Source organism: Sarcophilus harrisii, chromosome 4, assembly GCF_902635505.1.
Source record: "Sarcophilus harrisii chromosome 4, mSarHar1.11, whole genome shotgun sequence".
Lineage (NCBI taxonomy): Eukaryota > Metazoa > Chordata > Mammalia > Dasyuromorphia > Dasyuridae > Sarcophilus > Sarcophilus harrisii.
In genome coordinates, this window is record NC_045429.1 from 261,900,169 (window position 1) to 261,972,257 (window position 72,089).

Genomic DNA, 72,089 nt, shown 5'->3' on the forward strand with positions numbered 1-72,089 from the left:
TCTATTAAGTTCTACTTAATAATTGTCATTATTGTTTATAGGTATCTCTTATTTCTTATTCCTTCTGACTCCTCTACATCTATCCCCTAACTTGCCTTGCTTTTACTTAACATAGACCTCCTCTTCTTCCCCCTCCCACCCCAAGGATCCCTCCCTTGGTCTGTCTATTCTTTCCTCTCTCTATTTCATTCTCCTTAATCTACACAATTTATTTCATTCTCTTTAATCTGCACACCCTTTTATATGTTCCACCTTATTTTTTCCCTCCCCCTCTTATTTCTTTGTAAAATTAGAAGACTTTTATTTAGATTGGGTTCTAGATAACCCTTCCTGATGAGCAGGATTCCAGAAGCACTAGCCTTTCTCCCTCAATTGCTTTGTGTCATTTCTTGCTCTTGTTCCTCATTTGTATATTCACTCTTTTTTTTTATCTTTTCATACATTTTTGCTTTTTCAAAATCATATCATATTCAGCTCTACCCCAATCTTTCTTTCAAACTACCCAATTATTAGTGTTAATCTTAGACATATAGTTTATATTTCCACATATAAACATAAACAATTTGTCCCGAGTCCCTTGAAATTAGTCTTTGTTGTTAACCAGTTATTTCTATTGAATTTTACATGTCAAATTTTCTATAAATTTCAGGTCTTTTTGCAACAAAGTCCTGAAAGTCTGGCAAATAATTGAATGACATTTCTTTTCCATTCAGAATTTTGCTTAACTTTGCTGGTAATGGAATTTTTGGCCTCAATCCTAATTTTTTTTGCTCTTCATTATATAGTGGTCCAAAACTTGTGATCTTTTAATGTAGCCACTGCTATATCTGATGTGATTCCAATTGTGGTTCCACATATATAATGTTTTTCTTGTTCATAAAATTTTCTCCTTGACCTGGGGGTTTTGAAATTTGACAATAATTTTTTCTTTCTTTTTTTTTTTTTTTATTAGGAACTCTTTCAGGTGATGATAGAAGAATTTTTTCTGTTTCTGTTTTCCCCTCTTGCTCTAATATTTCAGCAGTTTTCTTTATTTCCTGTATTATTGTATCAAGATTCTTTTTTTATTGTAATTTTCATGTAGTCCAATTATATTTTCTCTTCTTGATCTGTTCCCCATGTTTTTCTTATGTCTTACATCTCTTCCATTTTTACATTTTTTATATTTTATTTCTTGGTCTCATAACTTCCCGGGCTTCCCCTTGCCCCATTGTAGTTTTCAAGGAGTAATTTTCTTAAGATTCTGGTTCTCCTTTTCCAGTTGGTTGACTTTTTTATGATCTTGTTTTTCTTCAATACCATTTGATTTTTAAAATCTTTTTTGTGTTCTGCTATGAATTCTTTTTCAGGAAGGTGACCATTTAAAGTTACTCTTTGGGGGTAGGAAAAGCTTTTAAAAATTTAAATATCCTCCTCCAGACATGAATCCCAATTTTCCTTATTCCCATAGTAATTTACTATGGTTGTATCTTTTTTCTTTTTTTTTTTTTTTTAAATAAGGGCTCGTTATTATAATTACCTGTAGGTGCTGAGGTGATGGGATGGTGCCTCTGGCCTCAAATAATCCTTCAGTTCTCCCCTCTGACTTCAAAACCAAGAGCTCAGGACTCACTTAAGTGCCCACAGCCAGCTGTATTTGTGCCCCATTGCTTTTGCACTCACAAGGCTTGTTCTGATTCATTCTGAACCAGGGCCACATCTTGGCAGCACAGCTGGGCTTGAAGGTCCTTATCAGCAGAGATTCTCTCAATGTTTTCCAAATGACCCAGATTCCCCAGCATATCTGGGAGGTGAAGGTTCCTGCAGCTTGCTGTTTAGGTGCAAGTAGCTTGGAAGTGTTAATATTTCACAGGGGCCTAACCTCCATTCTGAGTATCCTAAAAGGATTACAATTTTGTCCCAGTTCTTAGTTGTTTTTAACTGATTTACATTCACTCTGAGATGCAATTTTGCCTTGTTTGTGACCTGTTCCATCATCTTCCCAGAATCCCCTCCCTTAGGTTTTTTATTTTATTTTATTTTATTTTTTTTGGTTTGTTTTTGAGGAGAAAAGATGTGTGGAAGAAAAGTTAAAATATAAACTGTTTTATTAATAACCACAACAAACTAGTATATAAGATGCCTTATACAACAACAACAAAAGATTAAAGTTGGAGGAGTTCCCATAGCAAGGCTGAAGATTTATCTCTAACATTCAGAATACTAAGGATAAGAGTAACACAAAAGGCTATAATCCTTATTTGGATGGATTGATGTTGTATCCAGACTTTAAAGTAAGGTACCATACTAATTCAACTTCAATGACTCTCCATTACTTCCAAAATAAAATGCAATTTAGCTTTTAAAGACTTTCAAAACCTGACTTCTCCTTATCTTTCCTATCTTTTTATACTTGATTTCCCATGTAACACTCTTAAAATCCAATGATACTGGCCTCCCTGCTGTTAATCTACCATTATATATATATAATGGTAGATTATATCTATATACCAGTGGTGTATGTATATATATATATATATATATATATATATATATATATATATATATATATATACATACACACACACATACATACATACACATCTTCTAACCTTGCATTTTCATGCTGGCTACCCCTTATGCCAAGTATTCTCTCCTTCCTAATCTCTACCAGCTGGTTTAGTGGTCTCATAAAATTTCACCTTCTGGAAGCGGTTTTTCCCCATCTTTCTTAATGTTAGTACCTTCCCTATGATTAAATCTAATTTATCCTGTAAATCCACATCATTTTTTGTATGTTGTTTTTAACCTATCTCCTGAGCTTAGCAGTTCCTGGCAAATAATAGGTGCTTAAAAAATGCTTGCTGACTTGGTTTGAACGAATAGAAATTTCACCCAGTAGAAGTTAATGAAATGTTTAGTCTCATACAGCACACAACTACCAAAGTTATTCTCCATAAGTGCCAGGTGAGATGGTACTTTTTGTCAAGCTCATTCTTGAAGCGGGATTTTATATCCTTTTCTATGTACTACTTCTCTGAGGTATGAGCAGAACACCCCAAGAAATCATGCTCTGTCTCTGAGATGTCCACATTTAGATCACAGCTTTGTAATTAGAAATGATTGTATTGTTCTCAGACTGATTCAAAACTTTAGTTGGGCAGTGATCTGATACAAGTGATTTTCACAATAACTGTATGAAAGAGGCACTTTAGGTATTATTATTATTATCATCATTTTACAGAGAAGGAAACTGAGGCTCAGAGAATTTAACTATGGTTACCACCTACTGAGTTGGCAGAATTCAACCCAGACCTTGTCTTATTCCAAATTCAGTGTTCTTTTACTAACCATTTATTTCACAAAATATTTGTCTAATCTGCAATTTGGAGAATTAAATGGTTTTTAAAGTCCTTTGTTATTTTAAGCACTTGTGATTTTAAATAATGACATAGTTTTTTATTACTGTAGAAATATATAGTATGAAGAAAATTAATATGTAAATATTTTATTTCATAAGCAAATAAAAATTGGGCCAGAACTCTGAACTTGAAACAAAAGATTCTTACAAGGTACTAAGTTAGTGGAATTGATAGAGACAATAGTTATCTAATTTAGCATGGCTCAGTACGATTGATTTAATCCTACAATAAATAATGGTTTCCTAGTGATATAATGATTGGTGTATACTCAGTGTGGAGCACATAAGCAGGGACTGAGAGCCACAGGGGTAAGCTCTCAGGGCCAGAGAAGACAAGTGCACTAGAAGCTCTCAGAACCAAGAGGAGAAATTCAATTCCATCTTCAATCTTCAGTCTTACTGGTGGATGGCCTGGCCTCCTGCACTTCGCCCACTAAGACCAAGACCAGACTAAAAGGCTCTCCAGAAAGCTGCCCAGAATCAGGCAAAGAGATAATACAGGATTTGGACTTTAATACCTGGCTACACATGTGGTGATTATTGAACTGAAAAAAAGGCTGCTCCCAGAGACCCTAAGAAAACCGAAACAGAGAACACTACAAAAAACCAAGACAATGCCTTGATTTTCTCAAAGATTTTATTTCAACTTGACAGCTAATTACATGACTATCCTAGAAACAGTTTTTAAACTGTATCAATTTAGTGATATATCAACAAAAGTATATGTACACTCTCATGAATAAGTTAACATTTTTTACAGAAAAAAGTATCTTTAAAAATTTAGGCTTTGGATATTGAAATGTTAGGTTATTTTTGAGTTGATACTCTTAAGGGGACAAAATATTCATGCATTTCTTTAGTAATCAGTCTTCTGGGACACAATCATGCCTCCATGATAATCTGGAGGGAAAAAGGTTTCGATATCTATATGCTCACAGAAATAAGTGATGTCATTACTCATCCCAAATTACAGTAATTTATAAATCCCTTGGTTTCTCCTGTTTACCAAAAACACAGCTAACAGTGAAACTGAGACAGCTCATTGGAGGAAGGCCAAGGAGTTGTTAGGGGGAAGAAAATTGCACTGAAAGAAGGAATTTTAAAAAAGAGGATAGTTCTTCCAGTTTTAAATAACTGGTCTTTGAAAGTTTGGTCACTTTTGAAAGGTACATATTAACTGTCCTATGTCCTACCTATTTTATTTGATTGATTCCTCAATTTAAAAAAATTGCTATATTCTGCTGAAACTCTGGTCCTAGAAAATCCAAAATAGATGAAAAAAAGCTTAGTTTTTAGGTGTATGGTCTTGAGGCACACGTCAGAAAGATGTGGAATGGGGAGACTGGAGCACCTAAACTTGTCATTTCTGATCCAAAGCCTATTTAGATTTTCAGTTGGTAGGAGATGCCTATTAAAAAAAAAAAACTGATGAATGTGATGAATGGGGAACTTGTAATTCCCAATATGGTTTTATTATCCATAATATCTAAAGACTCTTAAAGGTAACAATCATTTTAACTGATTTATAAATGTTAAATTTGTCCACAATATAATACAAGAACTTAGGAGGCATCCAGATTCTTATAGGCTTCTTTTATAAAAGTTAGCATGTTCGTCATCTCTGCTGAATTATTCATGACATGCAGATCCTTTAGAATATCCTTTTGATTTGGAATCCTCTTCAAAATTTCCTCCTGTGGCATAAGAATTTTAGAAAAATACAGACAAAAATATAAGAAATAAATTTAAAATCAAGTTATCTCAAAACAGACTGTCTTTAAAGAAAAATGCAAGTAAAATGACTTTTTTCCCTCCACAGATGTTTCCACTCTAGTGCATTTTACATGTATATGAATAACAACAATCATTTCTGTGAAGTTCATAAAAATATAACAGCATTTAAATGCTACATTAGAATAAATTACAACAAAGAGAAGTTATTGTTCACAAACAATATAAAAGAACAAAAAGAAAACAATGCATGAATAAAATCAAATAGTAGTAAGTGGTTCAGAGAGAAACACACTCAAATCTGGGCCCTGAAATACCCAATTTATTATTCCTTAAAAAAAATTCAAGTTGTATCTAATGTAGATTGAGATTTTATATATAATCCTATTGTTCTGTTTCTCTTTGTAGATGAACATGCCTAAATTGTTTTTTGAGTTAAAAAAATTATATCACAATGATGTAATTCTCAGGACATACTTTGGACATACATAGATTAGTCACTGTTACATATGAAATCTATCTTCTTCATAGGATCCTTGCAAAAAAAGAAAAGTTGTTTTCATTATTAAATCATGGATCACTTATCCCTTTTATCTATTGGGAAAACAAATATTATACATATTTTTTTCAAGGATATTTCTTCAACACACATTCTTTCCTACAAGGAAATGTGTTAGAAAAATTTCTTCTTAATCAAATTATGTTTTAAAATTTATATTTTACAAATGAATTATCTAAGGATTGCCAGACAGGTGGTCATTCACCAGGAAAAGAAGAGACAGATCTTTTCCCAGGAAAAATTTTTTTAATAGAAAACATTTAAACCATAATGTAAAGAATAAATGATTGCAATCACAATAGAAGAAAGATACTTACATGAAGTATTGGGGCTTTAATACTTTTCTTAGGGAGTTCTGGAAGAGAAAGGGCCTTGGTACTACTTATTTGAAGCACCTAGAAAGGGAAAATATTCTTTTTTTTTTTTTTCTGAAACAGGTCCAGAGCCAATCAGTAAATTAATTAAGCAGTTATATATGAAGTACAAATATTATATATCAGATATTGTGCTAGGTGATAAGGATATAAATACAAAAAAATAAAAATAAAACCTTTTTCCAAGGAGCATATACTCTAGCAGGGGAGACAACAAGGACATAAAAATACATACAAAAGAAATATAAAGAGAATTAATATAAGTAAACACAAAATAGTTCAGTATAAGATAGTTAAAGTTAAGGATAGTGTTTATGTAGAAGGTGATACCTGAGTGGCACTTTGTAGACAGATTCTATGAGGCACAGATGAAGAAGAGGACAGCCAGTGCAAAGACACAGCACTGGGAGATAGGATGTGTAGTGTGAGTCAGAAAAAAAAGACCAGTTTGGTAGGATGATGTAATGTTGGAAAGATAGGCTAGTATTAAGGATTTAAAAGCTAAAGAGAAGTTAAGGGACTGATTCCAAAGGCAAGTTTACTGACTAGGGGAGTGACATTGATAGAGTACTTAATATACACTCAATTTCTATTCTTTTTCCACTACTACTATCAAGAATTACATCTTTAAATTAATTGTATTAACATAAGCAATTTCTTTCAGGATCCAGGAACCTATAATACATCTTGTTATGAGTACCTGCTTAGACTTTTCCTCTTTTTCCTGCAATTCACTCTCAAGAATCCGAATTCTGTCTTGAAGGTTCTGAATATTTTCTTTTATTAATTGTGTGGCCTTCATTGCTTTTTCAGTTTCTTCCTAGGTTAGAGGAAGAAAAAACAAAACAAAGTGAAACACCATGTTAAGAGTAGCTTTTTTCACAATGCACTTTAGAAGCTTCACATTACTAGAAGAAATTTGTGAATTACAAATTTTTAAAAAATGTGACACAATAGAGGACACAGAAGAATCCTCTATAATAAACAATCATACTGAAAAGCTTCAGGAGAATTATCCATGAAGCATGCTGACTGCTAGCATGAAAAGTCCTGCTTCAACTAGATAGAAACATAAATGATATGCAGGAATGCTGCTTCTTGCTGTGGTAGCTTTCCTCAAGAATATTTTTACTCCTTTAAACCAATAGACATAAATAATGAACTTCTCCATATGTTTTTATCTATCTTTCTCACCCTTAGTTCCTCTTTCATTGCATAGGGTTCTAAAGTTGCAGTGAAAAATTTAGATAATTCTGTTGGTCTACAGTACAATGAACAAAAACATGTTACAAATTACAAAGAAGACTACTCTTCAAATCCTAGCTCTCTTATTTGCTATTTGTAGGACAGTGGTCACCACATCACCTGTTTGAATTTATTTTCTTTACCTATAAAATGAATAAATGGATGAGAACCCCAAAGTCATTTCTAGCTAGAAATTTAATAATCCCTATTTTACAGATGAGAAAACTGAAGATCAGAAATAAATGACTTGTCACAGAAACACAGGTAGTGTGTGAGCTCAGGTAAGGCCTGAATTTGGACCCAGAGTATTCTTTAATTTTTAGTCTGAACACAGCAATAGATTTTTCATAGTACTCAACACAAAATTAATCAGTTGATTTTCAATATCTAGTTTGTAGATTACTATTTATAAAAGTGAATCCTAGGCTATCATAAATGAAATCAAAATCAAAAGGGAAGGAGAAGTTAGATCTCAGGCCTACGAGCATGGGAAAGAAGCCAAAGAATGTTGGAAGATATATGTCTTACTCCAAATAGCAATGTTTTTAATGATATCTAAAACTTTATATTATCTGTAACTTCTCTTTCCATTTGTGTGTATAATTAAGGACTATTTTGAATTGCCAATTAGATTATAAATTTCCAAGTAACATGAAATAGAAAATGTCTTATACTTCTAAATATACGTTTCATTGATTGACTGATATGCAGTTTAAGGCAGAAGCAAGCACATTTAAAGGTTAAATCGGATCAAGCACTAAAATTTAGAAGCCAGATTCCTAGGACATATAAAAGATTGTATTAGTTCTGAGAATTAGTTATTAAAGATATCCTGTAATTTCCTACTTCTGGTTTGTTATAGTAGTTTAAACAAACAAAAAAGATCTGGGGTCAATTTTGGAAGCTGCTAGCACTTCTTGACTTCAGTTAAAAGCATATTAAATATAAGTAGAAAAAGATTCTGAAATTCTATAGCATGAGTTACGTGAAAGTCCATAAATTGAATAGAAAACAATATCACATATTTAGGGAAATAAAAGGAGAAAAAGAACTACACCAGATCATTATTCATTTACTGCAGCTTAAATTCAGGTACACATGATACAGCACTGAAAACGATTTATAATAAAGAAGTTTATTCAAGATAGGGGGAGTACTATTTTCTAGGTTAAATTGGCAGATTATTACCCTGATTTATGATAAACTTTTAGTCCTTTTATTTCTCACCTTACTTTCTAGATATTACCAAACCCTCCCACTTATATTTTTATAATACCTTCAATAACTCCAGGTCTTTTTTATTGGCCTCAAGAATTTCCATTTCCTTCAGACAGAGATTTGACACTTCCTTTAGACTGTTCCACTCTCCCAGAGAGATTTTATGAGTTTCACACAATTGAAGAAACCTTCAGCAATGGAAAAGAGAATATTATTAGTTATCATCATAGCAATTATCAATTTTCTTTTTTGTCTTAGTGATGGGGGAACCAGTGTATAATTTCTCTTTCTTGTTTTAACTCTTTGCAATGACAAGATTACCTTTCCTTTAAGCAATTAAGATGAATTTGGGTGTTTTCCTTTTCTTTTATTTCATCTCTCAAAACAGATCTAGAAGAGAAATTAAATATAATTAAAGAAAAAGAGGACTTTTAAACAGTAATTAAACTAAGTGCATTTTTTCTTAATTTCTGAGATAATTCATCCTAATCTCTATATTTTTGGATAAAATCCTTGGTTTAATTTTTGATCATTTCATATGTGAATTAACTCATTTTTCTAACTGGCACCTCCACCTCCACTTTATCTCCTTTCTAACTGACTCAGTTCTGATAAGTAAAAATATTAAGGACTTTTTGAGGTTCCAATATTAAATTGGTGCTATATCTTTGGGATTTTGTTGTATGATTTCAAATTTAACCATTATCATTATATGGGGATTATAAAAATGTAACAGAAAAGTAAAACAGCACCATGCAAATGACCAGAGGATAGTTCTTTCTTTGCATCCAAGATTACAGAGAGCAGCCAGATTTCCTCTCCATAGGGTTTTTTAACATTTATGTTTATATTTAGATCTTAGGAAATCCTTCATAGTAGACACAAACACACATCTTTAAACAGAGAGGGATAGCTCTGTCATGGAAAGAAAGAATTTTAATAATCACTGATAAGCCTATCAATGATACTTTCCATTATGAGTTACTTACTAGGGCTGTGATAAAAAATATAGGAATCTTTAGGAACATCTAAATAAAACAAATCAGAACCTCAAAGACCCCAAAGAAATTATGGACAAAGCAACATAAACACAGAAGCATTAATGGAAATTAGTAAGAATTTAAGTGACAAATAAAAGATTTTATAGTCTTGTCTTCTTAAAAGTTACAAGTGAAATCTTCTTTTGAATGATAAAACTTTGGATGTACATTCTTTTGAGACAACAAAAAGAACTTATGACTCAGAAAAAAAATCTAATGATGATACATTCCCTATTAAAGTCCTATTCTAATACTTCATCATAAAGTAGAGAGATTTCTGAGTTCTTGGAGACTATTCCCTTAAAGCACAAGACCTGGTAGATCCTACCAAGCTAAAAAGTCTTTAAAAATGAACTTATTTTTATAGTCTGAAGACCAGCCCTACTGAATGATAAGAGGCTCATCATGGTAATGAGTATTTCTTCTTTTTTAAAATATTTATTTAAAACTAAATATGAAACATTGCCATGTGCCCAGCAAAACATCAGGGAGAATTCAAAATATGCAATAATAAATTTCCCTTTCAAGAAAGTATATAATAATGATAGAAATGATTATATTCACGAGTGTCTGTGTTTTCTTTGCTTCCTCGTAGATTATTCTTTTGTTCTCTGCTGTGCACTTCTACTTTACTCTTTTCTCCTTTCATTTCCCCACTTCAGTTAAGCACAAATATATATATTTATACCCACACATGTATGTATACACACACATGCACCTACATGTATAAATATAAGCATATATTTATGCCCTCATTTACACATATGTAAACATGCATCTAAAACAATATTAATATGGCTGACAGATTTCTTTCTTGATTGACTCTTTGGATTTTATCTGAGTTCAATGATTACTAGGCCTCTTTTAAAAAAATTTCTAATAAATTCTACTCCTGATCCTTGTAGCTTTTGTGTATATCTCTTATTTCCTATCTCTGCTAATTCTTCTACTTTAATTCTGGCTCCTTAAATTGCCTCGATTTTACTTAACCTTCCCCTACCATGGAGCCCTCCCTTATCTTCTCTCCCTCCTTTTCTTCCCTCTTTATCCCATTCCCATTAATCTACATACCTCTGTACTTCCTTATCCTATGCCACCCTTTCTCCCACTCTTTTATCTCTTTCCCAGGGGATAGAGCTCTGGGTCTGAAGTCAGGAAGAACCATCTTTCTAAGTTCGAATCTGGCCACAGATATTTAGCAACAGTGTGACTTTGAGCAAGTCATTTAACCTGTTTGCCTCAGTTTCCTCATCTGTAAAATTAGCTGGAGAAGGAAATGTCAAACCATTCCAGTATCTTTGCCAAGAAAATCTCTAAATGGGATCATTAAGAGTCAGACATTATTGAGAAGAAAAAAAAATTAAAAAACAACAAAGCTGTTAAAAAAAAGAAAAACAGAAGCAAAAATAGGGATACAGGCTACATACTCACCGTATCATAGAATCCATCATAGTCTCAAAATATCCTTTATTATCTTTTGAGAGAGGCTGACATGTTACTTTATTTTTGAAAGTTTTCTTTTTCATATTTGCATTTTCCCCAGTTTCTAGCAAGGGCAGAAAAATAGCATAACAATTGATTTATTTCTTGGTGAAAATGTGATTCATTTGAAAGAAACTCATAGAATTAAATGAATTTAACTATCAGTTTTATGAAACCAGATCAATTTCTTAATCACCTAATATTTACAGAAAATGTTCCACATACTCTGATGTAAGTGAAGATACCTAATAAAGCTGGCATTAACATTTTATAGGTCTCTTTGGAAGTATGGTGAAAACTATGCTCCTCTTCTCATCATAACATTTTAAAATGCATTAACTGCAACAGTATTACAAAGGAATCCAATTATACTGAAGTGTGTATATAGCTATTAAAATTAAAAAACAGCAACAATAAAAACATCTTTATGGACTGCAGCTTAAGAACCTATGCAGCAAGGTCATGTTGTCCAGCAGCACCTTATCACTGAGAATAGTTTGTTAATTGTTATTTCAGACATATGCCTAAAATATGAACCTTCAAATTGAAATAAGAAGGAATAATAGTTATTTAAAATTGATATGTAACTTTGGTTCTTTAGAAGACAGTTGAAAAGATCATTACCAGTCTGACCTGAGGGGGCAGAATGCTTTTCACTTAGAGTTGTTCAAAGAAAACTTAAAATATTGAATGACAAGAGAGTGACTAAACATTTTCTTAAATAAATGATGACAATGAAATAGTTTGCCAGCATCAAACCAATTAAAAAATGATTAGACACATGTACATTGGAGGTAACCACTGTTTGCTTGTTAAGACTCATTCTCAGTCATTCTAATTTTTTGAATATATGTTATAGCTGTGAACTAGCTGGACTTTTTTTTTTAACCAGGCAAGTATCATATTTTGAGCATTTGACTATAGGTAACTTTCTTATGGAAAGAATGAATTTTAAAGCATAAAAGTAAGGTTAAGTAATGGATCAAGCTATTTTTATTAACATCATGAGAATCATCATCATTATTACTACTACTTATTGTGTAATATTGTGTATTTAGTGTAACTCCCATTTTGGGAGATGCTTGTAAGTAGAAGGAACTTGAATATATAATCATAATTTATCAAAATTCCTTTGGCTTACACATTACTAGTAACAGGCTTTCCCCCCAAAAAATAATTGTTGTTGTAGTCTTGTAAATTTCCATGCTAATAATTAAATTTTTTTCTTTCCTTTCTGCAAAAAGCTTTGACCTCTTCCCTTTTCCTCCCACCATCATTCTAAGATAACTGTAGCTTCTGTCAAGGTCAGTCTCAGTATATTATTTATACTCAAGTAGAGCATACTGCCCAATCTGAGATAAGCTTCATTCCAGATGTTCTTGATTACATATTATCTTTAGGCTAATTATGAGAAAAACTCCTCATAAGTTTCTCTCTCATCAATCAGGTGCCTGCATCCAAAGCTACCGAAGGTCTGTAATGTATATTATAGTCAAGTTGTCTGAAAGATCAATACTAAGTGCAAAGAGTATTGACAAGTTAAGAGCTCTTAAATCTTCAAAAAACAAAATGAAACAAAACAACAACAACAAAAAAACCCCCATAAAACCCCAAACCCTCAAACCCCTTTTGATAAGTAGTGAGTAAATGTCAGAAGCAAAGTTCTTTCTATATATAAGCTAGGGCAATCTGACTTTAGATTGCAATGATACCAAGAATTTTTTCTGTGACTGACAGATACAGGCTATTTGTATTAATGTAGAGAAAGCTGATGCAGTGCAGAAATTTTACAAGCGTGTAAGAGCATATTCCTTAAATACAAGTACCTGAGGGGTCAGCTTTTGTGCCCTCTATGTTTGCTTTTAAATCTGAGATCTAGCCAGCTAAATTCTCAGAATATGAAAGAGTGATTTCACCTTTTAGTGATATAAGCATAATGTTTTCCACAAAACTATTCCTTTAAAGATCATCTGCTGCTAAGAACTGATGGATGGAAAACATGATTACCTCTAATAGCATTAATTCCATGAATCTAGCACAAGCAGCCCTCCTAGAATATTTCATTAAAAAACAGTTGACTTTTAGTTGGTTCAAATATTTAATGAACCAGTAAGCCTTTATTCCCTCAATATACCAATTATTACCTTTTATTGTACAATCTTTATTTCTCAGACGACAAATTAGTGAGATAAATTATAAAGAAATAGTACAAAAGCAGAACTTGAATTTTCAAAGATTCTTGTCCTATAAAACCAAATGAAATGGCCAAGATATCAACTACATAGGGAGTAAGTAGAAACCTGACAGTTTAATATGACTATAAGTAATTTGGAGTGACTAGGTAGTACAGTAGTTAGCCGGTTCTGGATTCAGGAAGACATGAATTCAAAGCCAGTCTCAATAACTAGTGACCCTGTGCAAGCCGCTACCCCTGTTTGCTTCAGTTTTCTCTTCTGAAAAACAAACTGGATAAGAAAATGTTAAACTACTCCAGTATCTTTGCCAAGGAAATCCTAAAAGGGGTCATGATTGAAAAATGATTAAATAACAAAACAACAAATTGATAAGACAGTCTGTGGAGTGGCTAGATAGCCAACACTGAAGTCAAGAACCTCTACTAGATTCAAGTGCTCCTTCTCATACTATTAGCTGGGTAAATAACTCTCAGTGCTTCCAGTAAGACTTCAAGAAAGAGATGAACAGCACACATTAATCTTTGGAGGGAGTGATCATCCTAGCAATACTGCCACATTTTTTGAGATTTTTGAATCTCTGGCTAAGATGACAGAAAAAGATAATGATAAATGTAGGAGGAGATGTGGGAAAAACTGAAACGCTGTTGGTGGAGTTGTAAAATGATTCAGCCATTTTGGAGAGCAATTTGGAACTAGGTCCAAAGGGTTATAAAGAGATAATAAAAAAGGGGAAAAGGATCTTCATATACAAAATTGTTTGTAGCAGATCTTTTTGGAATAGCAGAGAACTGGAAGTTGAGTGGATGCCCATTAGTAGGGGAATGGCTGAATAAGTTATGATATATGAAGGTAATGGAAAATTATTGTTCTTTAAGAATCAGCAGATTGATTTCAGATGTACTATAATTAATTACAATTTTTTCCCCCTTTGTTTCATGTTACATAAATTTTAGTAGCCAAATTGTAAGGGACACAAATATCCATCATATACTGGTGGAATATATCTTAGTCTCAATGAATAAACTACAGTAAGCCTGTCTCTAATAGCTAGTCAATAGACACAGGAAGATTTTGCACATCCAAAAAAAAAGTCAAAAAAAGACAGGAAATAGAGAAAAAATTGGTTTGATTTTACTGTTAGAGAAATTTTATGTTTACTATTTGGTAAACTCTTGTGTAGATTAAATGTATAGCAGCAACTCATTTATGATTTTTACCAGTGGTCCTCAAACTTTTGTTCTCATATCTTTATCCTATTAAAAATGACTGAAGATCTGTCCAAAGAGTTTTTGTTTATGTGGTTTATAGTTCTAGATATTGATCACATTAAAAATAAAAACTAATTATGAATTTGTAGACTCTCTGAAAGGATTAAGAAGGAGTCAAATTAAATCTGGCCTTAGACACTTAGCTGTGTGACTCTGATCAAGTCACTTAATCCCAATTGCTTCCCCACCTCCCTAAACCACTTTATAAAAAGAAAGAGAAAAAAAAGGGAAGAGAAAAAATGTGATATTTGACTTTGAAAGGAAAATTCTAATCATAATTTAAGTGCCATCTGGATTATGGTTCCGATGCAGACACTACTGTTCTGCTACTTTGTCACTTTCCATACTCTATTTCTATCCCTTATCTAAGTTTCTAGCCAAGGGGCCAGATCAGTGCAAGGAAATGAATTTGTTGCCATACACCTCATTGTCCCATTAATTCCCCTGCATTGATCATACCCCAAGACCAGCAGGATAATTCCTAACCACTAATGACAATTCTGGGCACCTTTTAGCCTACTCCTCAAAGAAGATTAAAGAAAAAAAAAATCTATACAATCTTTTACAATTTATATCATAATAAAATGAGCTACAATAAAATTTCTAACTAGCATTTGGTTAAAGCACGTTAAAATTCATGTGGGAAATGCTGGGAACTTTATAGCTGCCTCATTAAGAACAAAGTTGGGTTAAAGATTGCAACTAGTATCAGTACTATCATCACTGGCAATCAAAGAAAACGTTATCCTGTCTGACTTAACATAGAATCTTCAAAATGGTAATTTTTACTTTTTATATGTAGAGAGAGGAATCTCTTTATAAAATCTTCAATACTTAAAGTCAGTTGAACAAAAGACAGGAGATAAAAAAAAGTTAACCTTGCAAAGGCTTTCTTGGGCGCTCTGGTTGTTTCTTCATTAGTTTGATCGACTGTCTGACCTAGAAAAAAAAATTAGATAGAGAAACAATTTTCCAATAATATCCTAAATATATTAAGAGCCTGATACTTGTGTACTAGTTAGATAAGAGGAAAAGTTATTGCTTAACCTTTAAAAGCATTGTTTTTAATGGGCACTTAAAATCAAAGCAAAAGTTTATTTTTGTGTATTATGTGCAACACACAATGCTAGCCACAGCTGAAACAAAGATAAAAAAATTAGATATGGTTCCTGCTTTAAAGAAGTCTACAATGTCCTATATATACAAAACAGCTATTAGGATTAAAATGCAGTAAGTACATAGGAGAAAGGCGTCAACAGAAAAAGTGAAGATTGCAGAGAGTGAGATAATTTCCAAACATGCTGAAATTAAATATTCAAGATGGGATGGAGAGCTCTCTAAGATTTCTAAAACTGACCATTACTTATACCTGCTAGTTCAAGAATGGATGAAATGAGACCTCTGAAATAAAAGGAAGTTAGAAACCACTGCTAGTTATATGAAGCCTTGGACAAGAATTAAAAGATATTTGAGGAGGAAGTGTTAGCATAACTACTGTCACATGAAAATAGTGATTTTAGAAAGGAAAGGCAGAAGAAGAAAAAAAAAGGACAGAGATAAAGCATTATATTTTAAGTAAATGTATTCTTTTGAATAAGACTTGCTATTCTGGAACTGATTCTGACAAAAAGAAGGAAATGGTAGCTGAAGTACAAATGATGGAGTGTGAAATTACCATTTAATCTTAAAAATTCATAACAATGACAAAGAAGTAGGGAAGAGTCTGACATCCATCCTATATTATGAAAGAGTAGCTCTGCAAAAGTTAAGAAAAGGATAGGTATGATTCCATATTACAAAATTCTAGTTATATTTGATTTTAAAAAGATATTTTCAAGAATGAAATTCTGAAGATAAAAAAAGAAATTAATTGGATGAATAAGAAAAGATATAATCATCTAAACAGACTGATGTCTCTTTAGAAACTCATTTACCAACTAAGGTTTTTAGTAGTGTAATTGGTATGGCACTGTATAAATAAATTAGTTTAGGGAGATTTTTTTTTTTTTATGATATTGGCTTGACCTACCCATAAGCAACTTCTCCAACTGTTTAGATCTGGCTTTATGTGAAAAGTGTTTTGTAATTGTGTTCATATTGTTCCTGGCTCTGTGTTGGCAGGTCAACTTAAGTATTTTATATTGTTTAGTTATTTTAAATGGAATTTTTCTTTCTATCTCTTGCTGCTAGAATTTGTTGGTGATATGAAGAAATGCTGATGATTTATGTGGGTTTTCTTATGTCCTGCAACTAGCTGCTCCTTTCAATCTGTTCTTTTCTTATTTTGTTGCTGTTAGAATTTAGAGAAATAAATTTTCCTCCAAATACTGCTTTGGCTGTATCTCATAAATTTTAGTATGCTGTACTATAGTCATTCTCTTAAGAAATTATTGTTTCTATGATTTATATTTTGACTCACCTCTTTTTTTAGGATTAGATTGTTTACTTTTCAATTAATTTTTACTCTATCTTTCCACTGCCCTTTTCAACTAAGATTTTAAAAAAAGATATAGAAGGGAGAAAAGGCAGATCATGGAAAGCGTCATAGTTTTATGAAAATAGTGTTAGTAGTGCTAAAGTATAGAGTGGGTTATGGTTAGATATAAATACTAAGATCATGGGTTTGTTTATTGTTTTAAGCTAGTTGAATATAGCAGAATACTCAAGCAACAAGGTCATTTCTGGGGGAAGATGAGACAATGTAACAGACAAAAGAGTTAGTAAAATAATTAATTATATAAATAATAATAATAATAATAATAATAAATAAAATAAAAGAAGAATGATCTTTGTATTAGGAAAGATAGAATAAAATTAATTAATAGGGAGTTGATAAGTGAGTTGACAGGAGAAAATTTTATAGTTGACCTTAAATCAGTTTAAAATTTACTAGTTCCAGACATAAAAGTGATGTTTCTTGTGGGCAAAGTATCTATAAAGGACTGAAGAGAAAGTGAGAGTTAAGTATAACATTATCAATACCTCTTTTTCTAACTCCTTAGTATCTTCATTATCAACTTTTCTTTTTTCAGTTTTTTTACACTGTTGAGATTTGCTCTTGTTCTTTGACTTGGTTTCTCTTGTGTGATTTGCACCTGCTCTTCCAGGCATTATGCCTTATAACGAATAAATCAGTTCTTTAAGATTGCTAAAGAAAATAAACAAACAAAAAGATAAAGGGAAGATTTTTAAAATGTCATGTAACTTTAATCAGTTCAAACATACCAAACACCAATTAATATTATAAATAACCTATTTTAGTTTTGGGTTCTCTCATTATCCCCAAAAAATTATACAACAATTATGTCATTAGGGGCTCATCTAGATGACAATTTATTATTATCTATCTTTGTATTAGTATAGTATTTCACTTTTTAAAAAGTTTTCATATGTCTTTCATTTTAATCTAAGAACTATAAATATTACATGTGGAGCTGTCATTATTATGCCTATATTTTAACAAAGAAAAATGAATAATTTGAATATCTTGCTTATGGTCCCAAAGCTAGATATGCTAAGAGTGGGAAAAAAAAATAAACTGCAGGTTCTCTCAACTCACAAACTGAAAATTTCTGTCTATAGTTTGAAACATCTATGCTAAAGGAGAAGCAAAGAACCAACATAGAAGTAAAAAGCTTTTTCTTTCCCACTACCCTATTCATTCTTCTGAATCTTGTTTTTTTTTTTGCTGAGGCAATTGGGATTAAGTGACTTATCCAAGGTCACATAGCTAGGAAGTGTTAAGTGTCTAAGACTAAATTGAACTCAGGTCCTTTTAAATTGGTATTTTTAAATGGGAGTCAGGGAATTCAGGTTAGGGGAAAAATCTCAGTCTTTATTCTCAGTGAAGAAGGATAGGAGGTGGAAGAGAATAATGTGTGCATGAGTCAAGAAGCAGCTGACCAGCAGCCACACAACCAGTCGGGTCCCCGAACCCAGCCTAACTCCCCACTTCTCTTCCTCTCTCTCTCTCTTGCCTCCACCCACCAAAATCGTCATTTCCTATACAACAATCAGGGACTGCCGGAGAGGAGAGGGACCCCTTTATCCAATCATGTATATTTAAGGAAAGCCCAATTACTATCTACCTCACGAGGACCTCAGTCATCAGCTAAACCTCAGCCCATTACATCTCCGCTTTCTTTTATTTTAGAAACAGGGGTCATGCCATCCCTGACTCCTCAGGGAGGTAAACCCCCAAAGGAGGTGATCCGCCTCCCTAACTTTCAGGGAAGGAGGGAAAGCACGAAAGGAAGTGATCACACCTCCCATTTCGAAAAGGGTGAAAGCACTAAAAGGAGATGATCACCCCACCTGACATCTCAGGAAGGAGATGAAAAGCACCAAAGGGAAATGGGGGGTTGCTAGGGGGTTTCTGGGCTGAAGGGTCTTTTTGACAAACCCATCAGCATGGGAGGTATGACACAAGACATAGCAATAACCAGAGGCTTTAGGGATGACCTCCCTCAGTCAGTGCAGGCCAATGTGGTGTAACAAAACATAATTTTACAAGTAGCGGAAAGAAAAAAAAAACAACATGGTGTTGGAAAAGATCACAGAAGTCCTGAAGGTGGGTAAAAAACAGTCACACATACACCTTCTTCAGCAGCCAAGGTAGTCCAAAACCAATCTATTGTCCATTGTTTTCATGTCAGGGAATCCAATGATCCCCTGAGTTTTTAAGTCCTGCAAAAGTCTTTTCATGTGTTAGGGAATCCAATGTTCCACGATTTTTGAAGTGTTTAAAGTCTTATCATTTCTCAGAGAATCCAAATTCCTGAGAGTTTTCTCCTATGTCTCAAGAATCCAATGATTCCTGAGGATTTTCAACTTATGTCTCAGAGAATCCAATTTCCTGAGGGTTTTGATCCAACAATTTTGATGTCCATGAGTCAAAGCCATAACCCCGCTTTTTCAATGGTGAGCACAATCAAAAAGAACCAACGATATTTTTGGGTCTTTCCTTGTTTCAAGGGTCTGTCCGTCTTCGCGATGGACAAACCTTCAGCCCATTACACTCCTGACTTTGGGGCTGGTGCTCTATCCACTGTGCCACCTACCTGCCCCTTCTGAACCTCTTCTTGCTGGTTTGTTCTGCTTCTCTACTTTTGGACCAGTAATTCTTAACTTCCCCCCTGCTATCAATACTGTCTGCAGTGGATGTATTTAGGAAGTAGGAATGTATTAGGATTATATAAACTAAAGGTTACCTATCTACTAAACCTACCACTGTCCCCTTGAAAGGAAACAAGTACATGAAGATTGGTACAAATAGCTGCTGACCCTTACAATGGATTAAAGTTAGGGTTTAATTTGAAAAAGAATTGTATTTGATAAGGCTTTCTCAATTTCTACCTAAAAGCACACTTTTAAACTAATATCAATTTCATTATAAAATAATATAATTTAATACTCAGAGCTGCTTCAGAGGTTGTCAATAGAAATCTTTAATCATATCAAACTGTTTGTTTTTTGGTTTTTTTTAGTTGAAGGGAAAAGTCTTCAAGCACCATCTAGTGGTTATTTTCTCCTGAAAGTTTGGTGCATTAAATAACTCAATCCCAGTAGGGTTAAGAAAACAATGGAAAAGCAAAGTGCTGGACAAGGGAGAAGAAAACTAAAACTCTCTTTCTTTCCTTAGACACAACAGAACACCAAAGGGAAAACATACTTGTTGAGGTTCAAGAGTTCACAAGATTGAAGAGAAATTTGGTAAGAGGGTCTTACAATAACTCCCCCCCACCCCCCTTTTTTTTTAATTTATGAAACTCAGAAGTGCTCATTGTTTGAATCTAGGTGTAAGATAGTAGCCCAGACTTTTGGATGACAAACCAGACATTCTTGAAGGTTATCTTAGTGGAATAAAAATATCAGAAAATTCCCTTTCTTTCACACCCATTCTCCAAGGTTGTACCATATTATTCCCAATAGCTACATTCCTAAGAATGACTATATTATTCCAAAGCCAGATTGCCAGAGAGTTTCTAAATCATAGAAAAAAATATTGCAGGAAGGGACAGGTCTTGAACCAAGGAACCTCAATCAGAATTGTAGCGTATCAACCATGAGGAAGGAAAGCAAAGAAAAATGTATGAGTACTATAAAGCAAAAAAAAAAAAAAAAAAGTTTGCATCCAAAAATAATATTCTGCAAAATCAAATATAGTCCTATGTATATTGTTATAATAACATATATTATATAAATTAAATTATGAAGATATTATATATTACAAAGATAATGGTCTCATTTAAGAGTTCTGTCTGTTGTTCCTCTCTCCTCCCACCAAGTGATAGAGATAGTGAATTCTGATTAGAACTTGTCAAGTTTTTGATGTTTAGAAGCTTTGCAATTCTGGTGATACAGGCTTGGAACTCAGGAGAAATTACAGCAAGGTTCCCATTTTCTTTACTTATCATACAGATTCTTAACCTGAGAATGTATGAATAGTTTTTCAAAGTATTAAATATTTTCATAATTGTATTTCAATAAAATTAGTTTCCATAGTAATCCCATGCATTATGTGCCTTCAAAAAAATTCTTAAGAGCCCTATGGATTTCACCAGGGTCCACAAGGGCCCACTATATGATGTTAAAAAAGAATTCAGAACTCTTGCACTAAGGAAGAGCTGGCAAAGTACAAAAAGCTTTACACAATTTGTGGCACATCTATTATTAATATGCTCTTTGAGACCCATTGGACTAGGGCATGTTAGCTGAAGATAATCTCCATCGAAATTATAACAATCCATGAAAGTTCATGAAGTGACCAATAAAGGATATAGATCCAAAAAAGAATTAGGATCAAACAAATGGCTTCAGTATTTCTTTATGTCTTTTTTTTTTTTTAAATTTAATAGCCTTTTATTTACAGGTTATATGCATGGGTAACTTTACAGCATTGACAATTGCCAAACCTTTTGTTCCAATTTTTCACCTTTTACCCCCCCCACCCCCTCCCCCAGATGGCAGGATGACCAGTAGATGTTAAATATATTAAAATATAAATTAGATACACAATAAGTATACATGACCAAACCGTTATTTTGCTGTACAAAAAGAATCAGACTCTGAAATATTGTACAATTAGCTTGTGAAGGAAATCAAAAATGCAGGTGGGCAAAAATATAGGGATTGGGAATTCAATGTAATGGTTTTTAGTCATCTCCCAGAGTTCTTTGGCTTCAGTATTTCTGTGAAGAAAACCCCAAATAGGATCACAAAGAGTAATACATGACTAAAAACAAACTGAACAACGACATAGTTTTCCTATATATAAGCCCAGCACCTAGAACATACCTTTGTATAATATATCAGACTCAAAATAATTGTTTGATTTGAAGTATTATGAATAGTGTCAGGGTCTAAGCAAAATCCTAAAATTGTGTTTTTTTTTAAAAAACTATAATTCTTGTTATCTAGACAATCCATTTGTCTCAGTATCTCCTGACACCATCCAACATTCATGCAGTCAAAACCTAATTTTGATTTGAATTATTATGAATAATGTCAGGGTCTAAGCAAAATCCTAAAATTGTGCTTTTTTAAAAAAACGATAATTCTTGTTATCTAGACAATCCATTTGTCTCAGTCTCTCCCGACACCATCCAACATTCATGCAGTCAAAACCTAACTTTGATTTGAATTATTATGAATAATGTCAGGGTCCAAGCAAAATTCTAAAATTGTGTTTTTTTTAAAAAACTATAATTCTTGTTATCTAGACAATCCATTTGTCTCAGTCTCTCCCGACACCATCCAACATTATGCAGTCAAAACCTAACAGACCTTTTTAAACATTATATAATAGCACTGCCTTTCTCCATACAAGATCATCAATGGCAAGGATCCTGTCTTGTGTGAGTTCCTCCCTCATCACCAAAACTTTATTTATGCTTGAAAGAGCATAACTTTTTTCTTGGCCCACTATCAAGCTGTTCTTTTTAATGGAGACATCAGATTAAAAAACACTTTCAAAATCTTTGTGACTTAATAGTTAATTTACATTGGCTGGAACATAGTGGTTGACAAGAGAATCACTCAAAACCTGCAGGAAAACCTAGAATGGCAGGCTGTAAAGGATTTTAAAGGCCAACAACCAATCAACAAGAATTTATTTAAGCTTCTGTTACAGGTGACAAGTAATAGGGGTTATGGAGGGGGAGGTTAGGAGGTAGTTGTGGAGGGAAGTGAGAAAGGAAAATTTATACATCAGATTCCCTTAACCAATCATTTACAAGGCTTTTTTTTAAATACCTACAACGAGGAGCCACGTAGTGAGTTTACATAGGGGGGAAAAAAAAAAAAAAAAAAAAAAAAAAAAAAGGCATTTTCTGACCTCATAGTACATACATTCTATGAAAGGCAGGGGAGGAGAAAGGGCAAATGCATGTAATAACAAGATTATAGCGGCTTTGCTGCCCAGGCTTTATATTACCTTTATTGGTGGTGTTCTAAATCATGGTATCTACACACAAAATAGGTGCACGATAACAGGAAGGCAGCTCACGCATCTCTCCTAGGCGCGCGCCACCACCATGCCCACTTGCCTCCTTAAAAAAAAAGGGCTTCGCTTCTCTTTTATCGGCCTCTCAAACCATCTCTGTAGCGCGCGGCACCCCGAGAAAGGCCACAAACACAGCTCTCTCCGTTTCCCCCAACCTGGTTCTCTCCCTTTCCTCCTGGCTGCAGAGAAGCTCCGCGCATCATTCAGATGAATCCCTTACCTGACTGCAACGCGCCACCTTCCCTCAATCAGTCGGCAAGTGTTTTCCGGTGACGCACTCGCAAGTCAACACTCAGACGCCCTGGGATAGGTCACTAGTCCCGCGCAAACTGTCAAAAAACAATAACAGGAAGTGGGAGGAGACAAGGGAGTCTTCCGGGTTGCGCCGCTTCCGCCTTCCCCGCCTCTCCGCCTCGGGCCCGCAATTTGTCACGGGGAGGGAGTACACGTTCTTCGATTGGCTGGGTGGCCACGCCCCCCGCGGCTGTATGGATTCTCCCGGCCTCCTCCCCCTGCACGCCCCGTTTTAGCCAGCCCACTTTCTTCCCGCGCACGCGCGGAGAGTATTTTCTAAGCTTGCACCTGTGTTGTCCTTGGTCCTAGGGCCGAGGGGATTAAGAGGTGGTCTAGCCTGGTTCCTTCTGGGTTTAGGGAAAAGGTTAGGTGTTTCACCCCAACTCCACTCGGGGAAAGGCCAAAAAGGCCCATAAATAGGTACCGGTAAGTAAATACACGCCCATCTTGACTGTCTTTTCCCTTTTTCCCATGGCTCCCCTTTTTTACCCTTCCCCCATCCTCGCCGCCCACCTCTCCTTCTCTGCTCCCTCGCTCTCGATTTTCACCCCCTCCACTTTTATTTCCCCTTCCCTTTTCTCCTCTCTCGCCTTGAGTGTCTTCTCTTTTCATACACCAGGCCTCTTACAATGGGAAGTCCTGGCAAATTCGTTCTTCCTGGGATGCTGAGAAGACGAGGTTCATGCACCCTGAACTTGACTATAGCATACTATGTTTTATCTAACTCTTTAATCCCCCGCCATCTCATCAAGGGGACTTAATGCCATATCAGCTGTCCCCAGTATGCCACAGAGAAGTTTCTGTGAGTGCTGTTTGTTAAAGGTGATCCCCAAAGACAATATTACTTCCTGTGTGTAGGGCATCCTCGTAAAATTAACTCGTGATCTTCCCTAAGGCTGAACCAATTATTGCATTATAGACAAATTTGAATTATTTAGCAGATTTTATTTTTCATGTGCCCTTTTGGGAGATAGTGAAATTTCAAAATAATGTTTTTAATGCATAAATTAGAAAAACAGGATTACCAAAAAAAAAAAAAATTACATTAAAATACTCATCAAAAATTTAAAAAGCTATAGTAATAACTAAGTTTATAGGATTCCTGGTTTAGAACCACTTATATGTAGAGAGAACAATAGCACAATCCCAAACAATAAATAAAAAACATAATATTCATATTTAGTCTTTGAAATAAATTTTCTACAGCACAGTTTACATGCCTTAAAAATAGTTATTTGCCTCAAAAACTTGATGTGTGACAGAGCAAAGGTAGTATGGGATTAGTTTTTGCTGTGGATGATTAATGTGTGGATAATCATAAATTGATTTGTAGTTCATAGAACTAGCTGGTTATATTTTTTGCTTTTCTGTGCAGCTCTTTTGGCTTTATGTTAGAACTGCTTGTGATTTCTTAACCCTTAATAACTCGAATTATATTGGTTTGTATTTTCCTTAATTGTTCCTTGAAACCTTTCTTCCCATCCATGTCTGAAATAAAGCATTACAGATTTATCACATGAAAAATTGTTGAAATGCCCTAACATGAAAACTGACTCCTCAACTTCCTGACTAGTTTTTCCTCAAGAAAGATCTTAAGTATAGACTAATAAAATATGTATGCCTTTTTTTTTATTCTTTGTGACAATACAAACTGTTCTTAAACAGTTTTCAGAATAACTTCTAATATCACACTGAAGATTTTATTTTCAAACTTTTTAATCTTTATTTTCTTATTTATAAAACTACAAAATAGAGACTTAGAGTTTTGGAAAAGATACAAAGATGGAAAAGCTTTTTAGGTACAGCTCTGACACAGATAAAAGTACTAGGCTTACAGTTGGGTAGACAAGAATTCAAATTCTATTTCAGATACTTAGTGAGTGAGCATGGTCAAGTTGCTAACTTCTGTCTACCTCAGTTTCCTCATCTTTGGGGATAATAACATCTTCTTATATAGATTAGATGAATTACTCAAAAATATAACTATAGAAAAGGTATTTACTTAGAATGTAACATCAAATTAATCTGCTGCTTTGGAGTTTAGAATCTACAATAGATAAAATGGGAAGAAAAGATAAAGTAATAAGGATAATGAACAAATAAGTAAGGGGCAATAGTAGATTTACAATAAAAATATTGTATAATCATAAGATTTTAAATCTGGAAGGAACCTTGAAGGAAATTATTTCAAAGAAGAAGAAAAAGTATTCAGAGAGGATAAGTCACTTTGTTAGGGGCCCATTGATAAGGCTGACCAACCTAGAATTCAAAACCTTGGGCTAATGGCTCCAAATCCAGTATCTCTTTCTTTAAGTCATTAATGTTATGGAGAATTGCATAACCAGGATCTGAACCATTTTCTGACATCAGATCCATTGGTCTTTCTTCTGTATGGCATTAGCACTAATGTGTTTCTAATTATATAAAAGGTCATGTTTAGAAGTAGAAAGATACAATACCTCCAGTCATTTTATTAAGAAAAAATTTGCAAGGAATCGTAAGAATAGTTCCTTGAACATTGATGCTTAATTAGGATATGGGAATAAAAATGAGAAAATCTTCAATTCCAGGGTGTAAAATGTGAAACAACTTTTACTGCATTTTCCTCTTCTACTTTTTTCACCAAATTCTCATGAAACTTTTATTCTTCCTTGAAGGTTTATTTGTAGCATTTTTCTTTCATTTCTCAGGCATCTCTTGTTGAGTGACTTCCACAGTCATGTTAAAGGCTAAAATTGGGCTTCTTTTGTTCCCTCCATACCACCTGAAACAACTAAAAGAGACTAAGTTTTTGAGGCATTCATGCCAACGCCTTCTTCATCAACAACTACCCCTACACCCAGAATGGGTTGCCTTAGCTAAAAAGCAATTGAAAGGCAAGAATCCAGAAGATTTGATATGGCACACTCCAGAAGGAATCTCCATAAAGCCCTTGTATTCCAGCAAAGATACCAAGGAACTACCTGAAGAATTACCAGGAATGAAACCATTTAGTCGTGGGCCATATCCCACCATGTATACTTTCAGACCATGGACCATCCGTCAATATGCAGGTTTCAGCACTGTGGAAGAAAGCAATAAATTCTATAAGGACAACATAAAGGGTAAATTGTTTTTGCCTCCTAATATTTAGCCAAAGAGAACAAATGGAAAAAGGCCTGGCTTTTAGGAGACTTAAGGAATGTATTTATAACTAGAGTCAGGGTAATTTTATATAGAATGATTATGTTCAAGCTTTAAAGGTTAAAAAAATGTTATTGAGTTGCTTCAGTCATGTCTCACTCTTCATGACCCATTTAGGATTTTCCAGAGATTCTAGAATAGTTTGCTTTTTCCTTCTCCAGTCTATTTTAGAGTTGGGGAACTGAGGCAAAAAGGATTAAATGACTTGTCCAGGTTCATACAACTAGTCTGTTAGATTTGAACTCACAAAGATGAGTCTTCCTGACTCCATGCATGATACTCTATTCACTATGCCACCTAATTGCCTATAATAAATAATAAAAAAATTGCTAATTTTATGAAATTTAACATGAAGGACATTAGATAGAATAGGAAGATAAAATATAAACAGAATGCAGCAACAATTACAACCTAAAGTACTATCTAGTACCATACTAAACAACTAAAGAATTTGTAGAAGTATTATTTTGTAGAGTTAGGAAAAAAAATACAAAATTCATCTGGAAAAAGAAAAAGATCAATAATATCAAGGGAATTAGTGGGAAAAAAAATTGGGAAAGAAGGTGACATTAGAACTATCAGATCTTAGACTATACTAGAAAAGTATAATCTTTTTTTTTTTTTTTGGCAATGATTTTTTAAAATAACTTTTTATCGACAGAACCCATGCCAGGGTAATTTTTTACATTATCCCTTGTACTCACTTCTGTTCAGATTTTTCCCCTCCTTCCCCCCATCCCCTCCCCCAGATGGCAAGCAGTCTCTATACATGTTAAATAGGTTACAGTAGATCTTGGATACAATATATGTGTGCAGAATCAAACAGTTCTCTTGTTGCTCAGGGAGAATAGGATTTAAAAGGTATAAATAACCCAGGAAGAAGAACAAAAATGTAGAAAGGTATAATCTTCAAAACAGTTTGGTATCAGATAAGAAATGGAGAGGTTGCCAAGTAGAACATATTGATATATAGACTATGCAGAAGCAATCGAACACAATATCTTAGTTTCTGATAAACCCAAAGTTCCCAGCTTCTTGGATTTGATCTCATTATTCAGCAAGAACTATTTGGAAAACTGTTGGAAAAAACTAGGTGTGGACAAACATTTTATGATATATGCCAACATAAGTTCAAAATAGGTGCATGATTTAGACATTAAGAGTGACATGATGAGCAAGTTAGTGGATCATAGAAAAAGTTACCTGTCAGATCTATGGATAGGATAAGATTCCCTGATCAGGAGAGACTGAAAGACTCATTGGAAGTAAAATGAGTAATTTTGATTGCGTGAATTTAAAAAGTATTTTTTTTTCTCCCCACAAACAAAACAAATGCACCAAAAATTAGAGGCAGGAAACTGGGGACATTTTTTTCCAACAAGGTTTTTCTGCTAAAGATCTCATTTTTAATATATATAAAGACTGTTAAATATAAATAAAATCCACCTCCCTTTTGATAGTCAAAAGATGTGGAAAAAATTGCTTTCAGAGGAAGAAATAAAATCTATTAATAGCCAAAAGAAAAAAATTTAGAATAATTAGAAAAATTAAAATTAAAACTAAGGGATCACTTCATATCCGTTAAGTTGGAATTATTGGAAAATCTATTAATAGCCAAAAGAAAAAAATTTAGAATAATTAGAAAAATTAAAACTAAGGGATCATTTCATATCCATTAAGTTGGAATTATTGGATAGAAATTGATATGTTGAAGGGGATGTGAGAAAACAGTCCTTTTTTTAATTCTGGACATCAATTTGGAAGTATGCTGAAAAAATTAAACTGTGCATACCTTTTGACCAAGGGATATTGTAATAAATGTATACACTAAAGAGAGTAGATCCACATTTAAGATAAAGCCCAGTATTAACATTATTGACCTAGTATTGTGCATTAAGTTAAAATTACTAGTTTAGCAAATTTGATTAGTTTCCCTTGGTCATTTTGATTCTTTTCTTGGTTACAGTAAATTATAAGCATTGACAACTGGTAAGAAGAAAACTACAGAGAGTCATTAACTAAAAAAGCATAATAGTTTGGAGACACTTTATATAGTGACAGATCTTAACATGGTAATTTAAATTTGCAGGGATTATCTTGAGTCCTGAAAGTGAATTTACATTCAATATACTCTAATAGGTCAAAAAAAACCAATTGTGTTATCCAAAAAATTCACTTATGTGGGACATCTTATTTTGTGATAATATTGAATAAATAAAATGTTGCACTGGAATTATTAATTCTGTTGTGTCATAATGAAGTAGGCCTACTGTCTTAGAAAATGAGATGAATTTAACTTATTTTGATTTTCATAAATGTTAAAATAATCTATAAGATGCAATATGCAAGCTTCTATTAGGCTAATCAGTTAATTCCCTGTAATAGGATAGAAATAAATTTTCATTTTAAACCAGCCCTCTCTGATTCTAATATCTTTTTTTTTTTTTTTTTTTTAATTCACATAGCTGGTCAGCAGGGATTATCAGTTGCTTTTGATCTTGCAACCCATCGGGGATATGATTCAGATAACCCACGAGTCTGTGGAGATGTTGGAATGGCTGGAGTTGCCATTGACACTGTGGAAGACACCAAAATTCTTTTTGATGGAATTCCTTTAGAAAAAATGTCAGTTTCCATGACAATGAATGGAGCAGTTATCCCAATTCTCGCAACTTTCATTGTAACTGGGGAAGAACAAGGAGTACCTCAAGAAAAACTAACTGGTACAATACAGAATGACATATTAAAGGAGTTCATGGTCAGAAATACTTACATTTTTCCTCCAGAGCCATCCATGAGGATAATTGCAGACATCTTTCAATATACAGCAAAGGTATCTTTTGTTTTGCTTTATTTAGGAAAATTTATACGTATATCCATGTAGGTGGTTTTTTACATTTATAAGTAGATAATTTAGTAATTGATCATTTATATATAGTAGTCACTTAAAAATAATTTCCTTCATTGTTGCCTTACTAAATTCTTTTCTTTTGAAAAAATTCAAAATATAAAAATATAATTTGTATGCTTCTCAAGGACATATTGATTTTATTAAGACAAAATGTTATATTAAGTAGTTACAAAAAATTTAGAAAGTATTTGATATAGGTAAACCATATTTAGATAATTTTTTCTCCTAAGCAGTTGTCATTTAAAATTTATTTCTTCAGTTATCAGAATTGCCATATCTAGATTTTCTGAAATTTAAAACTTAAAACTCCTGAACCAATAGACACTTAGCAATGTGTGTGTGTATGTTTATCCTACATTTCTCCAAACAGATTTCTACTTTCTTGAGTTCAGAGACAATATTTTAATTTCAACTCTCACATTGAAAGCTTTAACATGAAAACATAGCATATTATGTATCAGTAGATCTTGGTAACTGAAAATTTGAGCTTTGATTCCATAGAATCAGTATTAAATTCTGTTGTAATCTTTTGAGAAAGTGGATATTTTATACAAATAAATCATATTGAAAATGAATAAATTTCTTGAACTAGTAGAAAGTCATTGGCAGAGTCAAGATGGATGTCATACAATGTGACAAGGGAATGTTATTTTGTAGAGAGAGTTTCAGATGAATAGTTTAAGGTTATAACATAGATTGTAAAATGTTGAGAAATGATAGAAAAGGATATGGAGATAAGAGTAGAAAGCTTTTTCTCCATGTTTGGTTGATGAAATTGAAGAGAGCTCAATAGCTTGATCTTGTATACTACGAAAAACATATATGATTCATTCAGTAATTCAAAAGCGTATGTTCTGTTAGACCCTGAAATTTAAAACCAAAAATGAGCTAATCCCTATTTTCAAAGAGTTTACATTCATATTTGGGGAAAAATGCACAAAAATTTTCAAGTGTGAATGCAAAGTAATTTCTGGGAGGAGAATAAGTTATTATTGTTCCTTCATTTTCAATTATGTCCAAATGTATGTGACCTCATTTGGAGTTTTCTTGAAAAAGATACAGGAGTGCTTTGCCATTTCCTTATGAAGACAATACTAAGGAGAAATAATCTTATAGGAAATATTTGAGATTTGAAGATCATGATTCTGTGAGGCAAAGTTGAATACAAAGATATATTACAATCCACACTTAACACTGTATACCAAGATAAGATCAAAATGGGTCCATGATTTAGGCATAAAGAACGAGATTATAAATAAATTAGAGGAACATAGGATAGTTTATCTCTCAGACCTGTGGAGGAGGAAGAAATTTGTGACCAAAGATGAACTAGAGACCATTATTGACCACAAAATAGAAAATTTTAATTACATCAAATTAAAAAGCTTTTGTACAAACAAAACTAATGCAAACAAGATTAGAAGGGAAGCAACAAACTGGGAAAACATCTTCACAGTTACAGGTTCTGATAAAGGCCTCATTTCCAAAATATATAGAGAATTGACTCTAATTTATAAGAAACCAAGCCATTCTCCAATCAATAAATGGTCAAAGAATATGAACAGACAATTTTCAGATGAAGAAATTGAAACTATTACCAATCATATGAAAGAGTGTTCCAAATCACTATTAATCAGAGAAATGCAAATTAAGACAATTCTGAGATACCACTACACACCTGTCAGATTGGCTAAAATGATAGTCAAAAATAATGATGATTGTTGGAGGGGATGCGGGAAAACTGGGACACTGATACATTGTTGGTGGAGTTGTGAACGAATCCAACCATTCTGGAGAATGTTATGAAACTGTGCATACTTTTTGACCCAGCAGTATTACTTTTTTTTTTTTTTTAATAGCCTTTTATTTACAGGATATATACATGGGTAACTTTACAGGATTAACAATTGCCAAACCTCTTGTTCCAATTTTTCACCTCTTACCCCCCCCCCTCCCCTAGATGGCAGGATGACCAGTAGATGTTAAATATATTAAAATATAACTTAGATACACAATAAGTATACATGACCAAAACATTATTTTGCTGTACAAAAGAATCAGACTCTGAATTATTGTACAAGCTTGTGAAGGAAATCAAAATGCATGTGTGCATAAATATAGGGATTAGAATTCAATGTAATGGTTTTAGTCTCTCCCAGAGTTCTTTTTCTGGGCATAGCTAGTTCAGTTCATTACTGCTCCATTAGAAATGATTTGGTTGATCGTTGCTGAGGATGGCCTGATCCATCAGAACTGGTCATCATCTAGTATTGTTGTTGAAGTATATAATGATCTCCTGGTCCTGCTCATTTCACTCAGCATCAGTTCGTGTAAGTCTCTCCAGGCCTTTCTGAAATCATCCTGTTGGTCATTTCTTACAGAACTTTTGTTCTTACAGAACAAAAAGGGCTGCCACAAACATTCGTGCACATACAGGTCCCTTTCCCTTCTTTATAATCTCTTTGGGATATAATCCCAGTAGTAACAACCCAGCAATATTACTACTGGGCTTATACCAAGGGAGATATAAGAAAGGAAAAGGTTTTTAATCTCAAAATATTGAGCCAATAAATGACTAGAAACTGGAAAATGAATGGATGCCCATCAATTGGAGAATTGCTGGGTAAATTGTGGTATATGAATGTTATGGAATATTATTGTTCTGTAAGAAATGATCAGTAGGATGAATACAGAAAAGCTTGGAAAGACTTACATGAACTGATGCTGAGTGAATGAGCAGAACCAGGAGATCATTATATACTTCAACAATGATATGAAGATGTATTCTGATGGAAGTGGATTTCTTTGATAAAGAAGATCTAACAGTTTCAATTGATCAATAATGGACGAAGCAGCTACACCAAAAAAGAACACTGGGAAATAATTAAACTGTTTGCATTTTTGTTCTTCTTCCCAGGTTATTTTTACCTTCTGAATCCAGTTCTCCCTGTGCAACAAGAGAACTGTTTGGTTCTGCACACATATATTGTATCTAGGATATACTGACATATTCAACATATATAGGACTGCTTGCCATCTAGGGGGGGTGGAGGGAGAGAGCAGAAAAATCGGAACAGAAGTGAGTGCAAGGGATAATGTTGTAAAAAAATTACCCTGGCATGGGTTCTGTCAATAAAAAGTTATTATAATAAAAAAAAAAAAGGAAATAGGACAGGAATTGTGAACTTACGGCTTATAAAAGCATAGACATATGCACTGAAACAGCCATATAGAGAAGTCGTATGAAGAGGAGATAGAAGCAGGCATAGATCACTGGGCTTTATTTAAGTCAGGAAGACTCAATTTCATGAATTTGAATCTGGCCTCACACTGGCAGGTCATTTAACCCTGTTTGCCTCATTTATAAAATGGTCTGGAGAAGGAAATGACAGACAACTTCACTATCTACAAAGAAAACCCCAAATCAGATCACCAAGAGTTGCTTGAGTTGAAAACTTGAGAAAGAGTGATGAGTTCAGAATAACTAAGGTTGCAAACTATGGTGCTGAATAAAATACTTCATAAAAACAGAGAAGTTAAGAGGAGGGGCAAAATGATAGCATATGACTACGGTTTTTGTCGCTTTCCTTTTTCCTCCTCTATTCATTCCAACTTGTTAATGTGTCTCTTCAAATTGAACCTAATATGAATAATATATAGTGCAGTGATAGTATTACTTTTTTTTTTCTGGCACTGTCCTATGAATGCAACTTAAGCTCAGATTAAATGTTAATTCATTCAACTTAATATTATATTGCTTTTTTGACAGTTACTTCATTTGAAAAATTAATTTTTGATTTTTAATTTCTTTTTGTAGCATATGCCCAAGTTTAATTCAATTTCTATTAGTGGATACCATATGCAAGAGGCAGGAGCTGATGCCATTCTGGAATTAGCATATACTATAGCTGATGGTTTAGAATACTGCAGAACTGGCCTCCAAGCTGGCCTTAGCATTGATGAATTTGCACCAAGGTGAGTAAAACTATATGAGATCTATCCAGCATTTGTAAAATGACTGAAAATTTCTTTAAAAGTAATAGAGAATATATTAGCATTTAGCAAAATAAATGGTGAATTAAATATGTATAAACCTCACAACTAGATTGTTTTCTCTTCTTAGTGATAACAAGGAAATTGAAATAATGAAATTTGGAATTTGAAAATTTGGAATAAAATTTTAATTTGAGTTGCCTATCATTTATATTGAAATATTAATTAAAAGAAAATTAAAATCCAAACTTATGCATGAGAACAATTATATTTTAAGAAGTTATCATTTTAGAACTTTCAATTCCATAAAAACATTAATAATTTAAAATAAAATAGAATATTGGAAGCAAATTTACTTCCCTTTTTAAAAAAGCTAATATTTTTATTTAACTACAAAAGTGTTATTTTATGTACATATAATGTGTTAAATGTGAAAACAATAATAGCAATAGTGACTCATCCTTGGAGCATTTCTATTTGAAGCTGATTGAAAAAGATACAATAATATACAAAATATATGTAACAATATTGAATAAAAGTCTATGTTAGTTTATAATGTATTCTACAAGGAACAGTTAAGGATTTATTTTATTGCATTAATATTTCTGTCTTATTTAAGTGTATCTTAATAATATTGCATACATTTTAAAGATATTATATTATCTAGATATTGTTGTCTTTCTACTTTCTGAATCACTAAGTCAGAGTATTAGCATAGAGCTGGAGAAAGAGTTTTGAACTTGAAGTCAGCAAAGACCTAGATTCAAATACTACCTTTGCACATGCTGGTTGTGTGCCCTTGATATCTAATCACCAGTTTTTAGGATTGTAAATTGTATAACGAGCAGAAAGAGCAGATCTGTGTATTGTCAAAGGAATATTATTTTTTGGGGAATTCCCTACAGAAATTAAATTGTAGATCTGGCACAAAAATAAATATTATTATTAAAAGCTGGTGCTTTGTAGCACTCTAAAGCTTTCACAGTGTTTTATAGACATTGGGTCATTTAGCAAATTTACTTTCCATCATTCGTTTTTATTTTTGCATTTCTTAATGTATAATTGACTTGTGAATGCCATTTTGTATGTATAGTTTTTGTAGGATCATTGCACTTGGTTGAAAGACATTTCAAAAAATACAATCTTATAAGTTAGTGAAATGTTATAAAAATACATTGGTATTTATATTTAGTTTTGTATGATATGAAATAAGTTAATGGTAAATTGAAGTCAAATAATGCAGATTTATTAAGAAAACAAATTGTTGTCCAAGAATACTACCAAAGTTTTTTAAACTTTATTTATACCTCTTGTTATGTATTATCTGTTAAATGAACTAAAAAGTTACAATTGTCAAATTTTTGTAAGATGAATTATACTTTAGTTGTATGAGAAAATTTTATTATTTAACAAAATTTTATTATAAAGAGATGACTTTTATAATGCTAATAACTTTTTAAAAATATGTATAACATTTTCAGATATTGGGCTTACAATAAGTCAAATTCTCTTTTCTTGGTTTTATTTCATATTAATCTGAAATTTAAAAAATAAATATTGTTTTTATTATTTGAATATTCTGATACATGTAAAATAACTTTTTTTTTCATTTTGTCTCATCCTATATAAGTAAATTTTAATTTATTTGTTATTTTTGCAGATTATCTTTCTTCTGGGGAATTGGAATGAATTTTTATATGGAAATAGCAAAAATGAGAGCTGGGAGACGACTCTGGGCACACTTAGTAGAGAAAATGTTTAAACCCAAAAACTCTAAATCTCTTCTTCTGCGAGCACATTGTCAGACATCAGGCTGGTCACTTACTGAACAGGTTATATATTTTTAAATTTTATTTTTAAAATCTTTTACTATTTATCATATTAATAAAAACTCAGGATATTCTTAGTAATTCATCTGTCACCTAAAAATATAACTTATTTTCTCTTAAAAATCAATTTTTCAACTTGCCTTTAACTTTTAAAATAACTTTCATGCTTATTTGGAGGTTAATAATTTGTTGGCTTTCTAGTTATTTTAAATGCAACTTCTAGATTCTAGTCTCTTCTTCATATAAATATTCATATATATATATATATACATTTCCATCTGAAATTGCTTCATTCCATATATTACAGCATATTGTCTCATTAATTTCAGTATATTTTTTATTTTGTTTTTATTTTTATTCCTTAACTTGCTTATTATTTAAAATGCTTTTTTCTCCCATCTTTTATTTATTTTTTCTTTGTTTGTTATAATTTTTATTATTATGGTATGGTATATGAAGAATGTGTCCAGCACCATTTCTACTTTCTTTTATGAGTTCTTTATGTTATAGTACATAATCATTTTAAAAATAAATCCTATAGGCTCTGGGACTTAATTCAATAACATTCTTATTCATAAGGTTCCTTAAGTCTAACAGATCTAGTTTTCCTATTGTGTTCAGGTTTGTAATTTGTTCTAGTTTGTTTTTTTTCTATTGAGGAATTGTGTAACATTAAGGTTTTGTAAAATTAATGTCTTATCATTTAGGTGTTTGCTTATATATTTTTTTAAATTTCAGGATTTTTTCAAAAATTTTGTTGGATATGCCGTTTGATACATCCATGTGCATGTGTGTGTTTTTTGAGTGTGAAAACAAATTTGCTTTTTAACTATATTCATGATTTCATCAAAGTATATTGTGAAGAGTTTCCCTTTCTAAAGCATGTGTTGGCACCATCTCTGCCACAGATAGTCTTAAAAACTTTCCTGGAGCACTTAAGTAATTTGTCAGACACCATGCTAAGTTGAGGATTTTGTATTTTATCTGAACATCAATACACAGCCATTGAAAAGGTGTTTTTTTTTAATTTTTTGAATAGGAAGTAATATTAGTCAAATCTTTTGTCAGTATTTGTCAGGAGGCTATTGCAGTTATCTAGAGAAAGGTGAGGTGGCTAATCCAGGCTCCTCACTATGAATATTTGAATGAAAGGTATATTGTAGGGGTAAAATTGATGACTGTGACTGAATGGATAGAAGTATTGAAAAGACAATCAAGAATTGGGAGTGACACTGGATGGTGAATCTGGGTAATTGGAAGAATAGTAATATTCTTAGTAAAAATAGGAAAGTTTATATAAGCAATGGGTTTAGAAAAATTATCAGTTCTATTTTGGATGTGTTGAATTTGAGATGCCAACAGAAATGGCTAGTAGGATCTTGGTAATATGGGAATGGAATTCAGGAGTATAATTACAGTTATATGTAGTTTTGGGAGTTGGTATAGAAGTAAGTCCTGGGGCATGCAGTGCAATGAATCTATGGTATTTAAATATTTTATAAACTAGTAAGATATTTAGTGTACCATATTTTAATACATGAATGCAAGTATGTATCCTTAAGTATAAAATTTAGATATGTAAAATTAAATTCAAGATGATTAAACATTCTTTGAACATGACAATAGGATTGTATATCACCAAGTTAAAAATAGATTGTGAGTAACATATTTTGCCCATTTAGGGAACATAAAAGTCAGAAATCTAATACACATATATGTACTCATAATGTGTATGTAATCTAGAAACATTAGTCATTAGTTGTATAATTAGTTTATGTATTTATCTAATTTTTCCTGCTGTGATTGAGTATGCATTTTGCAGATATGGGATATATTCTAAGTACTTCATAGAGTATAATTTGAATATTTTTATGGTACCTATAAGGCTTTACATTTTGTTGTTGTTTACTTGTGTCTGACTCTTTGTGGATCCCGATTTGGGATTTTCTTGGCAAAAATACTTGGAATGGTTTGCAATTTCTTTCTCTAGCTCTTTTTTAACAGATGAAGAGTTGAGATGAATAGGGTTAAATGACTTATCCAAAAGTCAAACAGCTAGTAAGTGTCTGAGGCCACACTTGAACCCAGAAAGATGTGTCTTCCTTAGTCCTAGTATTTTCACTAGAGCCATCTAACTACCCAAGACCTGATATTAAAAAACCTCAAATACTTCATTAATTTCTAATAAAAAACATTGTCTACATAGTATAGTATTTTACAGTTTCCAGAGGACTTTTTAAAATATATCATGTCATTTGAGCCTCACAAAGGTAAATTCTAGGGAAATGGGTAATTGATCTTCTAGATTGTTTGCTTTTCCAAAAGCAAACAAAAGTTTGCCAGGTCAGGAAAAATAAAACAAAACAGAACTTTTGTTCTAGAATATTATTTAACTTTTATTTTTTAAAAAACTCTTTATCTTTTATCAAGCATTCAGTATTACATTTTGTCACTTCAAGAATGAAATGTGCTCTCTCTTGTGGTTGGCAGCAATAAATTGGCCACATTTTTGGTGATTCACCTTGAATGTTGAAATAATGTGTCACTAATATAAAATTATGATCAAGAAATATTAAACTAAATATAACCTAATTATATCAAGGATTCAAAATTCATCACTGAAAATTATCTAAACTATTATCATATATTGTTCAACAAGCAATTTTTTAAAATTACATAAATTGGAACAATTTAGGGACTTTTAACTTTTAGGCTAATTGATTTACATTTAGTATATTTAAATAGGTTTTTTTTTTTACCCTGTTGAACTTTTCTTCTCTGTATGCTTTTCAAATTATATGATATAGATAGAGATATGCTAGAGCTAGAGTCTATTTTTTATTTTTTTTTAATTTTCAATATAATTTTATTTTCCAAATACATGTAAAGATAGTTTTCAACAGTTGTTTTTGCAAGACTTTGTGTTCCAAATTTTTCTCATTCCTTTCCTTATCTTTCCCCTCCCCAAGACAGCAAATTTTCTGATATAGGTTAAATATATGCAATTAAGACTTGAGTTTAAATTCAGCTTCTGACACATCCTAGGTTTGTGATCCTGAGAAAGTCATTTATGTTATCTGCCCCATTTTCTCCACCTGTAGAATAGGAAATAAATAGAAAAAAATAGTAAAAAAATGAAATAATAGTAAGTCTCTTCCAGGATTGTTATGAATATAAACAAATAGTAATTTGTAAAATATCTTATGAACTTTAAAGTGCTATTTAAATGCTAGCTTTATTTGCTTAAATGATGGAAGAAGAGGTTGGTAGACATTATCTTAATTTTTTAAAATCTGTATTAGGAGACAGTGCACTGAGTCCCATAAAAATTAGCCACTTCATTCATGTTTACACAATGAACTGGTAACAAAATCAGGACATTATCACTATTTTCTGTCCATCGATGTACAATTGTCTTCAATTTTATTTCATAAATATCAATTTGATGCTTGTTATGCATCTGTTGAAATGGGTGATAATATAAATAAGTTTTGAATAACCACAAGCATTTCTAAGATTTGTTATACAAATAAATATGATTAAAATATCTCTTTACAAACTAAATTTATGTTTATAGCATTATAGACAAAGGGACAAAATAATAAGTTAAGAGATATAGAGTGTTAATTATAATCCTGCTGTTTCTACAGATTAGTCTTTGAACTATAATTCACCTGGCATGTTTTGTTCTAAAAGTATAATCTGTGCAATATCTCATATCATATCACGGGTAACATATAAGCATGAAAGTAGTAAATGAAATAGCACATTGTTTAATGTTTTTTTATTTGTTTAGGATCCCTACAATAATATTATTCGTACTACAATAGAAGCAATGGCAGCAGTGTTTGGAGGGACCCAGTCCTTGCATACAAATTCATTCGATGAAGCCTTAGGTTTGCCAACAGTAAAAAGTGCTCGAATTGCCAGAAACACTCAGATCATAATTCAGGAAGAATCTGGGATTCCCAAAGTAGCTGATCCATGGGGAGGTTCATATATGATGGAATCTCTCACAAATGAAGTCTATAATGCTGCTTTGAAGGTAAATTTCTTCTTTTGGTTTTGTTACTTATAACAATTTTGAATATTTGAGATTTGAAGTCTTTAAATTTGATCATATATTTTTCTAAACTGAATATATATAAACTGAAATATAAAGTAGCAAAAATTTGTTAGAATTTCTAGTGACAGTATATATTACTTTATGCTTTTTTACTTAACTGATTCTTAAAATAATATTTCCTTAATTTTAATCAACTTGAGTTTTAGTATCTTCTAATATTGTATTTATTTGCATTTTCGTAATCATTGTCCTCTTATTTTTTTATTCCATTTTCTTTATCTTGAATTAGTTCATATAATATTTCAAAATCTATCTAAATTCTTCATATCCACCATTTCTTATGGTACAGTCATGTTTCATAGTATTCATATGCTACTATTTCAGCCATTCTCCAGAGTTTTATTGAGACACATAATTTATCTGTTGCATTGTTTGCTATCAATATTTTGGTATGCATATAGGACTTGACTTTTTATCATTATTTTCCTGGTGGCTGGATAAAAGGGTATTAATAATTTAATATTTCTTTTTATAAAATTTCCAGTTCTTTCAGTACTTTTAGATACTTTGTTTTTTCTTAATAGAGAATTTATGTATCTTCCTACAGCTCTTTCCTCCAGAAGAATTAGTCTTCTTATAACTCCTTCAGTGTTTAATTTTTCCAGTTTTTACCATCTATGCCAATGTAATGGGTATGAAATTATTCTCAGAGCCATTTAAATTTGAAATTATTTGATTATTACTTTGAATATTTTTACATCATTATTCTTTTGGGAAAATTTGTGCTTGTGTGTGTGTGTGTGTGTGTGTTCATGTGTGAAAACGATTTTCGTCATAAGGAAGACCAAAAAGCAAGCTAGATAAGCAGGATATTTTTGAAATTTAAGTTAATCTTAACTATATTCTTAAACAGCAAAGCAAAGCATATATATATATACTTGGGGTTTTAAATTATAATCCTTATCTGTTTTACTAATATGAAAATGCCCATTCTGTTTGATATGTAATTAGTTAAAATAATAAATAATTTTAAAAGAAAGAACCTTCATATACGTTAATTGTCATTTGGGAAATATGACTTTTAAAGATTAGTGTTAATTTTCTTTGGATTTTAAATATCAGACTTTTGTTATACATGTTTTATGTAAAAAAACTATAAATACACACACACACACACACACACATACACACTTATAATTTTTATCCCCATTTTTTTTCTTTCTCATTCTGGCTTCTATTCTTCTTATTTATGCATTGATTTTGTTCCAACAATAGTTTTTAATTTTGTAGAATCTAAATTGCCTAGTTTTTACTTTATTATCTCTCTTTATTGTCTAGTTATAAATTCTTTTCTTATCCACAGTTGTGAAATAACTTTCTATTTTCTTCTAATTTATTTATTTATTTTTTATATTTTAACATTTTACATTTAAATTATTTCTTTACTTGAAATTTATTTTTATATATTATTTAAAATCCTAGCCTGAGCCTATTTTCTAGCAAACTACTTTCTTTTTCTCCCGTTGTATTCATAGGTTTATTGAATAATAATTTACCATCAGTAATTATTAGTTTTAAAATCTGTGCCAAGATTTTTTTTTATACCCTGAAAATCTTATGAATTAGAAAGGAGCAAGAACTTTTTTTTTTTTTTTTTTTTTAGCTTTCTCCTAGTCTTTCTTATTCCTCACTAAATTCATAGATTAAAATTGACCAGAGCACACATCTTGAAGTGATGTTGAATGATCTTAAAATGGTAGGATCTGAGGTAGAAGGAATGAACACATTAGTGAGCTCCTTTTCTTAATTCATGAATCTATCATATACTTGCCAAATGGTCTCTTATCGTAGTGTACTAGAAGACCTTCATTATCAGGTAATACATTACATCCCAAGACTGCTTATTCCCTTTTTTTAAAAAGTAGTTCTAATTGTTAGGAGGTTCTCCTTATGCTGAGTCAAGTTTTACCTTTGCATATGATTTCTGGGGCAAAATATAATTTAAATTTGATATTTTATATTTTCCTGGATACTTTGCTATATTTTCTATTGACTAAAAACAATTCTTGAAGAATATTATAATAAATAATGTCTTTGAGCTGTTCAGGATTTCTTTTTGTAAAGTGGTTAAATATATTGCAGAATAAACTTTTTTTTAACATTTTAAACAATATTTGTATTTTAAACATTAAAAAGTTAAAAATTATTGATGTACTTATTTTAAAATTTAGCTAGTTATTTTCAAATATTCAAATATTAGTATGCCAGCAGCTAGCCCAGTTAAGTTGCACATAACATGTTCATAAGTATTTGTTAAAGGACATATTTTTATTTCTCTTTCTTTAAAATTATTAATTGGTTATAGCTCAGGTTTTTTCAGATAAAGAATTTTAAACTCCAATTTCAAGAATCAAGTTTCATATAACTTGATAATATATGCAAACTTTGGTAATTTGGCTAGTGTGCTCCAAATATGAGTGATTTAAAAAAATGATAACAAGTAACCTGTTACAAGAAATTATTAGGGCTGAAAATGTAAATGACATGGAGAAAATTACAAACAAAACAAAACTCAAAGTATTTCATGAATGGTTACTATAACATGATATTGTTCTTTGTTACTAAATGTTCTTAATTATGTTGCTGCCCTTTTAGCTTATTAATGAAATTGAAGAAATGGGTGGAATGGCCAAAGCTGTAGCTGAAGGAATCCCTAAACTTCGAATTGAAGAATGTGCTGCTCGGAGGCAAGCCAGGATAGATTCTGGTATGATGAAATAGAAAAATTTATATCTAGAGGCTTTTTTTTGTCCTCTAGAGAGAACATGTCTACTAGTTTTCAATTCTGATACAGGATCCTCTGTTCTTTGTACATTTCAGATCTGCCATTATAATTGCCTTTGTTATGCTTTACTTTTTTTTTTTGTTGTTGTTCTTGACATATTCTTTATGTTCAACTGAATCCTTCCTCAGAAGAAAGAAAAACAGTTAAGCAAAAATGATTGACAAAACTGGAGCTGGATTTGCCACAATGCTTCACCATTGTAGCAATGTCCTATAGAGGACAGTATATAGTTTTGTGAGGAAAGGGAAATGTGTTTCATCATTTGTTCTTTAGAACCAAGATTAATTATCTCAACCTGAATTTGGAATGCTTTTAGTATTCTTTTCATTTACATTATTTAGGCATCACATATATTGTTTCCATGCTTGTGGGTGAAAAATTCTGTACCTTGTGTTTTTAGCCAGTGTCTTATCAGTTACAATTTGTTAATACACAAATATTCTTGCTTTGAGGGAGTCAGAAATAGATTGTTTCAAGCTGCTTGAAATTCTCCTGAACATAAGTAATTATCTACTTATTTTTTGTAGTAACTGAGTTAAAAGACAAATTCCTAAAGCAAGAGAAAAGCAAAGTATGAAATTCAGATTTAGAAAACTTTGACTTACTAAATAGAAATGTTATTTTTATAGAAATATTCTCATGAAATTGTTTTCTTTTTAATTACTCATTTAAAAGTAGCTCTCTCAATCCAGTCAAAGAGAGAAAAAGAGTTCTCTGACTTTAAGCAAAAATATTTCTATTCTTTTGGTCAGATCCAAGGTAATCAGAAAGGTAGCTTTTCTTTCTATAGTTCTTTACAAACTAAAGCCCATTTCTTTTGATTATTTGGCATGTCATTGTGGTGGGAAGTCTCATTACCAGCAAAGGTTCACCCTTCTTGCTACCCTTCCTCTGCACAATTCCTAGCTTCAGTTGCCTCAGACATTAAAATTAAGGATGCTTGATTGAAAAAAAAAAAAACTCTTGGATGAGATGTTAGTCACTATTTCACTTTCTTTTTTTTGGAGAGATAGCAAATTACCAAGCTCTTACATTTTACTGAGTCTCTGTACCCTAAGGTGTATCAGACTTTACTAAATGTCTTTTCTCTAAGCCCTTTAGATTCTTGGCACTGTTATCCAACCTATGAAGTTGGTTCTAGACCCATGGGTCTTCCCATCTACCGAGAGCAAAACTATTACCTCTATTAACTTTCTATATACCAGAAGCTGAACTTTTTAAAAAAATGGGATACTTATCTGTCCTATTTAGAATGTGAACTCTTGAGATCAGTCTTGCTTTTTTTGTTTGTGTTCTATATACTTAATACAGTACTTGATTTATATCAAGAATTTAATGAATGTTTTTGTCTTTTAAATTTTAGATAAACTGTTATTGATTTTTTTTTTTACATCAGCAAAGTTTCCTTCCATTATCCCTTTGCTTGCCCTCTTACAGAACCAGACTGTAAAATAGCATTTTTCAAAGTTAAAAAAGAAAAAGTAGGGAGGGAAACTTCATTACAGGGAAAAATCATTATAATTGATTATATCAAAAAAGTCTGAAAATATGTATAATACTTTAACACATCCTACCTCTGCAAAGAGGTGAGTGGATAAATATTTTTAATTAGATAATTTAGTCAACAAAAGGACATTCATTATTACTTAATCTTATATTCAAGGAATTAGGCTCCTTCCCTACACATGATTAGATTTCATGCTAAAAATAATAAATAATAAAAATTTTTATATTTGATTTATTTGAGGCCAAAAATACTATATCAGGTATAATAAGAGTAGGACCATCTCTCTGTAAAATAATATTTCAATTTTGACATCCTTTGTAATGACATAAATTGACAATATTTTATCGTACATGTTGACAAAACAATTTGCATTGTTTTTGTATGATGAAGTAATTTAAGGGTTATATATTTAGAACTGCCAGGAACAGTACAGGTAACTTTGTGCCTTTATATTCTTCCATATGTCAAAAATGTCTTTTCTTCCTTTATTCCTTTTTGAATTTTTATCCTTCATGAAAAATCCAATTCAAATGCCCTTATCTCAACCTCAGTCAGTAATCACTATTCCTTTCATTCCTCATATAGCTTGTCATATAATAATGCATTACAGTTTCTCTGTTTCTAATCCTTTTCTAAATTGTTAGTTCATTATTGAAGGGATTATGTCTTATTTAAAATTCCTACTTTTTCTTTTGATGTTATGCATATAATAGTAAATGTTTGAGGAATTTGAATGAGGAAAGTGAATTAGAAAGATATTAATACTCTATGACTTATTCATTCTTTACACGAGTTGACTATCACTTAGTCACCAGACTTATTCAGCTTAGTGACTGAAAGTATCCAAGTAGAGAATAAAAGTTCTTATGATTTTTGAACATAAACTTGGCCAGACTTAAGGAGAAAATGGAGGATTATGCTATAGTCCATGGGGGTCACAAAGTGTCGGACACCACTGAACAACAAGAGGAAATTTAATGTCTTCTACTTTATTTGTATGTTAAATTTCTTTTGGTTTTGTTCTTTTATTTTTTCAAGAAAACTTGTATGAAATCCTGAAGTAAAGTATAAATAATTGTTTCTTTGAAGTAAATTCTAAATAATCATTAAGCTTTAGATCCTATAATATTAAACACTTTATATCACAATAAAAATAAAAATGTAACATACCTGAAATTTTCTTTTTTTTTTTTTTAATATTCAGAGCAAGTGTTTGTTTCTGTTGTTTTGTTTTGTTTTTTTTTTATTTTTATTTGCCAAAACTGATTATCAGTGGAGCTATTTAAAGCAGCATCAGATAGTGGACATAATATTGGAGCTAGAAAAAACTGGAGTCATGAAAACCTGGATATAGGCCTTCCCTCACATAGATTCTCATTGACTAAATAATCACAAGCTGCTCATTTAACTTTTCTAAGCCTTAATTTCTTCATTTTTCAAATGAGCTAAACGATCTACTTCACAGTTTTGTTGTGAAACTCACATAACATAAAATGAACTATTTGAAGACCTTAAAAGACTTTTAAAAATATCATGTGGTTTCTTATAAGTTTTAAAATAAATGTAACATTTAAAAAGGTCTGAAAGACATGGTTTCTGGATAATTTAATCATTTTATTAATAATGCCAACATTTTAATAAAAGTATGATCATTTGACCATCTCTCTTAGACCAAAAGACAATCATGGTGGTGGGCTCACAGTTTATATACCCTTAAAAGAATAGGTGGGAATCAACCCTGATTAATTAGCAATGAGAGAATGAATATTACAGAGAAGGGTTGAACTTGAACTTTGATTAAGTTAGCTTTTTCTTAAATTTACCTCAGTCTTGGGCAATATATTCAAAGAATTTATGCCCTATACATGCCTGAGAATATAGTGGTTACCCTATGTGGTGGTGGTGGGGTCTGAATAAGAAATTTAGGCCAGTCTCACTATCAGAAATGCCCTTTAAGAGCTTGAACTTTTAAAATCAGGACTTTAGGAAAAAATATGTGGGAGGAGGAGGGGGGAAAGGGAATCTCTGACTCTCCCTAAATCATTCATTATTAATAATCATTTCTCTCATAAACAAATTACTTATTTGCCCAAAATATTTTAATTTATCTTTTCTCATGCTTCTGTTATTTCCTTTACTATTGGGATGGAATAATTTAGGTAGGTTAATTACTCTAGTTACTAGGATTTTTTGTTTTGAGAAGACCAGTTCTAAGACTAGTAGTCTAAGACCGGTCCTAGAACTTGGACAACCAGTGTAGAATTGTTTATGGCCTCAGAAATAGGAACACACACCCATTTTTATGATGCTGTTATTGAGCCTTTTTAGTATTTAACAACATTTAAATCCTCCACAAAACACCCAAAATTCATTAAAATACATATTTCCCCTTCTTAACAGTGACTGAGCAGATGACTCGAGTTCAAATCTTATATCTGGCATTTATTATCTGCATCGCTTTCGACAAGTTATCCAATCTTCTTGAATTCCACCTTCCTTAATTTTTAAAATGAGAGGCTGAACTAGAATTCTTTTCCAGTACTAGATCTATTAAGCTTTGATTCTCATGCATTTATTTGAGAAAAAGGAAATATTATTGTGCCTTATTTTTGCTTTCTGATATTTTTAAAAGATAAATGTAATTTAATTTTTCCCCTTTTTACCTCTATTTTGAGTTTAGATTTTTGAAAGCTGTGATTTCTGTATTAATATTTAACTTCCAAAGGAAGCTTTCTGTTACTCAGAACTTTATTCTTTGATTAAGAAAATGCATTTCAGTGAAAATATAGAAAACCTGAAGTGAGAATATCTAATAATGTGATTCTGCAGCTGTTTATGAATATTGTCTACATTTTTTTCCTTGGAAAATAAATAGGATCTGAAGTAATTGTTGGTGTAAATAAATACCAGTTAGAAAAAGAAGAGCCTGTTGATGTTCTGTCCATTGATAATACTTCAGTTCGTAACAAGCAAATTGAAAAACTTAAAAAGGTAGGCATACTTTCTGAAATTACTAACTTAAATTATGTACTATTGTCACAAATAAATTGTCACCAAAGCAGTCTTTATTATATAAGAACCCACTGTATATTATAATTATGTACTCTGAGATTTTAGAAGTATACAGTTCTTAGTAACTCAGGTTTTGCTCTTGAGTCAACTTGAACCTATTAAAATCTCTTTATTTTTATTTTGATCATATATTAGTCCTCTAATGAGCTACAATTCACAAATATGCCTTAATTTTTAAATTCTTAATTAGAATGCTGAGGATTATCTTTCATTTCATCAAGTATAAAAATCCATAAAAGCATAATCTTTCATTGACATGTTCTTAAATTCACTAATCCCCTTTATTCTCCCCTTTTAGCATCATTAATATATGCTATGTTTAATCTGCTTGCATTTCTGCTTCTTACTCAGTTAGGAGAAGCAGTCTTCTTTCTATCCAATTTCTGTTTCCTATTTAGTTTCTCCATGACGATTCAAAATGTTCAATCCTTTGCCCCTAGTTAAAATCTAACTGTGATGTAATTTGGAAAGACATCATTGAGATATGTTTTAAGAAGATAAAATAAAATTAGGACATTTATATAATGATCTTTAAGATCTTTTCAATTCTAAGTCCTATGATCCTATGAATATATCTCTTTGTATGATTCATTGATTTCCTTCTGTTCTTGGAAATAACATTTTTTAAATTTCGTATTTTTATTTAAGTTGAACATTTCATAATTACATTTTTTGAATTATTTTATTTATTTTCAGTTCTGAATTTTCTCCCCACATCTAGTTTATCCCTTTCTCATTAAGAGGGCAAGAAATGAAAAACCCAGTATACATATAAATCGTGTAGAACTTTTTTCCACATTAGCCATGCCATGAAAGAAAAAAATAAAAGCATGAAAAATTAAAAAAGAAAAGAAAATATGCTTCAATCTACACTCAAAAGTTCATCAGTTTTCTGTCTGGAGTGGATAAGATTTTTTCATCATGAGTCCTTTGAATTGTTGTAGGCCACTGTATTAATCAGAGAAGCTAAGTAAAAATTAATGTTATATATTTCAACTAATTAAAGACTTCATCTATAACAAACTTTTATTTTGAACTGAAAATACCTTTTATAATTTCACAATATTTATCATCTTTCATTTTGTTTTTTAAAATATATTTACATATTTCATTTTGCATTGCGTGCTCCCCTCCTTTTAATAGTAATGGTAACCAATCACCAACCTGCTGTCAATGATTATAATGTGACTTTGATTTTGACTTAAGGTTTAATTTCTGAAGAAAATAAATAGCTGAGTCTTTATACTAGTTTAAGGTATTTGCAGATGGAAGCTTTCACATGAGGTGAACAGCATGCAACAATTTTTTTTAATTGATAATGACAGTAGCATAAAACAGATACTAGAAAATAATTGGATAAAATTGAATTTAATCAGAGTATATCCTTCCTCTAAACTTTTTGCTTTCTTTCCAAAACTGCTTTTTAACTTTCCCTCTCATAGCTTTTAAATTTAGCGTGTAAGGTTTTGGTAGATGACATAATGAAAACAAGTCTTCTTGGAAAACTTAGAAAAAGCTGATTCTGTTTGTTATATATGTTTCCTAATAATTGACTCATCTGTGTATATGTTTTCCTTCAGTAGAATGTAAGCTCTTTGAAGACTGGTTCTTAGTATCCTTAATGCCTACTGTTATTCTTTCTGCATAGCAGACTTGTTTAGTGCTTTATTAATGAGGAAATTAAAATATAGAGATAAGTGGCTTTCTCAGTAGCATGCAAGTATTGATTGTTAGGATTCAAGCTTAGGCCTCATGATCCCAATGTTGTACACTGAACTACAACAAATTATTTTTCTGAAATAATTATCAAAATATTACCTAAACTCTTAAACATCGGATAAAAGAAGAAAGTATATTGAAATAAGAGCATTTTACCTGGGGGACAGAAGTGTGTTCCAAATAACTTTGTTCAGCTAAGATACTAGTAGAATATGATCTAAAACATCTTCTTGACATATTGGAGATGTTTTTGTCCATGAAACTATAAAAAAAAAAGTTCTGAGCTCCTCAGTTTTGACTTTTTAAAATTTTTTAAAATTATCCATTGTTTTTATATATCTTCATTTTCAAGTATCTTTTTCCTACCTTTCCTCCTCTATCTATCCCCTGTAACCAAGAACAAAGAGGAAAAACAAATTTTAATTATACTTTGCATCAGTTCCTGTCAGTCTTCCCAGGCATATGTTTAAAACACTCAATCCAGGGTCCATTTTTATCTCAGTGTTTTCATCATTCAAATACAAATCATATAATACTAGAAGATATAATATCATAATTTATTACTCCTCTTTGGTTTCCAAGTGAATGAGTTAATAATATTATGCCACAATTTCTATTATTTTACTTTTGTGGCTTTTAGTACCAGTATAAAGCGCGCTCGCTCTCTCTCTTTCTCTCTCTCTCTCTCTCTCTCTCTCTCTCTCTCTCTCTCTCTCTCTCTCTCTATATATATATATATATATATATATATGTATATATGTACTTATATTCTTTTCAAATTATTCTTTATCAGTAATTGGATTTCATTCTTTAATTTACTTTATTTTTTCTTAATTAGGATACTATATTGCTTCAGAAATTAGGGGAAACTTTTCATGTGGCCTGTCTCTGATCCTCCTGATGTCTGCTGTGCTCTACATTTGCCTAATGTGTGTCTTTCTCTGACCTTATCCAAAAGGTGAAAGCCAACAGAGATCAAGAGGCAGCTAAAAAATGTCTTGCTGCAATCACTGCTTGTGCTGCCACTGGGGAAGGAAACCTCCTGCATCTTGCAGTAGAGGCAGCCCGAGCAAGGTATGTAGCTATAAGTTTGAAGATTTAAAGTTGTCAAGATTTCCTTTTCAATGTTTTTGTTTTCTTGGAATATTCTTAAATGCAGAAGTTGTCCATTAAATAAAGCAGAACTCAGCATATTATCTGACCCTTAAAAAACATAAAGGTAACCAAAAATATGTTTTTCTTCTGTTTTGGGGAGCTCAAAATATTCACGATGAAGCCTTTTTTTTTTCTGAAATTCAGGTGGAATGTATATGTTATTAATTCTAGATTGCATTTTTGTTATAGTTAAGTTCATTTGAAATTAGTGTCATAAGTTACTTCACTGGCCTTGATATAGTTTGTAGATCATATTGTAATGTTTCAAGTATGTGATTAAGAATTATTCCAATCCACCTTGATGTGCTCTCAGCCAAATGGCTCCCTTGATAAGTGATAATATTTTTGGTTGATTATTACTGAGCTAATTCTTTTATCAGCTTTACTAACCAGAATGAAAAGCTTAGAAAAGTATGCCACATATCATATATTATCTTATTTTGGTTTTCTTTTTAGTTCATGAGTTTGGTTGAACATTTATCTAAAGCGTATCTATTATTTATATGAAAAATGACAGCTTGTCAATTTTTATGATGCTATATTTCTGAGGAAAATAGCTAAAACCAGTAAGAGAAAAAAATTATAATTAATACTTATGACTTGGGCAAGTAATACTTTACTTTTGGGTAAGTAAATATCTTCCTGTTCCTCAGTTTCCTCTTCTTAAAATGTGAGCATTTGACTAGATAATCTTTGTGGTCCCTTCTAGCAATAATTCTCCATGAAAGGATGAGAGCATTTACATTCTTTCAAGAAAGCAATCTTTGAGCTCATTTATTGAACTCAATATTGTGTTAGCTATAGGAGAGTTTAGTGAAATGACCCTGAAAGCCTACATTACTTTTTTGTTAAAATATGCCACTTAGCCTTGGGAATTGCAAAACATTTTTCTGTGAATTTTTTTTTTAATATAGGAAACAATGAACTCTGCTGTGAGATAAATCAGTAAAGTTACTATTAAAGTTGTTCAAAGTTGGTATGAGGGGGAAATCTAGGGATTTGTGCTTCTTTCTTATAGAAATAGAAGTTCACTTGAAGGTTAATGTAGTTTGCCACCATACTCTGAATCTTTCTTTGTTGTGACCTATAGCATATTTGTTATTTTATCATTCTGAGTCTCTTGGGCAGAACTGTCAAAATTCATGAAATAATGTATGAATTTTAATGTGTATAAACATTCACTAGAGCATAGATTGTTATTACCAAACTTTTATTAATCCAGAATTCCATCATATTTGAATTTACTATGTTGCCTCATGTAACTTGTACAATAATAGTCATCAATTAATCAGATTTGCCACTAATTTATCATACTATCATACTAATACCTAACTTTTAAGGTATGATTATTTAGTAGACACTAGTTTAACAAAATTTTCCTTACCAGCTTAATGTTTAACTTTAAATTGCATTAATAAAACAAGAGAGAGTAATTGGCCAATGTAGAATTTCCACCTTCAAATGACTTCACAAAATTTATTTTCATAATTAAATACACATAATTATTGGTAAAAGCAAAATTATTTTTTGAAGTGATTGACTTTTTCCCTTATCATCCTTATGTGCTTGGGTTTTAAAATACCTACTCAATGTTTTCTTTCAGTTTTATGGTGTTTAGTTCCTTGGGTAGAATGGATAATAAAAATATTTTTCCTCTATATACTTTTAAAATCTTTATTAAAATCATGTTTATGGTTTTCAAGCAATCTTTTTATGTAGACAATAAGATTATTGTCATCTTGCATTCAATTTTATGGTAAATATTTCTATCTTTTGGAGTCAAAAATATTAAAACCTTTCATTTTATACTTTAGATGTACAGTTGGAGAAATAACAGATGCAATGAAAAAAGTGTTTGGTGAACATAAAGCTAATGATCGAATGGTGAGTGGAGCATACCGCCAGGAATTTGGAGAAAATGAAGAAATAACTTTTGCTGTTAATAGGTAAACATTTGAAATTTCTCCGAAGTGTACAATAATCATATTTTTGCTTTCTCAGAGACAGATCATAAATAAGTATCTGTAGCAAAGACAATCTTCTCTGACTCATAAATATTGAAAAAAAATCATAAAATAGTGCTCATAAAGCTTATGGAAGTTTAGGAAATGTTTAAGAAGTTCTTTGTTTATATTTTTAAACTCAGCAATTTGTCTTATGTTTGCCAAACAATTAAATTTATTTTCATCATTTTCTCTTTGTATATTTGAGGCTTTCATTGTTCAGTTTTTATGGCCAAATGATATCTATGAATATTTGTAAAATATGACAAGTGACAGAACCCCTACAGACACGTAGACACCGACACACAAGAACTTAATTTAACCCTGGATACACTGCTGACTCATCTTTTCAAGACTTTTTGTACCTATCCCCAATCCCCAAATTTAATATCTTCACCTGCAAAATGAGAAGTTTTCAACTCTGAGATACCACCTCACATCACTCAGATTGGCTAAAATGACAGGAAAAGGTAATGATAAATGTTGGAGGGGATGTGGGAAAACTGGGACACTACTGCATTGTTGGTGGAGTTATGAAATGATCAACTTCTGGGGAGCAATTTGGTGATATGCCCAAAAGGCTATAAAATTGTGCATATGCTTTGACCCAGCAGTGCCATTGCTACGTCTGTATCCCAAGGATATCATAAAGGAGGCAAAAGGACCCACTTGTGCAAAAATATTTGTAGCAGCTCTTTTTGTGTTAGCAAAGAATTGGAAAATGAGTAGATGCCCATCAATTGGGGAATGGCTGAACAAGTTGTGGTATATGAAGATCATGGAATATTATTATTGTTCTATAAAAAATGATGAACAAACTGATTTTTAGAAAGGCCTTCTGGAAAGATTTACATGACCTGATACTGAGTGAAACAAGCAGAACCAGAATACATTGTATACAATGTACAACAAGAATGCATAATGATCAAATAAGAAAGACTTGGTTCTTCTCAGTAGTTCAGGGATCTCAATCCCAATAGACTTTGGGATCTGCCATCTGCATCCAGAAAAAGAACCAAGAAGGCTGAATGTAAATTAATACATGCTATGTTCACTTCTTTTTTCTGTTTTTTTTTTTCAATCTCTCCCATGGTTTTTCCTTTTTCTCTAATTTTTTTTTCTCCCAACATAATTCATAAAGCAATGTGTATTAAAAATAAAATTTAAAAATAAACTTGAAAGATTTTCAGTAATAAATTACAATTGTATAATGCACTATTAAATAATCAATTTGAATATAATTATAAACTGTTCTTTAGGGTCCAGAAGTTTATGGAATGTGAAGGGCGTAGACCTCGTCTTCTTGTGGCAAAAATGGGACAAGATGGCCATGATAGAGGAGCAAAAGTTATTGCTACAGGCTTTGCTGATCTTGGCTTCGATGTGGATATAGGTCCACTTTTTCAGGTACCTAAAACAATTATAGAGCAATTTAAAAGAAAACTGTATTACAGTTAAAAATCCAATTAAATTTTCTTTATAAGAAAATGAAGGTAAAATTTTAAACTTGTAGTGTAAATTCAGCAGAAGTTATGAATCAGGTAGCACTAATGAACTTTGTATATGAAGTTTGTATATGAAGAGAATTGAATTTCATTGTAATAAGAAATCAAGGATAAATTCAGTATGGTTTAATTGTGTATGAATTAACATATTTTTGGGAAATCAGCAGCATAATAGAAGATCTAACTCTAGTTCTGGTTTTGTTAACTAACATGACCATGAGTAAATTATCTTCCATTTTCTAATGCTCATTTTTCTTCTTAATAAAATTAAAGACTTGGGCAAGAGATAGCTAAGGTTCTATGCAGAACTAAAATGTCATGATTCTAATCAGATATTTTGGAAATAAATATTTATATTCAGTCCTATTAAAGATATTTTCAAAGTTTGTGTAATTAGCTAAGATTAATATTAAGGGCCTCATTTTGCCACATGTTGAAAAGTAAAATGCTCTTTTTCTGATCTTTCTGTTAAGCATAAAATTGGCTTACTTTGGTTCACATTATACGTGCCCTCAGATTGCTACATCTATAGAATGTATTACATTTCCCTGGACATAAATATTCAGTAAATATTGATGATAATTAGTCCCTGTTATTTAGACAACACGATTATTGCCACCTTTATCTTTTCCATTATTTTGGTTATAAAAATATCAGAAAGCATAGTCGGCTGGGATTGCTAACCTAGGTTCAGCAAGAACTTAATTCAAATATTGAGGTCTTAGTAATTGAGTGGGATTCTGACAGAGACTAAAGAAGCATGTACTAGGCAAATTAAACCATTATCACCACCACCACCTTGATTGCCATGTACTCTTAAAGCTTGATAGAGACAGCTCAGAATCCTGAACCTAAGAGTCTTTGGGACAGCTAGGGCAGTGTCTGCAGCCATCATCCTGGGAAGGAAATTCTCTCTGGAAATGCCACCTAGCAAAAATATTCTTATAGGTACTGAAGTTCCTGAAAAGAAGGTTTTTGTCACCAAAAGCCTTTGCACCATCAGATGATTAAATATCAATAACTAATACAATTTTATCAGTGGAAATGATGTTTAAAAAGAGACATTACCATTTGCTTTCCCTCTGCCTCCCAAGGAGTATTCTATTTGGTTCAAACTTAAAGGATCCTGAGTTGAAACCTCAGACTTTCTTCAGTGAGAATGTGGGCTTTAAGAGAGGCAGGGGGTATCTTTTTATTTGTAACTCTGTGCTTTACCTTTGCTTCCTTCAAGACCCAGCTAAAATCCCACCTGCTAAAGAAACTTTTTCCTGATCCCTTTTAATTCTAGTTATCTTTTCTTCATTAACTAATCCCAATTTACTCTGTATAAAGCTCATTCATACATAATTGTTTACATGTTCTTTCCACCATTAATTAGCCTGTAATGAATTCTTTGAGAGCAGATGCCAGCTTTTACTTTTCTTTGTGTCCCCAATGCTTAGCATAGTACTTGAAAGTTTTTTTTTCATACTTCTGAAATATGACATGTACTTGAATTTGAGTTAACAAAATGTTAAGTAGGGGTAGGTATTTGACATGTGATTTCACTGATATAAGGAATTCCAGGGTGAAGAAACTTCCAATAAAGAGTAGCTCTTTGTCTGCAGTTTATTATATGAGATTTGTCTGACCATGGAAAGGTTAGGTGACTTTTCCAGAGTTACATTCATCAGAGAAGGAATTTGAACCACAGGTCTTTCTGACTTTAAGGCCAGTTTTGTATCTACTCTGATACTGGGCCATTACTATGAAGTAATATTTTTAATTCATTCAAGATTTTCTTAGGCACATAATGGTTCTATGATGTTTTCATTTAAGTAGCTTATACCATTCATAATCACTTTTTAAAATCTTTACCTAAAACTAATAATGATTTATGATTCTTCTGTTTGTTTAGACTCCTCAAGAAGTGGCTCAGCAGGCTGTGGATGCAGATGTCCATGTTGTAGGTGTGAGTACATTAGCAGCAGGTCACAAAACTCTGGTTCCAGATCTCATGAAAGAGCTGACTGCTCTTGGACGGCCAGATATTCTTATAGTATGTGGAGGAGTCATACCACCTCAGGTAATCTTCATCCTTATCTGTTTTAGGTAAAAGTATATGGGTGGGACTTCTTCATAAAGACAACTCATACAGTTTTTGTATATACTGTGTACTATATTGAAGAACACATTTATTGTAGAAATAAATCTTGTGAAAGTTAGATCTAAATTAATAAATTAGGTTACTGAGTTAGGTGTGAATACTAAAAGACCATACCATCTGCTCTGCAATGGAACTTTCCTCTAGGTATTATCTCCTCCAATTAGAATGTGTATTTGTATTTTTGTATTTGTATTGCTAATACTTAGCATAGTGCTGACCATATACTAATTGCTTAATAAATGCTTTTTCATATAATAACATAATAAATGGCATTCATTTTCTATCAAATTACATTATAATTTATTTATATAACTCATTTTGACAACAGCACTTATAAATATGAAATATAATTTTGCTTTGTTTCCAAAATAACTGACATTCTAAAATATTTATATTTTAAAAGTTGCAACATGAGCTAGTTTTTTTTTGCTACTTTTAAAGGAATTATAATTTCCTATTTGAATAAATCAATTCCATAATTATTAAGTACCTACTATATGCATTAAGCACTTTGTATACATACAAAGAATAAAATAATCTTTATTCAGTAGAAAGCTTACATTTCAATGGAAACAAGTATATGTTTGTGTGCTATATGTGTGGTATAAATGCACTTATATATAATAAATATAAAGTTAATACATTCAAATTAGTTGAATACAAGGAAATTTGGGAGAGGAAAAGACAATAACAATTGATGGGAATCAAGAAAATTTTCACATAAAAGATGGTACCTGAGTTGCACCTTACATGAACAGAAGGGTTAATATGAAGTGGAAATAAGAAAGGAATGCATCCCAGGTATGTGGCACAGCCAGCTCAAAGGCATAAAAATGGGAGATAAGATGAGTAAGGAAGAGAGAGAGGCCATTTTGGCAGAATTTGAAGCACATGAGAAGGGGAATAATGACCAGTGAGATCAGGTTTTATAGGGTTTTAAAAGCTCAATAGAGGACTGCGTACTCTAATTGACAAGGAAAGCAAAACACTGACCCTCATTTTCACTTTAGGTAAAGTTTTCTAAACATCTTAATAATCCTTTCCATACAGAGTAAAAAATGCAAAAAATATACCTTTTCAGTGACATGCTAACATGGTGCCTATGCTTTCTTTATCACTGTAGAACATAAAGGAGATTTGTATGTTCTGAAGATTATCAAATACATAATCAAAAGAAATCTGCCCTAACTCTGATAATCTCCTCTAAGAAAGGAGATAACACATTAAAATGAACATTCCATGTTCAATGCAGTCTTACTATGTTTCATTTTTATCCTATTTTCAAGTAGCATGACATAAAGGATTATTTTTTTTTTCATTAGCCCATGTTGGGGTATGTGTGGGATTGATTAGAATGGAAGAAAGTCCTAGTCAGAAATTTTGCAGCTGCCTTTTATAATTGTAATAGAATTCAATGGGGAAAAAAGAAATGACATATTCCTTTATCCTTAAACTCTTTTTAAGATTCTAGTAGTCAGTCAAATGTCATTTCTATATCATTTGCCTAATTCATGCTCCCCTCGTTATATGTAGGAAATTCAGCAAAACAAAAAACATTGTGAAATGAGATAATGTATATAAATAGGAAAAATGTATATAAAATGGAAAAGCTTAGTGTTAGTGACATTATGAGGACATAAAATAAGACCACATAACTTTATTTTTATTTCTTATAGCAGTATTATGTACTAATTAATAAAAAAGATTCTTTGCTTCACATACTCATTGTTAATTTTGTATTAATAGGACTTTTTTTAATATACCAATCATTATATTTCCAGAATTGTACTAGCTATATCTCAAATACTTTTTTTTTGCATTATCTTAAAACTTTCAGCTAAGGTATTAATTTAAAACCACAAAGTTGATTTTAAAAAATAATATAAAGTATAAGTTGATATAAAACTCAAACTAGCTCTTGTTTTCATGACATTTAGAAAATAAATTATGTCTGTCATGTTAGTTTTAATCTCTTAAGGCAGCTCTTAGAACGTCTCCAAAAGTCTTACTTCAGTGCCTTATTATATTATTTAGATTACCCAGGTTTCTCAATGACTACCTCAGTGGGTGTACTAGCTTTGGCAGATCCTAAAAGATAGACACACATTGATAGGCTCTTCTTTTGAACAGGAGCTAACCCAAATTAAGTTCAGAGAAGTTGATCTCTGAAATAGCTTCATGATTTAACAATTTTACTTCTTACCTCTACATTCACCAACTTGTAGAAGAGGTACCAGCAGTTGTGTTTAAAAAAAAAAAAAACTCATGGGTTCTCGAAATATCAAAGATTTTAAGAACTAAGTTTCAAAATTACTTTAGGCTTTAATCATACAGGTTTGTTCATTTAAATTTTAAGGGCTTCAAGAACAATCATATAGAGGTGCTATTTTGTATTCATTTGTACTAGATTGCTGATTGAAATCGCCTTCTTTCTCTACTTCCACAGTATTTGTTGAATTTTCATTGGAATGCTCATTCATTTTTTTCATTCATTGAATTCAAGCATTTATTAAATGATTTTCAGGAAATGATAATCTAGTTCTATGTTTCAAAAGTTTAGAGCCAATGAGCTTAGACCTAAAAGATTAAGTTCTTAAAGTCTAAAGGAGAGACATGATAGATATCTAGAAAGCCAAATAATAGGAAAACATATGTATAATAGTCATATTCATATAATATTTTATGATTTATGTAACACTTTCATGTATACACATTCATTATTATGAAAGAGGCAGTGTGGTATAATAAACAGAGATCCAAACCAAATGTCTTAAACATAATGCTGTGATCCTGGCTAAATCATTTAATCTCTCAGTGTCCAAATGGTATCTTGCTAAAGCTATAATTGTAGAGAAGATATGAACTTAAATTTAATAGGTTTTCTGGAATATTTATTGTAAGTTCCCAGTACCAGAGACATTATTACAGTACCTATCTCTATAACTTTATTTGTTCATTTGTCTCAATAACTATTATAGGACCTTAGATTAAGTATAATTTTCTCACTATGTTCACTTTGGTAAGATTTTTTAAAATAATTTTTATTTTTTCTAAATACATACAAATGTTTTTCAGTATTCACCTTTGCAAAACCTTGTGTTTCAGATTTTTCTCCCTCCCTCTCCTTCACTTCTTCCCTTCACTCCTAAATACAGAAATACAATATAGGTTAAACATAGGTAAAGCTTCTAAAATATTTCCATATTCATGTTGCATAAGAAAAATCATATCAAAAGGTGAAGGGAAAAAATGAGAAAAAAACAAGCAAACAACAATAAAAAGTGAAAATATTATACTTTGATCTACATTCAATCTTTGTAGCTTTCTCTCAGGATGTTGATGGTTCTTTCCATCACAAGTCTATGGAAAGGATCTTGAATCACTTCATTGTTAAATTTAAAAAAGGAAAAAATAAAGTTATGTTCCCACAATTTTGTTTTATAAATTTAAATTCCTTCAGAAAACAGCTTTATATCTTATTTTGTATATTATGATTTTTAAGGGGTCATTACATATTAATTAGAGTTAGAAATAAATTCTGAGTGCAATGGTTAAATAAATACAGCTAAAAGAACTGAAAATCATCTCTATTTCATAAAAAGAAACCCAACAAGAGATTTTTATAGTAAACCTAGAGGTAGTATAGGTTTTTTGTCTGACTTCTACCAAGCTACAAGAGAGAGAGAAAAAAGGAGACTTTTGGAAAACAATTAGATAAAAAAACTTTATGGAAGCTATGTTTAAAGTGATCCATAGAATAATAATTGATATTTATGTAGTCAGTCAGTGCTTACCGGGTGCCAACACCGTGTTAAGTGCTGGGGATGCAAATGAGCAAAAGACAAGTATCTTCTTAGCTCTACAGAATGACAGCAAATGTTACAAGATAAGTGAAAGGTAAAAGAAATCAAAATGAATAATTACTATGCTTTACATGTGAGTTTGGAATGGTGAGAACAGAGTAGAAATAATGGATTCATAGTTCTTTACTTAATGTTCTTTGCCATCACAAAAGACTGTTACATTAATTGTCTCTTCCTTGCTTCCTAAATTTAAAATTTTTTCTTAACAGGATTATGAATTTCTGTACAGCATTGGTGTTGCCAATGTATTTGGTCCAGGAACTCGAATTCCAAAGGCTGCAGTTCAAGTACTTGAAGATATTGAGAAATCCTTGGAAAAGAAGCAAGAATCCATATAATATCAAATGTTTGTTCTTATTTTCTTGTCAAATTTCTATTAACTTTTGACTAATGAAAAGAAAAAAATTCACATCTAAAAATGATTTATACTATATGTGTGCCTTGTATACTTTCTGAGAAAGTTTGAAATCCAAAATCTTACCTGAGATAATTATATAATACTTCAGAGATATGTACATTTATACCTATATACATGCCACCTTACACATAAAAATCTATTGGTTTTTCAGAAAAAAAAATACACTTTAAAATTCTGGGAAAAACTATATAATTAAAATTATATTTAAATTATTCTGTTTTGAATGACTTTTTCTCATTAATCCATGCTGTAATCTTTATGCTAGAGGAAAATTTAGGGAGGCAAAAACCAAGATGGCAGAGAAAAACCAGGAAATTGCCTGAACTCTTCCCAGTTTCCTTTAGAAAAAATTCAGCCTCTAAACAGATTCTGAAATGACAGAATCCACCAAAAAATGGAGTGAAACAATTATCCAGCTTAACATAACTTAGGAGGACTTCAGGAAAGACATTTCTCAACTAGGTAAAAAAGAGGAATACAACCCAGTGCAGGTGGGATGTGGGCAAGGCAATGGGAGGCTCTTAGCTGCAGCACAGATAAATAACTGAGATACTTGAATTTAAGCTGAGCAGATCACTGGCACAGTCGGCCAGTTGTGAGGCCTCCAACACCAGCAGAATAAGCAAATTGCTATGCTCAGAATCTGTGCACAACTTGTGCTACTAGACTGGCCACATTAGCACAGTGGGCAAGCCACCAGCATGTCAGGCCCCTGGCTCCCAGCAGAAGAAACCAGACAGTGACCCTTACCTCTAGGAATAGAACTCAACTTTTAACAAATGAGCAAAAGAAAGAAAAGAACCCTGACCATGGGAACTACTATGGTGAGAGGGAATATCAAAACAAACTCAAAAAAGGACAATGGCAAAATGCCTACATGTGAAGTCTCAAAAGGGCATACAAATTGTTTTGAAGCCCAGAAAGACTTCTTGGAAGACCTCAAAAAGGATTTTAAATATCAATATAATCAAAATAAAAATTGGGAAAATAAACCAAAGTTATGTAAGAGTACTATGAGAAAAAAAAAAGAACTCGGAAAAGGAAACACAAAAGCTGGAGAAAAAAAAATTTATTTTTAAAATACAATTGGGCAAAGGCAAAAGGAGGTACAAAAGCTCACGGGAAAATTCCTTAAAAATTAGAATTGGGAAACTAGAACCTAATGACTATGAGAAATCAATAGTCAAAATCAAAACAATGCAAAAACAGAGGAAAATGTAAAATACTTCATTGAAAGAAAACAATTGCCTTGGAAAATAGATCCATGAGAAACCATGAAGAATTTTTGGTCTGCCTGAAAGCCACGATCAAGAAGAGAGCTAGATCAAGGTCTTTCAATAAATTCTCAAAAAAAAAAACTACTTTGATATTCTAGAACCAGCGGGTAAGATAGTCATTGAAAAAATCATCTGAAATTTATACCAGGGCTGGTTCAATTTTAGGAAAACTATTAGCATAATTGATCATATCAGTAACTAAATTGACAGAAATCATATGAGTATAAATGGGGAAAATGGAATGTAGTTAAATAAAAATAATCATAAGTGTATATGAGAAGGGAAGTATTCTATAAAAATGGAAGCAGATAAGCAGAAAGAATTAAAAATCAGAATCTTACAATATATTGTTTATAAGAAACACTCTTGAAACTTTAAAGATACAGAATAAAGATAAAAAAAGCTAGAGAGAATATATTATTGTGTTAAATATATCAAGAAGTAACAATCTTGGTCTCATAAAAAGAAATATATTTTATTTAAATTTTATTTATTATTTGAATCTAATTTTAAAAGATAAGGAAGAAAAACTACATTTTCCTAAAGGATACCATAGACAATGAAGTGATATCAGTACTGGACATCTATTTATCTCTATCCATTTATCTATCACAAGTGTTATAACATTTATATTCTTAAGAGAAGTTAAGTCAATTACAGGAAGAATTAGAACTTCTCTCTCTCTCTCTCTCAGAACTAGATAAACCTAACCACAAAATAAACAAGAAATTAAGGTGAATAAAATTTTAGAAAAGTTAAGATATGATATACCTCTAGAAGAAATTGAGGATAGAAAAGAAGAAACTTTTTCTCAGTGGTACATAGCACTAATACAAAAATTTACCATTTATTAGGGCATTAAAAACTTCACAATGAAATGCATAATTATTAAATGAATCCTTTTCAGATCATGATGCTATAAAAATTAATAGTGATAAAGGGCCATGGAAAGATAGACTAAAATTAAATGAAAACTAAAATCCAAATCCTAAAGATTGGGTTAAAATACAAATCATAGAAATAATTCATCAAAGAGAATGACAATAATGTGAGCATCAAATTTGTGAGATACAAAGTAGTTTTTAGGATAAATTTTATATTTGTAAATCCTTAAATGAATAAAATAGAGAAAGTGGAGATTAACAAACTGGGCATGCAACTAATTTTTTCAATATTTTATTGTTCCAAATGCATACAAAGATAATCTTCAACATTTATTTCTTCAAAACTTTGTGTTCCAAAGATTTTTTCTTTCCTTCCTTACCTCCTTCCTTGTGAAAACAGCAAGCAATCTGATATAGGATAAAACTGTGCAATTCTTCTAAATATATTTCTAAATTTATCATGCACACAAAAAAAAATCAGATCAAAGGGGGAAAACCATGAGAAAACAAGCAAGCAAACAACAACAACCAAAAAAACCCAAAAATATTGAGCTTTGATTAACATTCAATCTCCGTAGTTCTCTCTGCTTGCAAATGACACTTTCCATTAAAAGTCTATTGAAATTGCCTGGAATCACTTCATTGTTGAAAAGATCCAAGTCCATCACAGTTGATCGTCATACAATCTTGTTCTTGCTATGTACAATGTTCTATTGGTTCTGCTCATTTCACTTAGTATCAGTTCATGTAAGTCTTTTCACGTTTTCTGAAAACAGCCTGTTCATCATTTCTTATAAAACAATAATGTTCCTTTATATTCATATACCATAACTTATTCAGCCATTCCCCAAATGATGGGCACCCACTCAATTTCCAGTTCTTTGATATTACAAAAATGGCTACTACAAATATTTTTGCATATGGAAGTCCTTTTTCATCTTTTATGATCTCTTTGGGATAACAATAGAGACACTGCTGGTTCAAAGGACATGGACAGTTTTATAGTCTTTTGGGCATAGTTCCAATTTGCTCTCCAAAATGAATCAAAGCATTTCACAATTCCACCAATAATGCATTAGTCATCCCAGTTTTCCCACATCCCCTCCAACATTTATAATTATCTTTTTCTGTCATCTTAGCCACGCTAAGAGGTATGATGTGGTACCTCAGAGTTGTCTTAATTTTATTTCTATAATCAGTACTGATTTAGAGCATTTTTTCATATGGCTAGAAATAGCTTTAATTTCTTCATCTTAAAATTGTGTATTCATATCCTTTTTGACCAGTTATCTATTAAGGAATGCCTTGTATTCTTATAAATTTAGAAATCAGGCCTTTATCAGAAACGCTGTTTTGTAAAAATTGTAAAAAAATTTCCCCAGATTTCTGCTTACCTTCTAATCTTGGCTGTACTGGTTTTGTTTGTGCAAAAACTTTTTTTTTTAATTTAACATAATCAAAATGAACCATTTTGCATTTCATAATGTTCTCTATTTCTTCTTTGACCATAAATTCCTCCCTTCTCCTCAGATCTGAGAGGTAGACTATCCCTGTTCTCCTAATTTTCTGTTTAAATCATAAATCCAGTTCTCTCTTATCTTGGTATAAGGGCATACAACTGTTAAAGATATTAAAAGTCCCTTTAAATTGCCAAATTAAAAATTCTGAAAATCAAAGGAGAAATTAATAAATTAAAAATAAGAAAACTATTGAACTAATAAACAAAACTAAGAGTTTCATGAAAAAAAACAAAAAAAAGATAAATCTTTGATTAATTTGATTAAAAAAAGAAGAAAATCAAATTACCAGTATCAAAAAGGAAAAGTGTGATCTTATCTCCAATGAAGAAGAAATTAAAGTATAGGAGCTATTTTGCACAACTCTGTCAATAAATCTGATAATCTAAGTAAAATGGATGAGTATTGATCAACTTAACAGAGTAGGAAATAAACTACTTAACCCCATTTTAGAAAAAGAAATACAGTAATCTAAGACAATTCTAAAATACTTCATGATGGAAAATGCCATTCACATCCAAAAAAAGAACTATGGCATCTGAATGCAGATTTAACTATTGAAGCCGAGTATTTTCACTTTTTTATTTATGTTTTCTTTCTGGTGATTTTTCTCTTGTATTCAGATTCTTCTTTTACAACATGACTAATACAGAAATATGTTTAACTTTATTATATATATAACCTATATCAGATTACCTGCTTTCTAAAGAGGAGGGAGGGAGAAAAAAATTGAATGTCAGAATCTTAGAAAAATGAATGAATGGTGGCAGTCATCAAAAATATTTGGTACTGGCAAAGAAATAAACTAGTTGATCAGTGGAATAGGTTAGGTTCACAGAACAAAATAGACAATAATTATAGCAATCTAGTGTTTGACAAACCCAAAGACATCAGCTTTGGGGATAAGAATTCACTATTTGACAAAAACTTCTGGGAAAATTGGAAACTAGTATGGCAGAAATTAGGTATTGACCCACATTTAACACCATATGCCAGATAAGGTCAAAATGGGTTCATGATCTAGACATAAAAAATGAGATAATAAATAAATTAGAAGAACATAGAATAGTTTACTTCTCAGACCTGTGGAGGAAGAAGGAATTTGTGACTAAAGAAGAACTACAGATCATTATTGATCACAAAATAGATAATTTTGATTATATTAAGTTAGAAAGTTTTTGTAAAAACAAAACTAATGCAGATAAGATTAGAAAGGAAGTAATAAATTGGGAAAACATTTTTTACAGTCAGATTCTGATAAAGGCTTCATATCCAAAATATATAGAGAATTGACTCAAATTTATAAGGAATCAAGCCATCCTCCAATGATAAATGGTCAAAGGATATGAACAATTTTGAGATGAAATTGAAACTATTTCCAGTCATATGTAAAGGTGCTCCAAATCACTATTGATCAGAGAGATGCAAGTTAAGACAAATCTGAGATAGCACTACACACCTCTCAGATTGGCTAAGACGACCGGAAAAGATAATAACTAATGTTAGAAGGGATGTGGGAAAACTGGGACACTGATACATTGTTGGTGGAGTTGTAAACAAATCCAGCCATTCTGGAGAGCAATTTGGAATTATGCCCAAAAAGTTACCAAACTGCGCATACCCTTTGATCCAGCAGTGCTACTTGATATCCCAAAGAGATCATAAAGGAGGGAAAGGACCCACATGTGCAAAAATGTTCGTGGCAGCCCTTTTGTAGTGGCTAGAAACTGGAAATTGAATGGATGCCCATCAATTGGAGAATGGCTGAATAAATTGTGGTATATGAATGTTATGGAATATTATTGTTCTATAAGAAGTGACCAGCAGGATGAATACAGAGAGGCTTGGAGAGACTTACATGAATTGATGCTAAGTGAAATAAGTAGAACCACAAGATCATTATACATGGCAACAACAAGACTATAAATAATCAATTCTGATGGACTTGGTTCTCTTCAACAATGAGATGATTTAAATCAGTTCCAATTGTCCAGTAATGAAGAGAATCAGCTACACCCAAAGAGGACTATGGGAACTTAGTGTGAACTACAACAGCATTTCCACTCTTTCTGTTATTGTTTGCTTACATTTTTATTTTCCTTCTTAGGTTTTTTTCTTTTTTTCTAGATCCATTTTTTTGGTATAGCAAGATAACTATATAAATATGTGTACATATATTGGATTTAACATATACTTTAACATATTTAACATGTATTGAACTACCTGCCATCTAGAAGAGGGATTGAGGGGGAAGGAGGAGAAAAATTGGAACAGAAAGAAGGTTTTGCAAGGGTCAATGTTGAAAAATTAGCAATGCATCTGTTTTGTTAATAAAAAGCTGTAATAATTAAAAAAGAGATAGAGACCAAAAAAAAAAAAAAGAATCCTGAAAATTAACTTTATGTGTAATTGGAAAGAATTAAAAAAAAAACTATTAAGTGCAAAAAAGGGAAATTTTTTTTACCAGTTTTGATTTTGATTTCATCATTGCATATTTATATGATTTAGTTCCCCTTGAAAAAAGGCAACTTCAAAGTGTTATACCTGGGACCAATGGGTCCAATTTTATACTGACTGAATTTAGGCTCAAACTAAGGAAAAACATTCTAAAATAGAGTTGTTTATTTAAAAAAAAATAATGGGCTCCCATCATGGCAGATCTTTTAAGTAGGAAACTTTGAAAGATAATCCAGTCCTTGGATAATGTTATTCTATAAGTAATACTAAATAATATAATGTTAGAAAATTTAAATCAAATCAATTAGAAGCTATAACATTGTGGGAGAAATTTTTCAGAGATATTTTATTTCTGTTATAATAAATATATTATTTGTTATCAAGTAAGATAATACATATGAAAATGCTTTGTAAACTGACAAATATTATATAAATGTAAGGCACTAAAGCATTGATATTTGTTTTTATTGCATTACATTTTCCATTATTTTTCTCTTCCTTTTATAATAAGGAATAAAGAGGAGAAGTAATCAAAACTAATTTATTGAAAACTTGTTACATTATATGGACTATTCCACATCTGTAGTCCTCACTTTTGTGAAAAACCTGGGGATGCCATATAAGACATAGTCACTAACAAATATTGAGATTATAATGATCATCAGTTAAGTCCAGTATAGCATTTCATCAGTGTAAAATTTCAGATAGGAAAGATCTCAGAAGCCCTCTAATGTAAACATACTGAAACAATAATCTCTTCTGCAAGATAACTGGTAGTTGACTCTCTAGTCTTAGTTCAAAGACCTCTAACAAGACAAAACCCATTAACCATGGGTACCATGAGGTACCATTGTCATGGTAGCTCATTCCATTTTGAGATTGTTAGGAATTCTAATTGGTAGGAAGTTTAGTTTTATATCAAATCAAAATCTGCTTCTTTGCAGTTTTCATTGTTCTAATTCTTCCCTCTGAAGGCAAACACAATAAGGCATATTTTCCCCTTTTTTTCATAAGAACTCTTCAAATACTTGAAGAAATCTTTCATTTCCCTTGTAAATCTTCCCTTTTCTAGGCTAAACATTCCCAGCTATTTCAGCTTTTGATCCTATGGTTTACTTTCTAGGTCCTTCATACTGTTCACCCTCTAGATCAATCTTTCCTAAAATATGAAATCCATAGTTTATCAGATGTTTCTTGATCAGGACAAATTACAGTGGGATTATTGCCTTCCAAATCCTGTGTATTTTTGCCTTTCTTAATTCACCCTCGAATCCTTCCTTAGTACAATCCTTAAGAAAAATTGCAGACCTCTCTATTGTTGTTGTCATGTAGAAAATATCTTCTGATGTATCACTACAAAGGGAGATAACTCCCAATTCCTCCCTTTTCTTCCTCTGATCTTTACTGGATATTCTTTGACCTGACAGCATCTATAGATCTCTATCATCATTCTTTGAAGAACAAGCCAGTCATTTCTTTCTCATACCATTCAGCTGCTTCCTCTCCAAAAAGGGCTTTATTATATCTTTTACTTAGCTCTGACTTCTCTGTGATCTTTGTCCCTTTTTTCCTCATCACCTTCTTCGAGTCTTCTAATACAGATTAAGTTCTGCTTGTCTTCTTTTCCTTTCTTCCTCCCTTCTTTCCTCCCTTCACTTCCTTCCTTCCTTCCTTCCTTCCTTCCTTCCTTCCTTCCTTCCTTCCTTCCTTCCTTCCTTCCTTCCTTCCTCCCTTCTTCCCTCCCTCCATCCCTTCCTTCCTCTCTCTCTTCCTCCTTTCCTCCCTCCCTTCCTCCTTTCCTTCCTTCATTCCCTCCTCCTTCTCTTCCTCCCTCCCTCTCTCCCTCCTTCCTTTTCTTCCTCCCTCCCTCTGTCTCTCTCTCTCTTTCCTTCCTTCCTTTCTTCATCCCTCCCTCTTGTTATTCTCTTCCTCTCTTCCAGCCTATGCTTTGAGTAAAAATAGTAACTACCTGACTGGCAGAAAGACATAAAATGTACTGTATTCAGATCTCTACAAAATTTCCCCTGCTCTGCATACTTTTTGGAAGCAAACTTTTTTGTTTTGATTCTTTAGACATAATCAATTGCATCTAATTATGTTCAGTTGTGTTTAAAATGGATTTTAATTAACTTTAAATATTGTCGTATTTACTTCACTGCTTTCCCAGCCCCAGTTAGTATTAAACAGATAGAGGATAACTAAGTGTTGATTGAAGCACCTGTGCTTTTGACTGTTGTAGGGAAAAGATACAGATAGGAATTTTTTTTTTTTACTATATTTCTTGTTAAATGTTTTCAACCTGAAATAATCATTTTGCCAACTATTGACAAAAAAGTAATGCACTAAAATTTGATGTTACATCATTGAAGTAGAAACTATATAATTTTAACTTGGTTGCCAGTGCGTCACTTCAGTCCTTTTACTCTTTCCTATCACATTGCTTGCCTACAGTGCCTTCTGCTAATTATTTCCTCTCCTCAGCCATCTGACATCACCTTCCCCTCTCCTCTCAATAGAATACCTTGCTTGAAGTAACTGAGGCCATACCTTAAGTTCCCTATTCTTTCCAATTCTGTGCTTATTACTGTAATGGTATTTATCTCCTTTCATCCTTTTTTGGCAAAAGAGATGCCCTTTGTCAACTTCAGATCCAGTACTCTATTCAAGATACTACCTAGCTGTAACAAGAATTTATTAAGCATTTATTTATTATGTGTCAGGCTAAGTGCTAGGGAGAGGGAAAAAGGCAACAAATACTATTGAAATGACTTTATTTAGAACTGAATTAACCCCATTGAGCTTTGGGACTGGTTAACTACTTTCTAGTACTTAGTATTTGAAAATAATTCATCTATGATAATAAATAGCTTCCTTTGACTATATAGTTAGCAAAGCCAAATGCATATGCTATTGGTCTTATATAGACTTAGTCTGCCCTCTGACTTCCTATGGGGAGCCTGGGCCTGTTATGGTTTGAGGCTGATAGACCTTGAACAAAGCTACCTCACACTAGAGATTACCTATTGATGTGTAGAGCAAACACCCAATTTCTCAGAACCAGTAGATGAAAATAAATCTGTCAGTTTCACATTTTGCATTCACACAAGCTCATTCTCAAAGGAGAGTTATATCGTCAGCATTTTCTAAGTATGATATGTAAAAGAATGTCACCACTTTTGGCCCCTAGGTTAGGCAAAAGAAGGCCTTGGGGACCTATTAAATGTTTCCTCTTTTAAACCCCAGAGAAAAGAAAGAATAATTACTCCTAAGAAGCTTATAAAATGCAAATTGTGGTTTTTTTCCCCTACTAGTCAACATACAGATTCCACAATCAACCATTAATTCCACTGAAGAATATTTTGTTTGGGGTCGAGTGAAGTGTTGTAAAAAGCTATTCTTTATTTTACTTTGGTGTTAGCCACAAGGACAGGCCTGGGCAGAAATCTTTTCCAGAGAGACTGTCAGTAAAAGTTAAGTGCACAAACATTTTCTATTTCTGTTAGAATACAATGTAAACCCTGGTACAAATTTCCTGCCTTGAATCTCCTACCCCTTGCTGGCCAATCTCCATATTTTGAAATAAATTGATCTCTCAGGGGCTCAACACAGGTTCCATCTTCTCTGTGAAGACTCTCCTAATTCCCTAGGTGCAATCTTTCCTTTGAACTTCCAGAGTACTTGATATTTTATGGCATTTATCTAGCTTACTTTATAAATAGTTTCTTTCCCTTCTTCCATTCTCTCTTTTATTGCTACTTTTTGTTTTGACACTTTAGAAACATCTTCCAAAACACCCAAGTAACACACCTTCCTCCCACCCTAACACATTTTTCCTTAACATAATCAAACAACCATCTTAGAATGATTGCAAGTAAAATGAATGCTTCTAATTTTATAATTTACCATTTGTAAGGAAAACTGAGTTCTTTGGATACCAGTATTGCTCATTGAATTTGGCCTGTGTTTTATTGTATTTAATGTCATCTTTGTTTACATGGTTGTAATCATGTATATTGTTCCTTTGGCTCTCCTTTCTTCATTCTGTATCTTTGAATTCTTCATATTTATTATTTCTTGTGGCACAATAATATTACATTCATTACATTAATATATCACTGTTTGTTTACCCATTCCTTAATTGTTAGGGGTACACTTAGCTATAGCCATTTGCTGTTTTCCAAGCTATTATTGTTATGAATATTTTTGTTATACTACTCCTTCCTACCTCTTCCCCCCCAACCACAACTCTTTGTGGATAAACCCAAAAGTGGGATCTCTAGTTCAAAGAATATGAATAGCATAACAATTTTTCAAACATTATTTCACATTGTGAGGTCTTTCATTAGATTGTGTGCTCCTTGAATACAGTTTTGTTTTTTAATTTTCTTTGTATCCCTAATGCTTATCACAGTGTGCAGCATTTTGTAGATGCTTAATATATATTTATTGACCAATTCTTGGCCAAAAAAATGAACTATTTTGTAATTTCCCTGAATGCTATTATTATTTATATTATTATATGTTTGCTCTATGTTCCCTGTTAAATTGTAAACTCATTTATTTATTTATTTTAAAAGATTAACAAGTCCTTACTGTTGAATGATAAAACAACCCAACAATGTTAGGGATCCTCAGGGTTAGTATCACAGGTGTGGCAAAGGAATTCACAAACTCATTTTGTCTTCAGGTTAAGGGGCAAAGGCTTATTATGCTGACAATAGTGGGCTAAATTCCAAAAAGGATTAGTAAAGAACCAGGAGAAAGAAGATAAATTTATAGGACAAAGTTAGAGAAACCAGAGTTTCATGTTACTTATTTGCTAATTTTATGGCTTATACAGTACAAGTTTACAGGCTTACAGCACTCTAAAGTGCTATTGTTCTAAAAACAGACAGATTGTCAGGAAACCTCAGGATCACTGCTATATTTCCCCTAGAAGTTGTACTCCATCACATACTATGTGAAAATTCATATGAGTTATTGGGGAAGATACAAAGATGAAGGAAGGAAACATCATATGTACCTGGAGGAATGATCAAAGAAGAAGATGTAGCCTTTGAACTGCATCTTGAAGAATGGATAGGATTTCAGGAAGTGGAGAGTGAGGTCACTACAGACTTGGGAAAGGAGGTTGAATAGTACTGTGGGACAGAAACCTTTACCCAAATTAAAACCAGAGACTCTCAAGGTAAAAAGCAAGAAGGATTTATTATGATCTTCTGAGAAAGGGCAATTCCCAACAGACTCATCAGTATAGGAGTGCAAAGCAAAAGATGCAGACACAGGATTATATAAACCCTAATATGGAAGCCCCCATCTCCTTTTGACCTTTTCTCCCATTGACTGGGGGATTCCAGGCTTACATCCTAATTTGGAAATCTACCCAGAGACTAAAATCTACCCAGAGACAAAGAATGACACACTCTTTATTATATTAGGAACTTAAAGCTAACTGTGCCAAAAATGGCCGGGGGAACAGGAAAGAAATGTATGTTTATCTAAGATAAGCAAACACCTGCAGATTTTGGCTATAGCAAAAATACAAATTATAACTAGGATATAGGTTGAGGCCACATTCTTATGAGAGGTTTCACTTAGTTTATCCTTTTCAGTACTGTGAGCAAGGGAGGCAAATAGTTCAATTTGATCCATGTAGAGGGAGGAAGCTGAATGAGGTAGAATTGGGAGGAGTGATAGAAAGATTCCAGGTTGGTACAAATAGTAATATCTGTAATTCCTAGGTCAGAGGATTATATTGAGTGTCAAATGAACATCTGTATCATATCTATGTCTTTATCTTCATATAAATATAAATATATATATATACATTTATATAAACATACATATGTGTTTATATATATGTACAAATATATACAAGTATATACTTATAATTTCTATATAATAAAGGTAGAAATTTAAAATAGATTAGAGATGGTCAGTGGTGCTTGGACCAAACTCTACCTAGAGGTTTTTCTTCTCCCCTTCATTTGCACTGAACAATGACAGCATCTCAAACTTAGGGAAAATGAAGGCCTCAGACCTAGACTGTAATGTCCGGACTAGCTCCCTGGAGGGCCTCAGGATCAGTCAGAGTTAGGATTAATCAAAGTTCTTGGTCTTTAGGGGGAGAAGTGAAGGTGGCAGGCAAGCTGCCATGTGGCTTGTTAAAGATGTATCCTGGATTCTAGAGTCCGGAATCTACAGCCTCTCTCCTCCTCCTCCTCCTGCCACCAAGTGATTCTGACTTCTTCCCTCAGTCCTCCAATTCTCACCTACGATTATCTCACTACCAAAACATTCAGCAAGCACCAATGATGAGGTGAGCCATCACATCACCATCTCATTTAAATATATATGTAGAGCCATTATCTCATATCAAATAGGTAATTAGCCTTAATTTGTTGTCTAATTCAAGCAAACCTTTTTGGAG

General features: G+C 32.0%; 2 protein-coding genes across 4 annotated transcripts; one reads left to right on the forward strand and one right to left on the reverse strand.

Moving 5' to 3' along the window:
* Positions 1–4,019: 4,019 nt before the first annotated feature.
* CENPQ (centromere protein Q) lies at positions 4,020–23,386 on the reverse strand. 2 transcript variants are annotated; one of them, XM_003769141.4, is made up of 9 exons: positions 23,236–23,386; positions 17,495–17,660; positions 15,391–15,451; positions 10,999–11,113; positions 8,849–8,917; positions 8,586–8,715; positions 6,765–6,884; positions 6,008–6,085; positions 4,020–5,094 (listed from the first exon to the last, which is right to left on the reverse strand). In XM_003769141.4, the coding sequence occupies exons 2-9, from the start codon at positions 17,621–17,623 to the stop codon at positions 4,963–4,965; spliced, it is 834 nt and encodes a 277-aa protein (XP_003769189.1). In that variant the 5' UTR covers positions 17,624–17,660; positions 23,236–23,386; the 3' UTR covers positions 4,020–4,962. The 2 variants fall into 2 exon arrangements, with proteins under 2 accessions (XP_003769189.1, XP_012404571.1); XM_012549117.3 differs by lacking the exon at positions 23,236–23,386 and adding an exon at positions 22,947–23,229.
* A 164-nt stretch (positions 23,387–23,550) lies between these two features.
* On the forward strand, positions 23,551–59,537 carry MMUT (methylmalonyl-CoA mutase). Of its 2 annotated transcripts, XM_003769140.4 has the most exons (13): positions 23,551–23,735; positions 26,000–26,413; positions 28,958–29,325; positions 33,221–33,378; positions 35,057–35,228; positions 39,022–39,270; positions 41,947–42,058; positions 46,519–46,634; positions 49,393–49,508; positions 51,404–51,535; positions 52,852–52,999; positions 54,995–55,162; positions 59,316–59,537. In XM_003769140.4, the coding sequence occupies exons 2-13, from the start codon at positions 26,029–26,031 to the stop codon at positions 59,442–59,444; spliced, it is 2,253 nt and encodes a 750-aa protein (XP_003769188.1). In that variant the 5' UTR covers positions 23,551–23,735; positions 26,000–26,028; the 3' UTR covers positions 59,445–59,537. The 2 variants fall into 2 exon arrangements, 1 of the variants encoding a protein (XP_003769188.1); XR_004233678.1 differs by lacking the exons at positions 54,995–55,162; positions 59,316–59,537 and adding an exon at positions 51,801–52,062 and having other exon boundaries at positions 52,852–52,939.
* The last annotated feature ends 12,552 nt before the right edge of the window (positions 59,538–72,089 follow it).

Excerpts from the sequence above, each read along its gene's own strand:
- CENPQ (XM_003769141.4), bottom strand. The coding sequence starts at position 17,623 with ATGCCTGGAAGAGCAGGTGCAAATCACACAAGAGAAACCAAGTCAAAG. Across the intron at positions 8,918-10,998 it reads ATGATGGATTCTATGATACG|ATCTGTTTTGAGAGATGAAA; the intron begins GTGAGTATGTAG and ends TTTCTCTTCTAG. Across the intron at positions 6,086-6,764 it reads AAGAGGAAAAGTCTAAGCAG|GTGCTTCAAATAAGTAGTAC; the intron begins GTACTCATAACA and ends TTCCCTTTCTAG.
- MMUT (XM_003769140.4), top strand. The coding sequence starts at position 26,029 with ATGTTAAAGGCTAAAATTGGGCTTCTTTTGTTCCCTCCATACCACCTG. Across the intron at positions 39,271-41,946 it reads TCTATAATGCTGCTTTGAAG|CTTATTAATGAAATTGAAGA; the intron begins GTAAATTTCTTC and ends CTGCCCTTTTAG. Across the intron at positions 55,163-59,315 it reads GAGGAGTCATACCACCTCAG|GATTATGAATTTCTGTACAG; the intron begins GTAATCTTCATC and ends TTTTCTTAACAG.